Genomic DNA, 72089 nt, shown 5'->3' with positions numbered 1-72089 from the left:
TTCGATTCCTTAGCACCACATAAGCAGAAAAAGCCAGAAGTGGTGCTGTGGCTCAAGTGGTAGAGCACTAGCCTTGAGCTGAAGAGCTGAGGGACAGCGCCCAGGCCCAGAGCTCAGGCCCCATGACTGGCAAAAAATTAAATAAATAAATAAAAATAAAATGATGCCAAAATGTAAACAGCATTCCACAATAAAGAGGTGACCTATGTCTTGTCTTGGCCCTAATTATAAGGTAGAAAGTATTAATTTTTAAAAATTAATATTAATTTTTTTGTTACTCGTGGGGCTTGACTCTGGGCCTGGGTGCTGTCCCTCTTCAGCTTAAGGCTAGGGCTCTACCACTTGAGCCATAGTGCCACTTCTGGCTTTTTCTGTTTGTGTGGTGCTGAGGAATCGAACCCAGGGCCATAATGCATGCAAACCACCTTCCCAACCCAATTTTTAAAAATTATTATTATTTTAAGAACCAAGGAGGCATATTTCAAAAATTCTCAGGCTCTCTTATGTCTGTCTCAGAAGCAAAAAACTAATCAGAAGCAAGCTAATCCAAAAAAAAAAAAAAAAAACACATGAGGTGTCTGAAAGTTTGGGTCTCTGATAGGCCGCAAGTAAGAAGAAAGCTATATATTAAAGCAACCAGGGGCTGGGAAGTTGGCTCAGTGGTAGAGCGCTTGCCTTGCATGCATGAGGCCCTGGGTTCGATTCCTCAGCACCACATAAGCAAAAAGAAAAAAGCCAGAAGTGGTGCTGTGGCTCAAGTGGTAGGGCACTAGCCTTGAGCTGAAGAGCTGAGGGACAGTGCTCAGGCCCAGAGTTCAGGCCCCACAACCGGACCAAATAAATAAATAAATAAATAAATAATAAAGCAACCAATACCTTGAATCAGTTGAGCACTGATTTATCATCATCATCATCATCATCATCATCATCATCATCATCATCATCATCATCATCTCATCTTGTTAGTACCATCACTTTTATAATCGTCTTCTACAAGCATGATCAGTATAGATAACCATTTAAAAATATCTCTAACCATGAACAAAGCCTCAGGCAAAGATTCATCACGGGAGTGTCATGGTTGATGGCATGTTTTCCTTCTCTAAACAATTACAGTGTTCTAGAGGAAACTACTAACCACTAATCTGTGTTTGATTAAATCTTCTCATAGGGAAGCATATATCCTCTTGGTTGACACTAGTCTGTTATTAAGCTTCAGTTTATGAGAAACTAAATGCTGATTATGTGCGCTTTGTTTTGATTTAACGATTAAGTGTGTGTGTGTGTGTGTGTGTGTGTGTGTGTGTGTGTGTGTGTGTGGTGTGTGGTGAATATGTTTTACTGAGGATTAAACCCAGGTCCTTGTAGTAGCTAGTCAAATGCTCTACCATTTGAATTATGCTTCTAGTCATCTTTGTTGCTATTATTGTTTTGTTTGTTTGCTTGTTTTTTTGAGACAAGGTCTGATAATTTTGCCTTGACTGGCTTAAATTCCACAATCTTTCTGACTCGATCTTCTAAGTAGCTGGATTATAGGTATGCACCACCACAGCTGGCTTTAAATGTTTGTTGTTATTGTTGTTTCTATTTTTATTTTTATTTTTGTTTCTTTCCCTTTTTTTTTTAAATTTAAGAGAATAGTGCTGTCAGTGTTTCTCAGACTTTTCCGGGAGGAGATTTCTTTTTGTAGCATTCCTTTTTCTTGGTCTGGCATGTTAATTCTTTCAAATAACCCAATGTAAGCTTTATTAGTCTGTACTAATTTTAGAGTTGTATTTCAATGATTTCTGTCCTTAATATTCTTTCTTGCTTTGTTTCTTTTTTGCTTGCTTATTTTGGTGGTATTGAGTTTGAACTAAGGGCTTCATGACTGCTAGGCAGGTATTCTAACAATTGAGCCATATCTCCAGTCATTTAAAAAAAAATTCATTGCTGAGCACTCATGGCTCAGGCCTGTAATCCTAGCTGCTCAGGAGGCTGAGATATAAGGATTCCAATTCGAAGCCAATCTGTGCAGGAAAGTTTATGAGCCTCTTATCTCCAATTAACCACCAGAAAATGGGAAATGGTGCTGTGTCTTAGAGCACTATCTTGAGCAAAAGAGCTCGGGGACAGTGCTCAGGCCCTAAGTTCAAGCTCCACAACCAACAAAAGTAAAATTAAACTAAATTCATTAATTTTATTGGTGCTGGGAGTGGGGAACACATTTAATATTACAAGGCCTTTCCACCAAGAAAAAAAACCCAAACAAACAAACAAAAAACACTTGAGACTTCCTTCTATATGACTTCAAATTATTTTCTGGAGCGCTATTTCAGTTTAGAATTCCTAGGAATCTGTGAGATACCCATTTTACCAGTATCTAACAGCAGTCTAACAGGTGTTAGAATCTGAAATTTTAATTCTGTGATAACTAATGACTCTGAGCATTAAAATACCTACCAGTGATTTTTTTCTTTTTTTAAATAAGTTTTTTTTATTATGAAAATACTGTACAGAGGGGTTACAATCACATGAGCAAGGTAATGAGTACATTTATCAAGCATTGTTGCCTCCTCCTTTGTGTTCTCCCCTACCATCCCTTCCTTCCCACCTCCACAACTACATCCTCCCCTCCCCCTGAGCACCCTCCCCTAAATTGTAAAGTTCATTTTTCAATATAGTGTCTTGTACATCTTATTGTTGCAATGGGTCAATCTGTAACCCTATTTAAACAATTTGTTTTTCCCTTCCACTCCCCAAATTATACCAACATCAAATACAGTGAAAACAGGGGTTATACTGTGGGGGAGGGACATACAAAGCAACAAAAAAAATCACTTGATACCTTACAAATATGTTAGAAACAATAGCAAGAAAGAAAAAAAAACCACTTGTGTTCCTATCTTGGGGTTCATTTCACTTAACATCATCTTATATGACCTTTTCTGCTTGTCTCAGATATATACTAGTTATTGCAAATAAGGGAAACCATGGGACCTATGTTTCTTTGCACCTGGCTTACTTCACTTAATATAATTTTTTCCAAGTCTTTCCATTTCCTAGCAAATGGGGCAATGTCATTCTTTCTGATGGAGGCATAGAATTCCACTGTGTATATATACCACATTTTCTTGATCCATTCATCTACTGAGGGGCATCTGGGTTGGTTCCATATCTTACCTGTGGTAATAAACATAGTTGTGCTGGTAGCTTTAGTATGGTCTTGTTTGTGATCATTCAGGTAAATGCCCAAAAGTGGGATTGCTGGGTCATAGGGGAGCTCTATGTGGAGTCTTTTGAGGAACCTCCATACTACTTTCCAAAGTGGTTGAACAAGTTTACACTCCCACCAACAGTGCAGTAGAGTTCCCTTCTGGCCACATCCCCTCCAGCATCTGTTGTTATTAGAGTTCTTGATTATAGCCATTCTAACTGGGGTGAGGTGGAATCTCAATGTTGTTTTGATTTGCATTTCTTTTATGGCTAATGAGGTTGAACATTTCTTCATGTGTCTATTGGCCATTCTTAGTTCCTCTTCAGAGAAGTTTCTCTTTAAGTATTTAGCCCACTTATTTATTGGGCAGTTATTTCTTTGAGGATTTGTTGTTGAGGGATTTGATATTTTGAGTTACAGGTATATTTTTATTGTATTTTATTTTTTTAAGGACATAGGATATTTTTTATTGTGTGAACTAAGTCAAATCTTATCAGGGCCAAATCAATCATTGGCTTCTCCCTTATATACTGTTACTCTCTCTCTCTCTCTCTCTCTCTCTTTTTTATTGTGAAAATACTGTACAGAGGGGTTACAATTACATGGGCAAGGTAATGAGTACATTTCTTATCAATCATTGTTGCCTCCTCCTTTGTTTCCCCTTACCATCCCATCTTTCCCCCCTCACCCCCCCACCCTACTTCCAGGTATCTTTTAGATATGATTTTTAAAATGTGTCTTTCATTTCCTTTGTCCATTTTATGATAGAGTTTGGGTAACCTGTACAATTGCACAGGAACCTATACTAGAAAGCCTTCTTGAAACAAGTGTGGTGGCTCAAGCCTACAATTCTAACCACTTGGGAGTCAGAGATTGGGAGATCTGAATTCCAGGGCATAAAAGTTCGTAAGACCTTACCTCAACCAATGGCAGAATACCTTGGAATACATTATAGTTATTCATTGAGATCCAGATATTACTGTTTTCCAAAAAATGAACAGTCTGTATCCTACCCTTATTATGGGCAATGTACCTTGGATAACTTTATCTATCTATCTATCTATCTATCTATCTATCTATCTATCTATCTATCTGTCTGTCTGTCTGTCTGTCTGTCTGTCTGTCTGTCTGTCTGTCTATCTATGTGTATATGTATATATACACATATATACACATATATACACATATTACTGTCTGTAGCAATTGTACTATGTATAATATATAGTATATGTAATTCTATAATATAATTCTGTGAGTGAAAAAATTTAAACATAATGCTTTAAATATTTCTTTTATACTTTATTTTGTAGTGCTTATTAGTAACCTTTGTGAATGCCTTTCTAGGTGTTTTTATTTCAATATACTCTGCCTTCTGGGATTTTCACATACATCTAAGACTTGTGACTTTGAAAGTATATAGTCATCTAGGAGCTACTTTCTTTTTTTTTTAATTTAATTTAATTTTATTTGTGAACATACTGTACGGAGGAGTTACAATTACATGGGCAGGATAATGCGTACATTTCTTACCAAGCATTGCAGCCTCCTCCTTTGTTTACCCTTCACATCCCTTCCCAGCCTCCCCCCTCTCCCCCAATCCCAATCCTTCTCCTTCCCCCCCCTTCTCCCCCCCCCCCACCGACGTTGTAAAGCTCGTTTTGGACATGACAACTTGTACTTCTCATTGTTGCAACAGGTCCACCTGTATCCTTAAACAACTGGTTTTTCCCCATCTCCTCCACAAGTTATACTGACATCAAATATAGTGAAAGCAGGGGTTATACTGTGGGGGAGGGACATACAAAGCAACAAAGAGATAATCTTATAAATGTGTTAGAAACACATGCTTGAAAGAAAAAAACATTAAAATACACATCTAAGGGTTCATTTTCCTGACATCACATTATCTGACCTTTTCCGTTTGACTCATACATATACTAGATATTACAAATAAGGGAAACCATGGGACCTATGTTTCTTTGGGCCTGGCTTACTTCACTTAATATAATTTTTTCCAAGTTTTTCCATTTCCTAACAAATGGGGCAATGTCATTCTTTCTGATGGAGGCATAGAATTGCATTGTGTATATATACCACATTTTCTTGATCCATTCATCTACTGAGGGGCATCTGGGTTGGTTCCATATCTTAGCTATGGTAAATAATGCTGCAATAAACATAGTTGTGCTGGTAGCTTTAGTGTGGTCTTGTTTGTAAACATTTGGGTAAATGCCCAAAAGTGGGATTGCTGGGTCATAGGGGAGTTCTATGTGAAGTCTTTTGAGGAACCTCCATACTGCTTTCCAAAGTGGTTGAACAAGTTTACATTCCCACCAACAATGAAGTAAGGTTCCTTTCTGTCCACATCCCCTCCAGCATCTGTTGTTGTTAGAGTTCTTGATTTTTGCCATTCTAACTGGAGTGAGGTGATATCTCAATGTTGTTTTGATTTGCATTTCTTTTATGGCTAGGGATGTTGAACATTTCTTCATGTGTCTATTGGCCATCCTTCTTTCTTCTTCAGAGAAGTTTCTCTTTAAGTCTTTCACCCACTTATTTATTGGGCAGTTGTTTCTTTGAGGATTTGTTGTTGGGGGGTTTAATTTTTTGAGTTCCAAGTATATTTTAGATATGAGACCCTTGTCCGTTGTGTGGCTAGTAAAGATTTTCTCCCAATCCGTGGGCTTTCTATTGATCTTGCTAGCTATGTCATTTGCCCTGCAGAAGTTCTGCAACTTTATGCAATCCCATTTGTCCAACCTTTCTTTGATTTGTTGTGTTTCCGGGTCTCTATTCAGAAAATTTCGGCCTGAGCCAAGGAGACCTAGGGTTTCTCCTATTCCATCCTGTAATGTTTTCAGAGTGTCTGCTTTGAGTTCAAGGTCTTTGATCCATTTGGAGTTGATTCTGGTGCAGGGTGATATATAAGGATCTAGCTTAAGTTTTCTACATGTATTTAACCAATTTTGCCAGCACCATTTACTGAAGAGGTTGTCTTTCTTCCATTCTATTGTTTTAGCTCCCTTATCGAAGATTAGATGGCTATAGGTCTGTAGGTTCATTTCTGGGTTTTCAATTCTATTCCATTGGTCCTGAGGTCTGTTCTTATGCCAATACCAAGCTGTTTTGATTACTATGGCTTTATAGTAGAGTTTGAAGTTTGGTATTGATATTCCTCCAGCAGTGTTCTTTCCGTTGAGGAGCGTTTTTGCTATTCGGGGTCTTTTATTGTTCCATATGAATTTTTGGATTGCCTCTTCTATTTCCTTGAAGAATGAGGTTGGAATTTTGATAGGTATTGCTTTGAATTTGTAGATAGCCTTGGGAAGTATTGCCATTTTCACGATGTTAATTTTTCCAATCCAGGAGCATGGGAGGTTTTGCCATTTTTTAAGTTCTGTGTTGATTTCCTTTTTTAAGATTTTAAAGTTTTCATCATAGAGGTCCTTCACTTCTTTAGTTAAATTAATTCCTAGGTATTTTATTTTTTGTGGGGCTATTACAAATGGAGTTGCTTTCCTAATTTCAGCCACACTTTTCTCATTGTTGGCATACAGATAAGCCATTGATTTTGGGGGGTTAATTTTATAACCTGCTACTTTGCCAAAGTTTTGAATCAGCTTGAGTAATTTGGGGGTGGAGTCTATGGGATTCTTTAAATACAAGATCATGTCATCTGCAAAGAGGGAGAGTTTTATTTCTTCTTTCCCTATTTGGATCTCCTTTATGTCTGCATCTTGTCTTATTGCTGTAGCTAGGCATTCTAATACTAGATTGAAGAGAAGTGGAGAGAGTGGGCATCCTTGTCTTGTTCCTGAGTTAAGATGAAATGGCTTTAGTTTTTCACCATTGAGTATAATGCTGGCTGTAGGTTTGTCATATACAGCCTTTATTGTATTGAGGAATGTTCCATGGATCTAGGAGCTACTTTCAATTCATTTTAGGATCCCCTTCCCTCCCCTCCCCCTCTCCTTCTCTCTCCTTCTCTCCCCTCCCCCCTTCCCCTCCCTTCCTCTCCCCTCCCATCCCACCAATCCTGGAGCTTGAGCTCTGAGCATGCATGCTGTCTCTGGGCTCCTTTTTGCTCTACCACTTGAACCACAGTACCACTTCGAGTTTTTTCTGTGATTAACTGGAGATAAGAGTCTCACAGACCTTCCAGCCCTGGTTGGCTTTGAACCATAATATTCAGATCTCAGCTTCCTGAGTGGCTAGGATCACAGGCATGAGCTACTGGTGCCCAGCCTTAGAATTTTCTTTATAAGATCCCATGGTTTCCCTTATTTGCAATAATTAGTATATGTCTAAGATAATCTTAGTAGATGAACAGAATAGCTCAACAGTTGTGTACATATGACCATATAAAAGACTAAGTGAAATGAAATCCAAGACATGGACACAAAAGTTTTTCTTCGTTGTTGTTGTTTTTTAACGTACTATGTGATTTTTTTTCTTCCTCCTATGGTATATCCCTTGTCACTGTATTTGATTTTGGTACCCTGGTATTGTATATACATTTATTTGAATTAGGGAAGGGAAGGGGAACAACAGAATGGTGAGACAAAGGAAAAGGGTGAACCAATGCAACAGCAATATTCACAAGATTGTATGTTGGAAATGATCTGTACAACTTGGTGGTGGGAGTATCAAGGAGGGAAAGTAGGAGAAAAATAAGGGAAGGGAAAGCAAGTTTGACAAGAAATGTATTTATTACCTCTCTTATGTAACTGTAACTCCTCTGTACATCACCTTGACTATATATATATATATGTATATATACCAAAAGCAAAAAAATAATTTTCTTTAAAGAACATTATACTTATTTTGGGGAAAGTATAATATGCTATCTCTTTTCATAATGGCTACATAATGCCTGATTTCACAGCATAAGGCTTAGTATCCTAGTGAACTACCTCTTCGTTCATAAGCAAAAGAAGTTAAAAACATTTGAAACTGTATGCTTTCTCTTTCACTATTCTGACTCCATAGTCTATTTACAGTTTTAGGATAGTAAAAATAAGCTGGTCTTGGTGCACTAAAACAATATCATAAAGCTGTTTGTCTCATAGCAGGAATTCTGATTTCTTTCATTTCTCTGACCTGTCCACTTCTTGCCTTAAGAACAATGCCTACTTTCAGATCCCTTGCTAAGTCATCATGCACATAAACACATCTTCATGGATAATCTTTAACTTACACTTCTTCATGCCATGGGGGAAGTCATTCACCTGGTTTATAGACTTCTTTTTTTTTATTGTGAAAATACTGTACAGAGTGGTTACAATTACATGGGCAAGATAATGACTACATTTCTTATCAAGCATTGTAGCCTCTCCCTTTGTTTCCCCTTCCCATCCCTTCCCATCCTCCCCCCAACCCCCCACCCTGGTTTATAGACTTCTAAAAGGAAGTACAAGTGAGGGACAATTGTGGAATTCATTTTCTTGACCCTACGCTGCAAGATGTATAAACAAGCAATTTAAATTGTAGTCTGACATTCAGTCAAAGGCACTGACAAGTGTCTTTACTGAAGTGGCATTATGTTTTATCTCTGAATTGACAAAAAACATATATTAGCAAGTACAATTTTCTGCTCTAAATCGTGTTTCCTGCTAACTAATCTTTCCCTTAGCTACACACAAATACTGACATCCTTGATCAATAGTTACTTTACACGATGCTATAGTTTCTCTCTATAGTAAAATAAATGTAGGCAGGAATGGAATTTGAATAACATAAAGACAAAGGAGTCTTGAACCCTATAGATGAGAGGCTTGTGTGTTAATATTTAATATTACTTATTTGTGGACATATTTACATATGGATATGTGTGTATTCATGCAAATATTTCATTTGTACCTGTAGACAATTGTCCTATATTACCTAAGTATAATCTTTATTAAATTCTTTTGAAAATTATTTTTAAGTAGCTGTACAGCATTCAACATGTCGGTTTATAAATGTAATGCATCTTGTTAGATCACCCTTTTTATCATTCTTCTCCCTCCCTCCCCCCTCCCCCTTATTTTTCTAGCTTCATAGGATATGTATTGAATATTAGGACTTCATTTCTCTCCTTACCATTCCTCCTCTTTATTTTGGGGTTTAGGTGTAAAGCTCACTTGGTATAGAGCTTGCCTAGTCTGCATAAGGCCTGGGATTCTAGCCCCAGTACTGCACAAAATTACTTTTCCATTTCATTGTCTCAAAAATTTCCTGTTAATATTCATTTTCATACGTTTCTTTCTTCAATGAAAAATCCATCTCTATGAAACAGGCCCCCTCTTTTGCTTCTATCCTAAACACATTTATCCAAGAAAAGCATTTTCCATATACTTTTTGGCATGAGATTACTTTTTCTTGCACCAAATCTTATGAGGTACTTTATAGCATGAATTTAACTTATAATGACAAATGGTAGCATGTACTTTTAGGAAATCAATCAGCAAGACCAAGGAGACCAAATATGAAATGAAATGTTATAGATGAGGTTGTTAACTGGACTTATTTTGACTATCAAGTGTGAAGAACATTATGACTCATCCACATTATGACAATAATCATAGCTTAGCTTTCTGGATACTCTTCAATTAATCCCACAGCAGAGGAGGCTTTATTCTGATGTCTGAATGAAAAGAAACCATCTGGAATTGCAAATATCAAGTTGATGTCTTCCAGGCTATCCCTGTGTAGCATATTTAAAAGTTCAGATTGTTTTCTAAATCTAACATGATCCTAATAAAATATTTACAACCCCCTAAAAGACGGTCTGGGAATCTTGAGATTCTTCATAGCTCTGTTTGAAAACCAGTTACATAAAGTCCTTTCTTTACTTGTCTATAGAATTGCTGAAAGAATGTTTTCCAGGTATCATATGGATAAACTCCAAATAATTTTCACTGAATTCTGAGAATGATCTCCTTGCCTTTGTCTTCCTCAGGGATAAGGATTGATAATCTTGAATAAGTCTGGTGGTTTTGACTGATCATTTGTATGAAGTATGTAGAATTAAAAATATAAATTGAAACTGGGCATTGTAGTCTATAGCCTATACCTATAATCCTAGCATTTGGGAGGCTAAGACAAGAAGATTGGGAGTTTGAGGCCAGCCTTGTCTATATACCAAGTTCCTGCTTCAAGGCTACAAAACAACTCCTTCCTCCTTCCCAGCAAAAAAATATAGCTAGAGTATACCTGGCTAGAATTTGTGGGTTTGCAGATTTTGCTTTGTGCTAATTGTAGACTCAAATATTCCTATGGGAAATTCTTTTTTTTTTTTTTTTTTTTGTCAGTCTTGGGGCTTGAACTCTGGGCCTGGGCGCTGTCCCTCAGCTCTTCAGCTCAAGGCGAGCGCTCTACCACTTGAGCTACAGCGCCACTTCCGGTTTTCTGGTGGTTTAATGGAGATAGGAGTCTCACAGTCTCTCCTGCCCGGGCTGGTTTTGAACTGCGATCCTCAGATCTCAGCCTCCTGAGTAGCTAGGATTACAGGCGTGAGCCACCAGCGCCCGGCGGGAAATTCTTAATTATTAGTATCTGTTGGAATTTTTCTCTTGTGCTAGTTAATTTCCCCAAAGAGTAGTATATCGATCTCCCTTGCTTGGGGCAAGGGTTGTGGTATAGGGAATGAATCTTGGCTGCAGGTTTTCTTAGACTAGAAGGAGGGAAGAAAGAATTTCACAGATGGATAAACTTTCGTCCTTTCTTACATAACAAATGAAATAAACATATAAGTTTTACCCTTTGTATGATTCCAGGATTAGCTGAAACGGAGGTCTACCCTGTACATGGCATTTAAAAGAAACAAATATATTGGATTTTTCTTAGCTTGGGATAAAAACGTCTTCTACAACAATGACATAATTCAGAGAGCAGCTGGTGTGTATTTGAGCATTAAAGTGATGCAGTACTTTCGCTATGCCAGGCTCTGATCTGGATGAAGAACATGAATTGCAGAAAAGTCATGCTGTTACCACATGGAAAATTTAAGATTCAAGTTCACACCTTCTGATTTTGAAGCAATGATTCCTCATAAGGATCCACAGGTGGTATTTGTCACCATTAACCAGAATCATTTGGCATAATCTACCCAGTAGCTTTCATAAAACTTGTTAATATTTAAAAACTGGCTGGCTGAATACAGAAAACTTCATTTCTAGCTTCTCACAAAAACCAACCAGAGGTGTCAACTTTGAGCTCAACCCGGCAACATTACTCAAGCTAAGTGACAAGAGGGTTCCTTAAGTAGATTCTTTTTCTTCATTTTTTTTTTTAATTAAAGGATTGCCTATGTTATCTAATCATTCATTCAGGCAGAGATGGGTTCACAGGTGTGTGATCTGTGCAGTATACTGGGGCTCCTGCTGAGAAGAGCCCTGTGGTTGGTTTAATGTGCCGCTATTGGCATTTTGAAATTTATTATAATCTTTGATCGAGGGAAGGGTCCCACATTTTTATTTTGCACACCAAGCCTGGCAAATTATGTAGCTACTCTTTCACATAGTTATTTGTAACTATGAGCTTTGCCCTAAAGTCCTGTTTTTTTTTCCCTTTATACTGCTTCATTAACCTTTACCAAAGTACCTCATCTATTTATTAATAAATTAGAGTCAACTAATCACTTACTAGTAATGAATGCCTTATTGATATGAATGAATCCTTCAATAGTAGATTTAGTTTATTCTTCTCTGTTTTTCCAGGGCTGATTCAGATTTTATAGGGCCTAAAACTTCTATTTGGGGAGGTCTTTGAAGATAAATAGTTACTTAAAATAAGAAAAAAATGATCATTTTTGTAAACTCTACACATTGTATAACTATGCAAACTTGTTGAGGGCCTTTCTCAGGACCTTGCAGTTTCAACCTCATTAGTTTTGTGGGAAAATTTGCTTCTGTGAGAGAAAGTTTAGCACATTTATCTTCACCTTTTAGGACTATGTTACAAAGAAAGAGAAGCGCCCAGGAGAGAGTGCTCCAGTATGCTTAGTTCTGAAAAACATAGGGGAAAAACCCCCAATAATCTATAAAATCAGGCTAGCCTCTTACCATCTTTGAGATGCTGATATAATTAATTGATATCTTTCTTTTTTTCCTATTAGAGTTTTGCTCAAATATTTTTAGCCTTTAGTCTTCTCTGCTTATTCTCTTATAGTCATGATTTCATTATAAATGACTGGTCTTTAAGGCTGTTTTTTTTGTGAAGATACTTTTTTGCTGTTGTTGTTTACTTAATTTTCCTCCTTAAAGTAACTGGATGTTTTCCTGAAGTTCTTTAAAACTTGAGGTGTCCACAAAGGACTAGAGACCTTCCTTAACAAATGCCAGCTGCATATTTACGTTTTTATCCTTTACAAGGCAGTTTATTTTAATTTTAATTTTGTCCCCCAGTCCTGGGGCTTGAACTCTAGGCCTTATGCTATCAGTGAAGCTTTTGTGTTCAACACTCTCATTCTAACACTGGAGCCAAAGATCTACTTCTGTTTTTTTGTGGTTAGTTGGAGATAAGAGTCTGGTGGAATTTCCTGTTGTGGTTGGCTTTGATCCACAGATCTCAGCCTTCTGAGTATCTAGGATTACAGGCATGAGCCACTAGCTACTGGATTACACATTATTTTTATACATAACTCATAATTATAACTGTGGCTTGTCCAGCTTCTTAAAGCTTTTGATATACTTCTGCCTACACTGGTCTTTTAATCTTTACTTTGTAAATATTTACTTTGTAAATAACTAACTTAAAGCACAGAATAACTCATTAAAGCTATTCACTTTTATCCCTATAAGAGCTTAGCATTCATATTTGTATGCATATGATTATGTATAATTTATAAATACATGTGTAGATTTATATAATGGATTTATATATGACATATATTTATTCTTAACCATAGTTTGAGATTCGTAATGAAAGATACATTACTTTTTTGAAAATCTTCAATATTATACAGAGAATATGTCTGAAAAACAGTAAACCTCTACTTATATGTTGACTGATAACATAAAGAATGAATGTCATGAGCCAGGTGCCAGTGGCTCATCCTAGATACTCAGGAGGCTGAGATCTGAGGATCGCGGTTCAAAGCCAGCCCTGGCAGGAAAGTCTGTGAGACTCTTCTCTCTAATAAACCACTAGAAAACCGGAAGTGGCGCTGTGGCTCAAGCAGTAGAGCGCTCACCTTGAGCTGAAGAGCTGAGGGATAGCGGACAGCACATAGGTCCAGAGTTGAAGCCCCACGACTGACAACAACAACAAAAAGTCTAAAAATTATGATTATATGTTCATAATATTATTTTCTCTTGAGATTAATATAGTCTATGGTATAGTGACAAGGTTATATATTTTAAAATTTCAGTGCATTTTGATGGTTTTGACTAAACAAAAACAAGGTTAGAAGAGATGGAGGAGTTGTGGCTCAAGTGGTAGAATACTTGTCTAGCAAGTACAAGGCTCTGAGTTCAATACCAGTATTACCATTAAAAGAAAAAAAGAAGAAAAAATCCAGGCACCAGAATTACACCTGTAATTCTAGCTACTCATTAGGCTGAGATCTGAGGTTTGCAATTTGAAACCAGCCTGGGTAGGAAAGTCCATGAGACTTTCTAAAACAAAGAACCTTTCTTTCTCTTTCTTTCTTTCTTTCTTTCTTTCTTTCTTTCTTTCTTTCTTTCTTTCTTTCTTTCTTTCTTTCTTTCTTTCTTTTTCTTTCTTTCTTTTCTTTCTTTCTTTCTTTCTTTCTTTCTTTCTTTCTTTCTTTCTTTCTTTCTTTCTTTCTTCTTCCTCCTCCTCCTCCTCCTTCTCCTCCTCTTCTTCTTCCTCTTCTTCTTCCTCTTCTTCTTCTTCTTCTTCTTCCTCTTCTTCTTCTTCTTCTTCTTCTTCTTCTTCTTCTTCTTCTTCTTCTTCTTCTTCTTCTTCTTCTTCTTCTTCTTCTTCTTCTTCTTCTTCTTCTTCTTCTTCTTCATGTTTTCTATTGTAAAAATACTGCACAGAGGGGTTACAGTTACATGAGCAAGGTAATGAGTACATTTCCTATAAAGCATTGCCTCCTCCTTTGTATAAAAGACTCTTTTTAGAGAACACTTTCTAAAAAAGCCAGAAGTGGAGCTGTGGCTCTAGTGGTAGAGTGCTAGTTAGTTACTTGCTCATGTATTGAAAGAAAAAGATGATAGTGCAAAGCAGATTAAAGATCAAATTCTAGGGCTGGGGATGTAGCAAGTATAAGGATTCAAGTTCAAACCCTAGTACTATGAAAAAATTTAAATTATATGAGAAATATTTTTATTCAAAACCAGTCAAAAACATTCAAAATGAAAAGAGTGACATCAAGATACATGACATTCATAAACTAATTTGTTGAATGATAACTCCTTTGTACAACTACTTAAAGATAATTTAAAAAATCAAAATGTCATGTTTTACATGATCTTGTTCATTTAAACCATCTTCCCAGCCCCTACTTTCTTTGTAAGTGCTGGCAATCAAATCCAGGATCTCACGCATGGAAAGGCAAGTGCTTGACCACTAAACCACATTCCCAGCTCCCATTTCCCTAATTTTTAACCTAAAGTTGTAATTGGTTCAATCCAGAGTCCCTTACAATATTAAAATGCACAAAAATACTTAGTAAAATGATATATTTTATCATCAGGAATTGGCTGTTTTGACAAAAATGTAGCTTATATCAGAATTTCATGATGCTTATATAAGCTTCCTTGAAAAAAATTTGTAGATGTCATAACAACTTGTGAAGTTGCCTCTTTATCTAGATATTACTAATTTTCAATATTAGTTTATGAATCAAACTTTTGTCGAATGTTCTACAAAAGATATATTAGAATGATGTATCAAGATAGTTTGCAAATTATTTTATGTTTTATTTTGTTTTGGTTGGTGGTAGGGCTTGAACTTTGGCCCTAGGTGCTGTCCCTGAGCTCTTCAGCTCCAGGTGAATGCTCTACCTCTTGAGCCACAGTACCACTCCAGTTTTCTGGTATTAATTGGAGATAAGAGTCTCACAGACTTTCCTGCCCCATCTGACTTTGAACTGCAGTCCTCAGATCTCAGCCTCCTGAGTAGCTAGGATTACAGGTGTGAGCCACCGGCTGCAAATTATTTTATATGAAGTCATTATTAACCAGCATTTTCAAACTGTGGTCATTACATAATTTAGAAAAATAATAACTACTTGAGCCATGCCCCTAGACAATTAATTTAAACATTAAGTAAGGAAGGCCTTAGACTGGCTAAGGGAAAAAAATAAAATCTCTAAGTATACTCATTAAAATGGGCTGGGAAGGTGGCTCAGTGGTAGAGCGCTTGCCTTGCATGCCTGAGGCCCTGGGTTTGATTCCTCAGCACCACATAAGCAAAAAGAAAAAAAAGCCGGAAGTAGCACTGTGGCTCAAGTGGTAGAGCGCTAGCCTTGAGCTGAAGAGCTGAGGGACAGCGCCCAGGCCCAGAGTTCAGGCCTCACGACTGGACCAAAAAAAAAAAAAAAAAAAAAAGAAATAAAAAAGAAATAAATAAAAAATAACAGTAACCCGGCTGGGAAGGTGGCTCAGTGGTAGAGTGCTTGCCTTGCATGCATGAGGCCCTGGGTTCAATTCCTCACCACCACATTAGCAGAAAAAGCCAGAAGTGGCACTATTGTTCAAGTGGTACAGCGCTAGCCTGAGCTGAAGAGCTGAGGGACAGTGTCCAGGCCAAGAGTACAGGCCCCACAACAGAAAAAAAAAAGAAAATAATAACAATAACCATTTGTTAAGTTGAAATCATTTATCTTCACGTTTTATGTTTTCTAACTTTGCTATACAAAATTTTGGAATAATGCTTTTTTCTTGATTTAACTTCAAACTAAAAAAACTGCATGATATTACTTCCTCAGAAGTTTATATTTGGCACAAGTATAAAGAAATATATTACTTTACAAATTGTCTTCTATGATTATTTTAGTGCCTCAAATTTATGTAGAATATTGGCAATCAGGCATTTGTGAATCATCTCCATAATTTCAACAGTACTGTTACATAAACTTAATTCTGTACCATATTTATAATGAGGTAACCATCTTGTCATATGTTATGATAAAATGGTTATATATATAGCATGATAATCACCTTAGTCCTATATTGCCAGCAGTTATGCTAAAGTAATTTAGATGAAGATGTATTTGGGCATTATAGTAACTAATGTAAGTTGAGTATTTTTTGAAGTTTAAATTTTCTTTCATTATTTATTAGTACTTATTAATTTCACAAGAGTGTTTCACCACAATGTTTCATACATGCATATATAGTTCTTTGATTATTGCCCTCTATTGGTATTTTATTCTATATTTCCCTCCTCTATTTTTCTACAGTTTTGCCATCCCCATACATAATGAACATCAATATTTTTCAACACCATTACTCTTTTCTCTCTTCCTTTTTAGTCACCCCTTAATAGTCTCACAATCACATTCATGTTATGCATGCATATACAGTCCAGATCCCACCTATGAGAGAAAACATGCAATATTTGTCTTTCTGAAGTTGGTTTATTTTACTTAAAATGATTACCTCTACAGCCATCAGTTTTCTTGCAGATGACATAATTTCATTCTTCTATTTATGGGTGAATAATACCGCATTTGAGATATCTATCTATCTATCATATATATATATATATATATATATATATTTCAGTTTCTTCATCCATTAACCAGTTGAAGGACAGCTATATTGATTCTGTAGAGGTTGGCTATTGTGAATATTACTACAATATGGGAACAGGTATCTTTATATCCTGATTTATATTCTTTTGGCTATATGCTCAAGACTGGTATCATCAGATCGTATGGTAGTTCTAGTTTTAGTTTTTCTGTTTTTTTTTTTTTAATTTTGTTTTGTTTTTAAGAACCTTTATACTGAGCCAGGCATTGGTTGCTCACACCTGTAATCTTAGCTACTCAAGAGGCTGAGATCTGAGGATCATGCTTCAAAGCCAGCTCAGGCAGGAAAGGCCATGAGATCCTTATCTCCAATTAATCACAGAAAAAGCCAGAAATGGTGCTGTGGCTCAAGAGGTAGAGAGCTATCCTTGAGAAAAATTTTCTCAAAGACATTGCCCAGACCCAGAGTTCAAGTCCCAGGACTGGCAGAAAAAAAAAAAAAAGAAAAAAAGAAACTTCATACTGGTTTCTATGTGGTTGTATTAATTTACATTCTTACCAACAGTGTATAAGTGTAGCGACCGTCTACTCGACCAGCGAGAAAGAACGACCACCACACCAGGAGTCTTCTCAGATCACGCTTTATTGGAGAGCTTTTTAGTTGATGGGAGAGCTTGGGCGCGAGAGAGCGTGCACCCGAAACATAGCCGCTTATATAGGGAAATAGGAACGCCGGTCGGTCTATTGGTCATCTGCCTTTCACCGTCACCAGGTGCCACGGGATTGGCTGGGGACTCTACGTGGCTCGCCCATGCGCAAAGCCCAGGACCACCGTCCCGCCAAGCACCGCCTGAAATGGGGTGGTTACCTCAAAGCTACAAGGGGGTGGGCGGAGTCTCGCCCCGGCTCCCTACATATAAGGATTTGTATAAGGATTTGGCATTCTTATCAGCATTTGTTGTTGATTTTCTTCATGATAGCCATTCTGTCTGGGGCAGAATAGATTCTCAGTGTTGTGCTGATTTATTTCTTTTCTTTTCTTTCCTTCCTTCCTTCCTTTCTTCCTTCCTTCCTTCCTTTCTTCCTTCCTTCCTTCCTTCCTTCCTTTCTTTCTTTCTTTTCTTTTCTTGTTGTGAGGCTTGAACTCTGGGCATGGGCGCTCTCCCTCAGCTCTTCAACTCAAGGCTAGTGCTCTGCCACTGGAGCCACAGCGCCACTTCCGGTTTTCTGAGTGGTTTATTGGAGATAAGAGTCTCACAGACTTTCCTGCTGGGGCTGGCTTTGAACCACAATCCTCAGATCTCAGCTTCCTGAGTAGCTAGGATTACAGGCATGAGCCACTGGCGCCTGGCAAGCATTAATTCCTTTCTTCAAAATTTTATAGGTTTAGTTGTAGAGGTCTTTTGCTTCCTTAAATTTATTCCTAATCTCTTGTGAATAGAAATTATTTTCTAGATTTCTTTCCCAGCCTATTCATTGCTGGTGTATAGAAAAGCTGCTAGTTTTTGTGTAGTGATTTTATATCCTACTATTTTGTTGAAATTGTTTATGAGATCTAAAAGTTCAGGTGGAGTTTGAGGTCATATCATCTGAAAACAGAGAAAATTTGATTTTTTTTCCTTACTTGTTTGAGTCCTTTTATTTTAACTCACATATTTTGTGGTTATACCAAACAGGTATTTGTAATTAAACAACTAAAAGCTTATCAAATAAAAACGTTACATATAATTCCTCTATTGAATTACTGGGTATAAGCCCAAGGATATGTTATAAACAGAGAAAAATCTGTTTATATTTTTAAAAATTCAACCACTTGATAAATCAAAGGATTAAAATAGCATAGACTATATAATAAATGTGTGCCTACTTTCATAATCAATGGCAAGGAGGAAGATTAGTGGCAGGGCAATTGAGAAACTCTCTAGAAAATTATAAAAAGTTCAAGTACTTAAAATATAACATTGTCATATTTCAAAAAGAGGAGAAAGGTGATGCCATTCTTATTTCTAAGTGATGGCTCTAGACTCTGTGTGTAAAAACTAAAACTTAGCCAGGTGCCTGGGGCTCACACCTATAATGCTAGCTACTCAGGAGACTGAAATCTGAGGATCACCGTTCAATGCCAGCCCAGACAGGAAAGTCTGTGAGACTCTTATCTCCAGTGAACCACCAAAAAACCGGAAGTAGCACTGTACCTCAAGTGGTAGAGCACTGGCTTTGAGCTGACGAGCTAAGGGAGAGCACCCAGGCCCAGAGTTCAAGCCCCCCACAAGTGAAAATAAAACCCTAAAACTCAGTTGAGAGACTACAGCAGAACAGGAATGGCCTGTATATGTGGAATAGGAGACAGAGAAATGAGTGGACAGGACTTAGCAATGAACTGGAAGTGGGGAATGAGGCTAGGAAGTAAGTCAGGAGATTTCCAAGAGTTTGAGTTTAAATATGAGAAAACGCAGAGGAATCCAACAAAGAAAGGAAGAAGAATCAAGAATTTAGTCTTATACGTGTAATAGATATCATGTCTTTAGGATAAGCAAGTAGATTATCATGGCCATAACTGCTTTAGTTCTGAGTTTTTACTTTCATTTGTAGATCTTCAGATATATGTAAAGCATCATTTTTGATTCTTCATATCCCAATAGGCCACTGAAACATTTTTTTAACAAAAAATTTTATTGCAAAGGTGATATACAGAGGGGTTACATATGTCAAGTAATGAGTACTTTCTTTGGGGGTTATGTCATCCCTTCCCTCATTCTCTCTCCGTTTTCCCCCTCTTGATTTCCCTTACTCCCAAGTTGTATAGCTCATTTCCAACATAGTGTCTAGTGAGTATCACTGCTGTACTGGTTCCCCCTTTGTCCCTCCATATCTGTGCTTCCCCTTTCTCTCCCCTCTAATAAGATAAACTCACATATTGAAACTCCTTAAATTGAGGTAAATGCTTCTATTTTGTTGTTGTTGTTGTTTTCATTTTAGGAAGGGAGATCCTTTGTTGGATTCTAATGACTTAGTCAGCAATAGTAATAGTAACTGTTAATATTTGTTGCACATCTGCTAAATATTATTCTTACATGGTTTACACATGAGAATGATGCATGCAAACAGATCAGAACTAAGGCTCTGGGAAATTGAAGGCCTAGCTTGGATCAAAGCAAATCAGTTTGATTACTATTTACATGATAAATCCTGGCAATTACATTTTTCCTCCCTAGCTTGGGTTTTGCCAGCTTTCGTATCCACAGAGATATGGTTGTCAGGGAAACTAAACATTCCGGCTCTGCTTCTGTTTCATTTTATTATTTTGTCAGAAATTTTGTCTAGGGGGCTTACCTACTTGATTAAATGTTTACTTGGGGTATATTAATCTATTTGTCTCAACTAAATGTCTCCATCAACATGGCATTTCAGAAAACTGGAGTAGCCTCTTGCAAGCTTTTTGCAATTCGATTTCAGTTCCTTCTCCCTTCCACTAAAACCATGACTCTCATCTTTGTCGGATCATGTGACCCCACCATCTAGGGCCCTAGAGGGTCCCTCCTTTCTCTAGTAGTCCTACCAGCCCACCCTTACTGAGTCACTGTATGTCTTCACCCTTTCCTACTTCTATAGAAAGATGCCTCAGATCAAATAGTTTATGAATACTAGAAATTGTTTCTCATGACTCTGAAGGCTGGAAAAATCCATGATCAAAGTTCCAATAGCTTTAGTGTCTGATGAGAATTTCTCTCTGCTTCCAAGATGGTATCTTCCAAGATCCTGTGTCCTCTGAAGGATTAATGCTATGTCTTTACAGGAAAAAAGGATAATAGGAAAGAAAGGAATGAATTCATTCCCAAAGGTCCTTTTGTATTGGTCCTAATCCCATCCACAAGAGCCTTCATGGCATAGTTAATTACCTTCTAAAGATCCCACTGCTAATAGTACCATCATAATGATGATTAGGTTCCAACATCAATTGCGGGGGGAGGGGGGAGGATACAGACTTTCATACCAAAACATTGCACTTGTCCAATTCTCTTTTATTCTTCATGCACATTCTGAGTAAGTATCATTCATTTCCAGGCCCTTCCTTCTCCTTTTTTTTTCTCTCTCATGTAGTACTTCTACTTTTTAAATTTAAACTATGACTGCTACCCAAATAACTTTGAGTCACTCCTTAGCTAAAGAGCCTTGATTTTGTACTTTAGCTATATATAGGCAGATACAGCAACTTTGATTGCTGAAGATGGCAATTGAAATAGTCTTGCTATGTAGCTCAGGTTTGCTGATTCTCCTGGCTCTCTCTCCCAAATTCTGAGATTACAAGGTGCTCTGCTACATCTATGAAGATTTTTTTCCTTGGTATGTTGAATTGAATCCAGACGCAGAAGGATAAATGTTAATTTTTTTCTCTTATATACAGAATCTAGATTAAGAAAAAGAATATGAAAACAGAAGTGCGATTTTTTGGGAAGAAGAAAGGACCGTCAGGAGAGGGAAGAAAGAAATGAAGATAAGGGGGATGAATACAACCAAATTATGTCACTATACAGATCTTAAAGTGTTACAAGGAAATGAGTCCTTTCTACAATTAATACAGCCTCATCAAAAAGACTTAGAAAAAAGTAGAAAAAAATCATTGTTTTGGTCTCTTACCTGTATTCTGAATGTTTTATTCTCCTACATTACTTGATCACCATCAATACATTCAATACATTTAACTGAACTGACCACAATTACTAATTAGCTTTCATATTGTACCTACCTTATTTCTTTCTGCACTTTCTTCTAGAATCTGGATTGTCTCTTCCTGTGTAAGCAAGCATCTCAAAGGACAGGTTCCTATTTGACTCTGCCCCTTCACCTTCGCTTTCTGCTAAGTCTAAACCTTCCCCAACCTTATATCTAATGTATTCACAGCAACTGATCTTGATAAGATAAATAGGTCTATCTTATTGACTTATTGATTCTCTTTTGACAATGTCAGTCTTTGTGAACCTCTTCTTGACTTTCCGTCTAACTGCATGATCCTTTGTGAAATTACTGTTGAAATTCCTGTGTGTTCACTATGTAAATGTAGTTCTATTCCTAGGGTTATATCTTTGGCTCTTTCTTCTCCTCTCCTATTCTCTTCTTTTGTCCTCTCCTTTCCTCCCTTCTCTCCACTCCTCTCCTGTCTTCTCTTTCCTGTCCCCTCTCTCATTTGCTATCTTCCATAGTAAATTTCTTTATCATTTAGTTAATTCACACATTTAGCTAATTCATCTGCTTTAAAATACCTTATGAACCTTGGAGATGTTAGCATTAGACACCTCCTCAAAAGAAAAAATAAATACTTAAGAATTTCCTTACATAGTTTTCTTTGTAGTAAGAGTAGGACAAATATGTATAACCTAGACTGTTGCTTGCTCTCATCTGAAGTAAAATCATTGGCTGGGAATTTTAGTCATGTAAAGTCATTCAGTTGGTTTAGCTAGGTCATTCCCAGGTCTAGGTAGTAACAGATTTGATGTACTATTTCTTGCCACTGGCCTGGGAATATAACTTGGTGATAATATATTCACTAATTTATAACCAAACCAGTTATTTTCACCAAGTATAAAGCCATTAATGATATCTTCTATACCACATCATAGATGAAAGGAGCTTGCATTTGTATATGGTACAAGAGGGGGATCAGGAAAAAAAATGCAAGTGTAGAAGTTAAAAATTAGGTACTGAAAATAAAGGAAGTTAAAAAAAACTCATAGGAATTATAAGTAAAGGGGATGGAACTGGAGGTGAGGCTCAAGTAGTAAAAGGCCGACTGTGAGCAAAATAAAATCCCTATGAGAAAAGGAGACCCTGAGTTCAAACCCCAGTACTGGCAACAGCAAAATAATAATAATTAACATAAAATAAAATAAGAAGAAGTGAGGAAAAGGGGATGCATGTGAGCTGAAGGTAAACAAAATAACAGTGGATAAAAATAAGTTTAGCTATTATGTGGAAGGAGGTTATATTCCTGGATTACAAAGTGACAGAAATATTAAGAATGATAAAACAAACAAGTAAAATGAACTACCAATAGAAAATTTTATAAAAAGAGGAAGAGAAAGAAAAGTTAATATTCAGCCAGGCGCCAGTGGCTCATGTCTGTAATCCTAGCTACTCAGGAGGCTGAGATCTGAGGATCACAGTTCAAAGCCAGCCCAAGCAGGAACCTCTGTGGGACTCTTTTTTTTTTGGGGGGGGGGTCCGGTCGTGGGGTCTGAACTCTGGGCCTGAGCAATGTCCCTCAGCTCTTCAGCTCAAGGCTAGCACTCTACCACTTGAGCCACAGCACCACTTCTGGCTTTTTATTTTTTGCTTATGTGGTGCTGAGGAATCGAACCCAGGGCCTCAGGCATGCAAGGCAAGCGCTCTACCACTGAGCCACTTTCCCAGCCCCTCTGTGGGACTCATCTCCAATTAACCACCAGAAAACCGGAAGTGGTGCTGTGGCTCAAGTGTTAGAGTGTTGGCCTTGAGCTGAAGAGCTGAAGGACAGCATCCAGGCCCAGAGATCAGATCCCACGACCGGCAAAAAAAAAAAAAAAAAAAAAAAAAAAGTGTATATAACCTACACATACCCTCTTGTGTACTTCAAATCATTTCTAGATTACTATAAGACCTAATAAACATAAATATCTTATAATAGTTGTTGGACTGTGCTGTTGAGGGAAAATGACAATAGAAAAGCTTTACATGCTTTGTATAAATGCTTTGTATAAATGCTTTACATGCTTTGTATAAATATTTTTCCTAAATATTTTAAATCCATGGTTGGATGAATCTACAGATGCAGAACCTGTAGGCCTGTAGGCCTCACAAAAGTGGGGCCATCTAGTCTACCGGCCACATAAGGCCTGAAAAATCATTTGATCCAGCTCTGCCAAGACAACTGCAGGCTGGACTTGAAATTCAATAAATGTAGAGGCATTTTTTTCAAAGTTAAGTTCAAAATAAACCAAGGCCCACAAATGACAGTATAAATATTTGAATGGCCTTTGGCAAAAAAGAAAAGAAAAACGGCTTATCACCCCTAGCTAAGGGAACAAAAATTAAGTTGCAAAGTTACAGATAAAGTTCCAAAGTTAGGGGACAAGTTGGTAAATTTTTAGGTGAAGTAGTCAGGGAAGTTTTACTGAGGAAGTAACTTTTGGATTGAAGTATGGAAAACTGGAATGTGCATTCCAAGTAGCGAAAGCAACACTGACCTATTTGCAGACCGTGGAAGACACCCCAGCTTGAGGGAAAGGAGTAAGATAGTGGTCGCGAATTGAGGTCAGAAAAGATCAAGGATAAGAAAGCAGATCTCATAGTACCTAGTACATCATACTTCAAGGGCTAGGGCTGAGGGTTTGAGGATAGTCAACCAAACTTACAAGAAACTTCATAGGCCTGTGCTGTGTGTGTTTAGTGGGTGGATAGTGGTTAGGACAAAGGTAGCACAGTGGATGTCTCTCAAGCTCCTGTTTTGAGCAAATGAGTACAGTTCACTATATATTAACCATTAGAGGAAAAGCTGGCTGGGTGAGAAAGCTAATAATTCCTAGGGGTTTTTGTTTGTTCTTTGAATTCTTTCTTTCTTTTTTTTTTCTTTTAGTCAGTAGTGAGGCTTGAACTCTGGGCCTGGGTGCTGCGCTTAGCTATTCAGCTCAAGGCTAGCACTCTACCACTTGAGCCACAGCACCACTTTCAGTTTTCTGAGTGGTTTATTGGAGATAAGAGTCTCACGGACTTTTCCTATTTAGGCTGGCTTTGAACCCCGATCCTGAGATCTCAGCCTCCTGAGTAGCTAGGATTATAGGCATGAGTCACGGGCGCCCAGCTGTTCTTTGAATTTTTGACATGGTGTTTCTTTAAATTCTTGTCTCTTTCACACAGAACACAACATTATTGGGTTATAGTACAATAAAATGCTGTTTATAAATGAAAGTGAATTTGATGTGTCTTTTACCTAAGATTATATAAATATATTTGTCAGTTAGCTAGTGTTTTTAGTTGGCATGATGCCACAGACAATGTGCTAAGTACCATATGAAGTTCTTGTGCAAGATAGGACTAAAAGGAGTCAATAATCAGTTAGACAGAAGTCTCTTTGGTCAGAAAAGGGATTTGGGAATATTTAACCTATTGTGGTAACTGAAGTTACCCTTTGTGTGGTAGGCTAAACTGAGGAAGTTCATCATTTTGTGTTCCAATAAGAGACACATTCACAAAGAGAATCTGGAAGTGCATTGGCTTCCTAGAATGCAATGGGAGAGAGGGTTTCAGCTAGATGCTGAGAAACCAAGGAACATAGCAGAAAAGCACACAACTAATTTAGTTTTATGTGGGGTCACTGTTGGCCTTAGTTAAGAAAGGTGGAATTGAGTAGGGAGAATCTACTCAGTGGAAGGTAGAAAATGAGTAGAAAGAAAGTGAAGTCATTGAAAACAGACATTGTTTCTGGGGGAAAAAATGATTGTGACAAAGAGACAGTGAGAAGAGGACGGGCTAATTGGACTTCATAGGTAATGAGTGATGCATTAATAATATAAGGATTATGTATGGCTTTCCAGTAAGACTGGAGCAGCAATCTTTCCTTGGTACTTGAAGAAACTATGCAGAGCCTGCTCATTTCATGCTATTTACTGGAATAATTCTTGCTGTTTTGCAACAAGGGAGCTCTCAACGGCACCCTGGTTTTAAGAAGGCCACTCATTCTTCCAGAAGAGTTTTCAGCTGTCCACGTCATCCCCAAATAAACACAATTCTCCAGTCTTCTTGAAATTATATGTAACCAGATAATTAGTTTAGACAAATGGATATAAACTAATGTCCTGAAAGAACTCTGGAGGACTGGGAAGGTGGCTCAGTGGTAGAGCGCTTGCCTTGCATGCATGAGGCCCTGGGTTCAGTTCCCCAGCACCACATAAGCAAAAAGAAAAAAAGCCGGAAGTGGCGCTGTGGCTCAAATGGTAGAGCGTTAGCCTTGAGCTGAAGAGCTGAGGGACAGTGCCCAGGCCCAGAGTTCAGGCCCCACGACCAGACACCCCCCCCCAAAAAAAGAACTCTGGAATACCTTCCTTAAGGAACAGTTAATTTATACTATGTTACACACTACTCTTCTTTGTACCTTCCTGCTGGTTTTCTTATATATTATATGTTATCATGAGCCCAGGACAGCAGACACTCTTGCAGTCTTAATTTAAGAAGATAATGGATGGGGCTGGGAAGTTGGCTCAGTGGTAGAGTGCTTGCCTTGCATACCAGAGGCCCTGGGTTCGATTCCTCAGCACCACATAAGCAAAAAGAAAAAAGCCGGAAGTGGTGCTGTGGCTTAAGTGGTAGAGCGCTAGCCTTGAGTGGAAGAGCTGAGGGACAGCGCTCAGGCCCAGAGTACAAGCCCTACGACAAGAAATGTACCCATTGTTGTTCTCCCACTATCCCTTGTTGTTCTCCCACTATCCCTTCCCTCCCCCACCTTCTTTTCTCCTCCCCCACGCTGGAACTTGTAAAGTTCATTTCTAATATACTGTCTTGTGAGTATCATTGTTGCAATGGGAATCCTGTGTCCTTGTTTCAACATTTTGTTATTCCCCATTTACCTCCCCAAATTAGATAAATGTATATACAAGATGCAGGGTACCAAAATCAAGTACAGTGACAATAGGGGATATACCATATGGGGAAGATATATACCATAGGGGGAAGAACGTACAAAGGAAACAAAAAAAAATCACATGATACATTTAAAACAGTAACAATAAAGACAGACCTCTTGTGTCCGTATCTTGGGGTTCATTTCATAGTCTTTGAAAACATCATCCTTTTCCTGTGTATGTATAAGGAGATCATAACTTCAGTTCATATTTTTCTGCTAAACTTCAGTTCATATTTTTCTGCTAACTGGACACAGTTAAACTTCCATAACTCAGAAAATATATTAACTATATCTTGAGCTTACTCTCACAGAATATCTTTTTTGTTGTTGTTGTTGTCTTTGTCGGTTGTGGGGCTTGAACTCTGGGCCTGAGTGCTCTCTCAGCTCTTCAGCTCAAGGCTAGTGCTCTACCACTTGAGCTATAGCACCACTTCCGGTTTTCTGATGGTTTATTGGAGATAAAAGTAGCTAGGATTACAGGCATGGGCCACCAGTGCCCAGCTCACAGGGTATCACAGGGACTAACAAGTAGGATTTTAAATTTCACTTCTCTGATTTGAATTGCCGCACTCTTTCTGCCTCATTCGTAAGCCATAGAATTAGGTGACCATCAACTGGCACTGTAATTCCATCTTATCACATCAGAGCTCCGGTGACTTTCCTTGTGCCCACTTCTAAACATAAAGTTTACATGTCTGTATGCTATCATGGCATGCCAATATTTTGGAAAGTTTTGTAGAGAAATTCAGTTGTGACTGTCCTTAGATAAATTATGTTTTTTTTTCACTGCTTAAGGACTTTTATTAAAGCAAGAAGTTTATAATCCAAATTATGTTTTAAATTATGTTTTTAAAAAGGGTTCTTTTAGTGCAGCAGTGAAGTGCACTGGATATTAATGAAAGTGAATTATACAACTGTGGGTGGAGGTGGGAGGGAGGGAATGGGAGAGAATGAGGGAACAGATGACACTGTACAAAAGGAAATGTACTTACTACCTGATGTACGTAAATGTTACACTTCTATATATCACCTCTATATTATCAATAAAGGAAATTTGGGGGGGGTCAGTTGTGGGGCCTGAACTCTGGGCCTGACTACTGTCCCTCAGCTCTTCAGCTCAAGGCTAGTGCTCTACCACTTGAGCCATAGCCCCACTTCCGGCTTTTTCTGCTTATGTGGTGCTGAGGAATCGAACCCAGGGCCTCATGCATTCAAAGCAAGCACTCTAACCACTGAGCCACCTTCCCAGTCCCAATAAAGGAAATTTTAAAGGTTTTTTTTTTTGTTTTGTTTTTAGCTGGGTGTGGGTGGCTCATGCCTATAATCCTAGCTATCCCCGAGCCTTAGATATAATGAGCACAGTTTAAAGCCAGCCCAGGCAGGAAGTTCATGAGACTCTTATCTCCAATTGGAAGTGAGGCTGTGGCTCAAAGTGGTAGGGTATTAACCTTGCGCAAAAGAGCTCAGGGACAGTGCCCAGGCCCTGAGTTCAAGCCCCATAAGACAGAAAAAAGACAATGTTGTACGGAGGGGTTACAGTTACATGAGTAAGGCAATGAGTACATTGCCAATCATTGTTACCCCTTCCCTTTCTTCTTGTTGTCCTACTATCCCTTCCCTCCCCAGCTCCCACATTCCTATTCCCCCTCCCCGCCTTGCTGCCTGTAGTTGTATGTTCATTTCCAACCTACTGTTCAGTAGGTGTCTTTGTTGCAATGGGTCATCCTGTGTCCTTGTTTCAGCGTTTTGTTATTCCCCTTCCCTATGTGTATGCTCTTTTGGGTGTATGTATGCTGGTACCTGAGCTTGAAATCAGTGCCTGGTTCTTCTCCCTTGTCCTTTTCACTTAAACCTAATGTTCTGCTTCTTGAATTACAGCTCTGTTTCCAGATTTATTTATTCCAATTAGGGGTTAATCTGAGATAAGAATCTCACAGACTTTCCCACCCTGGGTTTTCAAACCGCAATCCTCAAATCTAAGTTTCCTGAGTAGCTAGGATTACAGATGTGAGCCACCAATGCCAGCTTTAATTTCTTTTTCTTTTCTTTTTTCAATGTTTTTATAGTTTTAATTATAGAGGTCTTTCTCTTCCTTAAATTTATGCCTAGGTATGTTTTTGAGGCTATTGTGAATAGAACTTTTATTTCTTTCTCAGACTATTTATTGTTAGTGTACAAAGAAACTATGAGTTTTTCTATAATAATTTTGTACCCTGCTATTTTGCTGAAACTGTGAGATCTAAAAGTTCAGGTGGAGTTTTAGGGTATCTTACAGCACCATATCATCTGAAAATAAAGATAATTTGAATTTTACTTTTTTGAAGGATCATTTCTTAAAATAAATGCTTTAGTTATAAACAATTCTTAAGAGATCAAAGTTAATACAATCTTAAAAACAATTCTGACCCAAATTTTGCCCAGAATTCTTTTTCAGTTTACTTCATGTACTTATTGCTTTTTCAATCAACAAAGGCAATCAAAATTTGATTGACTAAGAACCTATCCAAAGTCTTGTAATTTTATCTTCTTCAGTCTACCTCTCAAATAATTATGTTAATAACTAAAAGAATGATAGGTGTGGATTGAAGTTCTTCAGAGTTAAAACTATGAATTATTCATCTTTGCAGTTCTCCCAACTCCTAGCACAATGTAAAGAGAACACTTGTAAACAAATGAATGTGACACAAAGTGTAATTTCATTTACTTTCCATTTTTCTGTTTAAAGTGTTAGCAGTTACTTCTAGTCTCCTTGTCCTCACACTGAACTATACAAACACTCCTGTCTCTAATAAGGGCAGTTGCCCCTATTTTGTCTGTGAGCAGTGCCTAATACAGTTGAGAAAATATGCATTGTATTTTGTACTACCCTTGGGATTAGAGATAATGTAAGCAACACATCTAATGATAGTTAAATTGTTCTAGGCCAAAGTTTTGCTGGTGAATTGAATCACAGTGCCATTCATGTTTAGGAAAACCAAGATTAGAGATTGACTCAAAAAGATCACAAACTACAGTTGTAAAGTACAGATTTATGATGTGACCTCTGAAACTAATTATTCAGCAAAACTGCTGCCATTAAAAAAAAAAAAGACCAATATGATTTTTAAGCCATGAAAACATTTTAGCCAATGATTCTCCTAACACACCTTCTGTCTGAAATGACACGCTAATTCCTTGGAGATGTCACTTTTTGTTTACATTAAAAGGAAACCACAAAGCTCAGCAAGAAAAAAATGACTATCAGGTGAGTGACATTCTACCTTTGCATCAGGGAAGTTAGCTTTATTTTTTAGATATGGTCATTCTAACCACCATGGTTAGGAAAGCAGAAGTAAAGCAGGACAGGAAAGGAGGGCCAGTATGGAAACTGGTAGCTTTTTTGTTGCTGCAGGTGTGTGGGAGAGAGAGCGAGAGAAGGAAAGAGTGAGAGAGATAGAAAAACAGAGTTGGGGGGGAAGAGAGTGGGGAAAAAAGGTGTGTTTTGAGTTGAGAATGTGTTAGGGTGTGTGCTGTGCTGGGAGTGGGTCTGTTAGGTGGTGAGTATCGGGAGTGTGCATGTGTGTTGGTGTGTGTGTGTGTTGGAAGTGGGAATGTGTGTGTGGGGTGTTGTTGGGAGTGTGTTGGGTTTGTGTTGGGAGTGTTGAGGGTGTTGGGGTATGTGTGTTGGGAGCGTGCTGTGTGTGGGAGGTGTTTGTGTTGTGTGTGTGCTGGGGGTACTGTTAGGAGTTGTGTATGTGTGTTGGGGGTGTGTTGGGATTGTGCATGTGTGTTGGGGGTGTTTGTGTTGTGTAGTGGAAGTGTGCATGTGTGCTGGGGGTATTGTTGGGAGTGTGTTGGGTTGTATGTTGGGATTGTATGCGTGTGTTGGGGGTGTTTTTGTTGTGTAGTGGAAGTGTGCATGTGTGCTGGGGGTATTGTTGGGGGTGTGTTGGGATTGTGTGTGTGAGTGTGTGTGTGGGTGTTTGTGTAATGTATTGGAAGTGTGCATGTGTGCTGGGGGTATTATTGGGAGTGTGTTGGGGTTGTGCATGTGTGTTGGGGTGTGTTGAGGGTGTGTTGGGATTGTGTGTATGTGTGTTTGTGTTGCGTAGTGGAAGTGTGTGTGTGTGCTGGGGGTGTTGTTGGGGATGTGTTGGGATTGTGTGTGAGTGTGTGTGGGTGTTTGTGTAATGTATTGGAAGTGTGTGTTGGGGGTGTTGTTGGGAGTGTGCGTGTGTGCTGGGGGTATTGTTGGGAGTGTGTTGGGCTTGTGCATGTGTGTTGGGGTGTGTTGAGGGTGTGTTGGGATTGTGTGTGTGGGTGGGTGTTTGTGTTGTGTAGTGGAAGTGTGCGTGTGTGCTGGGGGTATTGTTGGGAGTGTGTTGGGGTTGTGCATGTGTGTTGGGATTGTGTGTGTGTGTGTTTGTGTTGTGTAGTGGAAGTGTGCGTGTGTGCTGGGGGTATTGTTGGGAGTGTGTTGGGGTTGTGCATGTGTGTTGGGATTGTGTGTGTGTGTGTTTGTGTTGTGTAGTGGAAGTGTGCGTGTGTGCTGGGGGTGTTGTTGGGAGTGTGTTGGGGTTGTGCATGTGTGTTGGGATTGTGTGTGTGTGTGTTTGTGTTGTGTAGTGGAAGTGTGCGTGTGTGCTGGGGGTGTTGTTGGAGTGTGTTGGGGTTGAGCAGGTGTGTTGGGAGTGTGCGTTCGTGTGTTGGGTGTGCGTGCATTGCGGGGGGTGTTAGGTGTATGTGCGTGATTGGATCCGGGCCTGCGGGGCGGCACAGGTCTGGTCAGTTGCTGGCCAGGCGGGTTTGTCCAGTGCAGACCGGAGGCAGCAGGCTCCTCAGGCGGCGGCGGCGGCGGGCGGCGGCGGGCGGCGTCTGGGTCAGCGCAGGGCAAGGAAGCGGGAGGGTGGCGCGCGCTGCCTCCTCATCCCGGTTACAGGGTGTCCGGTGGGAGCCGAGGCCGCATCTCGCGGCAGTGCTGCCAGCGCGCAACGCAGCCGGACACTTCCGGTAGGACAGTGACGCTCGGGGCTCGGACCCGGACGCAGCGCGCAGGCGCCGGGGGGCCGCGGCCGCTGAGGGCTGGAGGGTGGGGGTGGGGGCGTGAGGAAGGGAAGCCGACTCTGCGCCTGCGCGCTGCCCAGGTCGGGAGGGGGACGGCCCCGGCGCTGGCGTCGCACACTCCGGGGGTTGCTCTTCGCTGGTCCTCCGGGCGGCGACGCGTCGAGCCCCCTGCGAGCCCCGCCAGGGCGTGGGGAGGTAAGAACCCCCTGAAGACTCGGCCTCCCCTCCTCCCGTGCCCTCGCGGCGGGGCGGGGCGGCCGCTGGTTTGCGCGGCGGGTCCGTCCCTCCCTTCCTCCGGGAGCCGCGTCGGTCTCTCGGCCGGTGTCGCTCCCCGGTGGCCGCGGAACCTCCCGCGGGGGCGATCTCCTCGGCTGGGGGGCGGCGGGACCCACCCACACGCCCGTCCGTGGGAGCGACCCGGGCCGCGGCGGAGGAGGAGCTGCGTCCCGGGGAGGGGCTGCGGCGGCGGCGGCGGCGGGCGGAGTCTCGGGTTCCCGAGGAGTGCGGGCCTCGGCGGCGGGAGGGCCGGGCCGTCCCCGCGGCCGCGCCCCCGCAGCCCCGCAACCCCGGTGCGGCGCCCGACGCACCTGCCGGAGGCCACCTCGGTCCTCCACCTTGACACACCACGAAGAGCTGCCCTTACTTTAACCGCAGTTACCGTGATTGCAAACGACTGCGTTCCGGACGGAGCTCGTTGGACGCGTTAGGAAAAACAAAACCTCAGCGCAGCTAGCCCGACTTCAGACAGCCTTTTAGTTAAAAGACCAGTTGTTGATCGGATGAGGTCCCCTGGTTTATTCGTCTGAGCGCGCTGCCTCTGGAAGCTGATAGAGTAGAATACTATGTAGATTTCTCCCTCATAGTTTCCTCCCCTGGCTATCAAGCTTCATACTTAATGGTAATAGGTGAAAAAAAACCAAGGCATTAGGAAAATGTATTCACGTAACCAGCCATTTAATATTTTTTTGTGTTCTCCCTGTAATTAATTAAAATGATGAGATATTAGTATGTAGTTGGATTATTGACTTGTGTCGTTATAATGCTTTATAAATATAATTGTGATTGTACCAGTAATGCGAGAGCAAAAGTATCTTTTGATATCATAACATTAGATGTAAAACTCAAGGGCTGGGAAGGTGGCTCAGTGGTAGAGCGCTTGCTTTGCATGCAGGAGGCCCTGGGTTCGATTCCTCAGCACCACATAAGCAAAAAGAAAGAAGCTGGAAGTGGCGCTGTGGTTCAAGTGGTAGAGCACTAGCCTTGAGCTGAAGAGCTGAGGGACAGCGCCCAGGCCCAGAGTTCAGGCCCCAGGACTGGACCAAAAACAATATATATATATATCACATTATAACAAACAATAGAGAAATTCAGACTTAAACATACTATATCACAAAGAGCAGCAAAAGATAAAAAGTCACTTCATGTGGCCTGGGCTGAACTCTTTTTGCTCAAGACGAGGACTCTTACCATTTTGAGCCATAGCACACTTCTGGTTTTCTGGTGGTTAATTGGAGATAAGAGTCTCACAGACTTTCCTGCCCCCGCTGGCTGGGAACTGAATTCCCATTTAGTTATTATCCGGTCATATTGTTACATAATGGGATAGCATTACAGTTCATTTTTAACAGTGTCACTAGGGTAATCACATCTAAAAAAATTCTTGAGTACCAAAATAATTTTTGTTTCTTAATGCAGTATAATTACCATTTAGAAATTAAAACTCAGAAAACCATTTTTCATTTGTTTAACACTTTGATTAAAATAACAAATTAGATTTGTATAAAAATAGTTATATCTAGAACAAAATTTAGTGAGAAGAGTGGTATTTTGCCTATAGGCAAATCTCTTTAATGTCTGGCACTACAGAATACACCTGAATTTTTTGTTTTTGTTGTATTTTTTTTTTTGCTCAGATCAGTCTAATGTACTCTCAGGTTGAAGCATAAGAAGAAAATCCATCCTTGCAGAGATATGTATGGAGAAAGGGAATATCTGGGAGACACTCCAAGACTCTTGGGCACTTTCAGGGGTCCTTAGTGCACAGTTTGAGAAAGCTGATTTAATCATTCTGGTATTAATAAGCTTGTTAGGGTGCTTCCAATTTGACACTACTGCAAACTTTAAATGGTGAAAATTCTTTCTGATGCATTTTTATGCAGAGCTGCCAGTGTTTTCCTGAAAGTAGAATTGTTAGTTCATAGACTGTGCTGGGGTTTTTTTTGGAGGGTGGGGGGAGAGTGGAGGGAGGAAAGATAAACATAAATATTGCTTTTGATGCCTATGTAATTTTTCTGCCTCCTAACATTTGCATTTAGATTATTCCACCTAAAGACTGGTGAAACAGTTTTGTATATTTCAGTAGTTTTAGACTCAAGTTTCTGATGAGTTGAATTATCAGGTCAAATATGGGGAATCTTATTTAAGTCTATTGTCACATTGATTTTTTTTTTTTTTTGGGGTCCGGTCATGGGACTGTGAACTGTGATCCTCACATCTCAGCCTCCTGAGTAGCTAGGATTACAGGAGTAAGCCACCAGTGCCCAGCTCAGAGTTGTTTTTTAAATCAAAGTTCACCAACACTTTTACCTTCAGGTCAGATATGAGACATTATTGATACATATTGTCACATTGGCTTTTTTTTTTTTTTGAAAGGTATCAGCTTTCTGTCAGCAGTATCAGTTGTTGTTTTCTTAAATCATACTTCATGAAGATTTTTTTTTTTCTTTTGGGGCCGGTCGTGGGAACTGAACTCTGGGCCTGCGTGCTGTCCCTCAGCTCTTCAGCTTAAGGCTAGCGCTCTACCACTTGAGCCACAGCGCCACTTCCGGCTTTTTTCTTTTTGCTTATGTGGTGCTGAGGAATCGAACCCAGGGCCTCATGCATGCAAGGCAAGTGCTCTACCACTGAGCCACCTTCCCAGCCCACAAAGATTTTTATTACCAAAACTTTTATTATTTATATAACTTAGGTTTCAACTTAGTAGGGAATAGGTGGTTCTCTTCTTTCTTTTTTTTCTAACTCCTTTGCTTTGGTGATGTATTGATAATTGTTTTCATGACCTTGTTGTCTGATGGCATTCACAGTCTAATTATCAAATGTTTTTCTAACAGATTTTTATTATATTTTATATTGTAAGAATACATACTAGAACTTTATAGAAAAGAATATATTATCCTTTATCCTGTTTTTAAAATTACATATTTATTTTAAAAAATTGTTGTTGTTGGTGGTGGTCAGGGCCTGTCTCTGAGCTTTTTCCTCTAATACCACTTTGAGCCACAGTGTTACTTCCAGTTTTCTGGTGTAAAGCCAGCTGGGGCAGCAAAGTCTGTGAGACTCTTATCTCCAGTTAACCACCTGAAAACCAGAAGTGTGCTGTGGCTCAAAGTGGTAAGCGTGCTCATCTTGAGCAAAAAGAATTCAGGGACAGCGCCCAGGCCATAAGAAGTGACTTTTTATCTTTTGCTGCTCTTTTTGATATAGTATGTTTTAAGTCTGAATTTCTCTATTGTTTATTATAATGTGTCACCTGTGTCTGTAGAGTTTCTTTTAATCAGTTCTGCAAACTTGCTAGCATTATGTTTACATACAATTGTTTCTCTTTCCATTGTCTCTGTCTTTTTTTTTTTTGCTGGTCCTGAGGCTTGAACTCTGGGCCTGGACACTGTCCCTAAGCTCCTTTTGCTCAAGGCTAGGCCTCTACCACTTCAGACACAGTTCCACTTCTGGCTTTTTCTGTGATTTAACTAGAGATAGGAGTCTGACAGAAACTGGGCCCTGGTGGCTCCCACCTATAATCCTAGCTACTCAAAACCAGACCGGGCAGGAAAGGCTGTGAGACTCTTTATCTCCAATAAACCACTCAGAAAACCAGAAGTGGTGCTGTGGCTCAAGTGGTAGATCACTAGCTTTGAGCTGAAGAGCTGAGGAACAACACCCAGGCCCAGAGTTCAAGCCCCATGACAAAAAAAAAAAAAAAAAGTCTGACAGACTTTCCTGCTGGGGCTGTTTTCAAACCTCAATCCTTAGATCTCAGCCTCCTGAGTAGCTAGAATTACAAGCGTGAACCACCAGCACCCAGCTTGTCTCTTCCTTTTTATATTTTTCTTTTTCTCATTTCTTTCTTTTTTTTGGTTCTGGTCATAGGGCCTGGACACTGTCCCTCAGCTTTTCAGCTCAAGGCTAGCACTCTACCACTTGAGCCACAGCGCCACTTCCAGCTTTTTTCTTTTTGCTTATGTGGTGCTGAGGAATCGAACCCAGGGCCTCATGCATGCAAGGCAAGCACTCTACCACTGAGCCACCTTCCCAGCCCCTCTTTTTCTCATTTCTATGGACTACATTTTAGGTAATTTCTTCAGATAGGTATCCCAATTTCTTCAATTCTCTTGTACCCCATATTTAAAGTAACTCTTTTATCTCTATTTTTCTCTCTTTCTGGACTAGAGAGGCTCTTAGCCCATGACAATAATTATTTGTCATCTTGTTATTTGTTGTCTTTGCATTTTGTTACTTGTAACTTAATTTGTTACAACTATTATTTATCTTTTTATCTTATTTGTTAATCTTTTTGTCCCTCACTGCTTATGATTGTTAACCATTCTAGGCAACCATTTGAAGTAATTTATTAACACATTCTTCTGTTGTATTTATTGTTATTATTATTTTATTTTTTGCCAGTTCTGGGGCTTTAACTCAGGACCTGGGCACTGTCTCTGAGCTTCTTTTGCTCAAGGTTAGCACTCTACCACTTGAGCCACAGCACCACTTCTGGCTTTTTCTGTTTATGTGGTACTGAGGAATGGAACTCAGGGTTTCATTCATGCTAGGCAAGCACGCTACCACTAAGTCACACTTTCAGACCTTGTGTTATTTTTGTATACTGTTTTCCATCTTAAATTATAAATTCATCAAAAAAGTACTGTTAAGCTTTATTTTTCTCTTTTCAGATAATATCTTCTGGTATGAAATAGGTGACACTATTTCATATTGCAAAATTAAATGTTATATCTTCTGTTTTTCTAGACATAAAAGAATTAAATTTTGAGTAAGTCTACGGGCAGGATGGAGAGTTATTTTAAAGCAGCTGTCTGTGACTTGGACAAACTCCTTGATGATTTTGAACAGAACCCAGGTTTGTCGGCTTTCTATTTTATCACTAACAGAACTTTTAAATGTCTGTAATTCAGTAATCTCAGGAATAGAATACAGTTTAGAGTACAGAATAGAGTAGAGTTTGGTCACATTGTCATCTTCTGTAAAAAGTTGACCTGTTTGATTATAACATATTAGTTCATTCTTATATAGAGTGGAATTAATACCCAGAAACAGAAGATACTAGAAGTTTCTTTTCAGATACAAATTTATCTATCAGGAAAATCTACAAAATCAGCATGTGAACAAACTAAAAGTGACATGAAAGAACTACACATAAGTTGAGATTTCATTACTATGAGAAATGGTACTTCCCTCAGAATGAAATTAGGAAACTGGCAGAACAAAATACGTAGATTGTTTTTTAACTCTTAGTCTGGGTTTTGCAGTACAACTGATTTAGAAGGGGCTGGGAAGGTGGCTCAGTCGCAGAGTGCTTCCCCTGCATGCATGAGGCCCTGGGTTCGATTTCTCAGCACCACATAAGCAGAAAAAGCAGGAAGTGGCACTGTGGCTCAAGTGGTAGAGTGCTAGCCTTGAGCTGAAGAGCTGAGGGACAGCGCCCAAGCCCCACAACTAGCCAAAAAAAAATTATTACTCTTGATATATATATATATATATATTTTTTTTTTTTTTATATAAATGAAAACCAGAAAATACTCTAAAGCCAAATAAAAAGGCCATATAGCTTAGAAGTCTTAAAATGCACAGTATCTTCATCATAACTTTTTTATTAGTATATATTAGTAGAAGGGGGTTTCATTGTCTTTATGATTTTTACCTAATTTGGGTCTTCTAAATAACTTCGTTTCTATTTTAATTAGATGAACAAGATTATCTCCAACATCCACAAAATACATATGATTCTAACCACTGTTCAGTTTCTTCAGAGTTGGCTTCTTCACAGCTAACTTTGCTATTACCAAAGGACCAGCAATGTGTTAACAAGTGTGCCTCATCAGAAACATGCTGTGAAAAAAATGAGACTCTCTTGACTGAAAAACCACTTGAAGGACTTACTTCTATACAAAGTGAAAAAAATGTAACAGGACTTGACCTCCTTTCTTCTGTGGATGGTAGTACTTCAGATGAATTACTGCCTTTATATATGAGCCGATGTAGTAAACCTGTCTGTGACCTGATAAGTGACATGGGTAATTTAGTTCATGCAACGAGTAGTGAAGAAGACATTGAAAAATTATTACCAGATGACTTAAAATCTAGTACAGATTCTTTGATTGGATTGGGTTCATCTTCAGTTTCAGATACTCTCTGTGCTTCTTCAACAGACCATGATAGTGATACTGTCAGAGAAGAACAGAATGATATCAACTCTGAATTACAAAACAGAGAAATTGGTGGAACCAAAGAATTAGGAATAAATATAGACACATCACTTTCAGATACCTGTAAATACAGTGGAACAGAAAATTTAAAGGGCGAAAGGGTCTCTAATGAATTAGAACCAGTTGTTGATTTTAATATGCCCTCTGCTTTCATGCAACAAAGTTCTACAGTGTTTGATGCCAAAGATAATCTAGAACACAAGATTCTGTCATGCGGGTTACAAAAAGATGATGGTTGTTTGGCAAAAGAACAGGTAAATATGGTAGTCAGAAGCACCACAGAATGTTTAAAAGAAGGAGATAGTATGAATATTTTGCCTAGCAGTCTTCCAAATACTGATTCAGACTCAAAAGATGAGAATTTCAAATTGCCTGACTTTTCTTTCCAGGAAGATAGAATTGGTGTGGTAACAAAACAGTCTGCAAATGAAAACTCAAGAAATTTAGACCTTAAGCATAACACCACTACAATCCAAGATTCTTCAACTTTACCTCTTTCAAGTGAAAGTATACACTCTTCATTGTCCTGTCTTTCATTATCTGGGTCTTTGTGTGGATCACTAATTGATAGTAAAACCCAGGATGACGTTTTACCTCAGAATGAAGCTAAAGGTCATAAAGAAGATGCAGTGACTATGCATGAAGATTTACAGAAGATTACTCTTATACATGGGGGACCCTTTGGGGAGACTGATCTGTTGAAAAAGGAAAAATCTAAAACCATATTTCTTCAGCCAGTAAATGGAAAGAGAGGTAACAAAGAAGTGGAATGTGAGCAGATGGTAAACAGAGTTGAATCTTTGCAGTACCATGAGGATTCTAGTTCTGCAGCTACAGCATCTCAGGCAGAGCTCCCTGGTGCTAGCGCCACAGAGTCTCTGGATCATTGTGAAGGTCTCAGTTTTTCAAGCAACAATATAGATGGGCAAGACTTAGATTACTTCAATATTGATGAAAGCATGAAAAGTGGCATGCTAATTAGTGATGCTGAACTTGATGCTTTTCTGACAGAACAGTATCTTCAGACCACTAACATAAAATCTTTTGAAGAAAATGTAAATGATTCTAAGTCTCAAATGAATCAGATAGATATGAAAGGCTTAGATGATGGAAATGTCAGTGATATATATTTCAATGCTGAAACAGGAGATCATGAGAAAAGTGATGGTATTAATATGCTTTGTGAAACAATTGATAAACAAAATTCAAGAGAAAATTGTGGCCTTTCTGTAGGAGAAAAATGTACAATTCCAAATGAACAAGGGTTACCTACTAATAAGTCTAAGATGATAAATGAATTACCGGCTTCTGTTAGCAGTCAGTCTGCTCATGTTGGAGGGGCTAGACCTAAACAATTGTTTAGTCTTCCATCAAGAACAAGCAACGCAAAGGAACCAAATAAGCTGGATGTTCCAAATATGCCAGAAAGTGAACCCTGCCTAGCAAATACTATTTCTCCAGTCACTTGTACAACAGATTCTACAATTGATTCTCATGTTGGCTTCAACTCTAATTACATTGATATAGAAAGTAACTTTGAAGGTGGATCCAGGTTTGTAACTGCAAATGAGGAGTCCCCACCTGAAAACACTTGCAAAGAAGGCTTGGTTTTGGGCCAGAAACAACCTACTTGGGTTCCTGATTCTGAAGCTCCCAACTGTATGAACTGCCAAGTCAAATTTACTTTTACAAAACGGCGACACCACTGTCGAGCATGTGGGAAAGTAAGTTAAAAATCTTTTTGTTTGTTTTTTGTTTTATGGTATTGGAATTGAACCCAGAGGCAAGTGTTCTATCACTTACATTTATCTCCAGCCAGGTCATTTCTTTTGAGTCTTTGGAAACCCAGTATAAAAATGCTGATTAATAAGTGGTTATATGTTTATATTAATTTACAATGAGATTTTTTTTTGCTTCCCTATCATGGAAATACATAACGCGCTACTATTTTGCAGATTGCTTGATAGTTGTGGTAAATATATGCTGGAAAGTAATGAACATTTAAGTTTTGTGAAATTTAAGAATATTGTCCTTAGCTTTGTGTCACACAAGAGTTTGAATTCAGGGCCTTGCACTTTCTGGGCAGATACTCTTTTACTCTTTCCCAGCCCTTTTTTAGATCTTCATTCTAAAACCCTCCCAACTGAGCTGTTTTAGTGGAGTTTCAGCCCTTTTTGCTTTCATTATTTTTCAAATAGGATCTTACATTTATGCCTAGGCTAGTCAGACCATGATCCTTCAATGTATACTTCCCACCTAGCTGGGACAACAGCATATACCACCATTCTCAGCTTTTTGTTGAGATGGAGTTCTCATTGCAGACCAGTTTTGAACTGAAATCTTAATGACTTCTCTGGAGCAGGTGCAATTACTGATGTTAACTACTGTGTCAAGCTGAAAAAGGGATTTTGGTTCATTAATGTAGGATCTTCCCTTTGCCTCTAATATGTATAATATATGCTAGAAATAAAATAATATGCTTGAAATAAAAACATTTTGTATTTTATTCCTTATAGGTATTTTGTGGTGTCTGTTGTAATAGAAAATGTAAACTTCAATATCTTGAAAAGGAAGCAAGAGTATGTGTAATCTGCTATGAGACGATTAATAAAGGTGAGTATTTATTTACCTGACATGTTTGCTTCCTGTAATTCAATACATTTGTTTTTTTTTTTTTAATATGGATTGTGACAAAGATAAACTTTTTATTTTCTTAAGGCAAGGACCTAGTGTTGACTTATCTGGCTTAGGTGGGACATCCCAAGGCTTGGTTTCTCTTCTTTTTGTTCCACTCTCACAATTAATACTACCAGTCTGGAAAGGAATCATTCAGTTTCTGGAGTAGCAGTTCATTAACTTTTAACAGGTACCAAGTCCCTAAATGCTGCATTTCATCTGCCTATTGGTTTTGTCACCATCATTGTCATCCTCATTACCTTAATCTCACATTTATAAAATACATACTTAAAAATAGTGCTTAATATTATCTATAAATGTCTTAAGGCAAGATAATAATTTGTACCTTTCAAGAATAACCTAAATTGAGAATAAGATATAAAGTAGTAATATGACTTTATGAATTTTTAGGACTGCCATGCTGTTTGTACGTTATAGTCTTTTTTTTCCCTAAGTTTTAGAGTGTTATGTGTATGTGTGCATCCCATTGTTCTCCGGCTTTCTAGCTAGTTTTCATTTTTAGCAGTAGTTTTGGTGGTCTTCTTTGAGTTCTTACAGGTTTTATGTGAGTGTGTTATGTTTTTTGTTCCCCCTACATACTTGTTCTTTTGAGTACTTCTTGCATTCTTAAAAATTTTTGACAGTTCAAGTTCTCAGCAAAGATTATTTGGAACACTTTGACCAGACCTGTGCACTAGCTCAGACACTGCTTCCTATTAACCAGGAGAATAAATACCTGATAATAATTTATTTTTCTCTTTTGAATGAAGATTAATTTTTTTCAGCAATTCTCCAAAAAGCTCTGATGTGAGTCTGTTAGCCTGAGGTAAGCTGTCCTACTCCCTGCTGTTGATCTATTCTTTGGAAGATAATAGACTATACATTCTTTTAACAGAGTATAAATATTTTCTCAGTAACCACTATTGTTTGTGAAAGTCCTTATAGTTTTGTTTTCTCTTACACTGTTGCAGTAGTCTAGAAGACAACTGTTAGTGCTGCTAGCCAAGATAATTTGCTACAATTCAGAAATTTTAGAGCAAGCTCTCACATAATTAGCTCTGAAACTCATAAAAAATGTTAACAGGGCTATAAAGAACACAGCAGTGTTCTCTGAGTTCACAGGTCAGATTTTTGAATAAGGATTAAGACATATTCTGACTACAGAATCCAAGAAAGGAGAAGATATAAGAGACTCAATACATATAAGAGACTCAATAATAGAGACTCAAACTTTGGTTTATCAGAGAATATACTGTGAAATGAGTTTGTTCAGTTCTGTTTTATTTATTCTTTATATCTTACACAGTTTTATCAATAGGGCTATAAGCTGTACATTACAAGAAAGCATTAATAAAAGTTATCTTGCCATCAGCTATAGGGTTGGAAATAATAAGAATGAATATTTTTATTAAATAAGATTCAAGAGGGCCTGAGAAGGTGGCTCAGTGGTAGAGCACTTGCCTTGCATGCATGAGGCCCTGGGTTCGATTCCTCAGCACCACATAAGCAAAAAGAAAAAAGCTGGAAGTGGCGCTATGGCTCAAGTGGTAGAGCGCTAGCCTTGAGCTGAATTGCTGAGGGACAGAGCCCAGGCCCAGAGTTCAGGCCCCACGACCGGACCCAAAAAAAAAAAAAAAATAAGATTCAAGAGTTGGAAGGCATGTTCACTGTAGGAAAGAAGAAAAAGATGGTAAATAATGGAAAAGTTGTGCTACGATGTATAAGTTTTAGGAAACTATGCATGTGAATGCTGTTAGGAAGAGTTGGAGCAAGTTAGAATTACTTTAAAGCCCTAAGAGTAAGCAGTTGGGTTTCACTTGATAATAGGAAGATATCTTGGTTGTTGGAAGCCATTTTTTGAGTGATGTTATTCATTGGCATTTAAGAAAGATTATTTTAGCAGTAGCCAACAGCAGATCACTTTGGAGAAATGCTGAAGGAAAAGCTACCAGAGCTGATGTATATTTTGATTGAAAATGATTCAGCAATTTTATTCTATTTTATATTACTCAATACTATTCTATATTGCAGACTCAGGAATATTGAGACTATTTTGTATTGAAATTGGGAACAAACTAGATGCCCTATTCTTATGGAACTTAAAAATATAGTGGAAAGGGTTGGGAAAGTGGCTCAGTGGTAGAGTGCTTGCCTTGGATGCATGAGGCCCTGGTTTCAATTCTCAGTACCACATAAGTAGAAAAAGCCAGAAGTGGCACTGTGGCGCATGTGGTAGAGTGCTAGCCTTGAGCTGAAGAGCTGAGGGACAGTGCTCAGGCCCAGAGTTCAGACCTCACAACCAACAACAACAACAAAAAACAACACAAAACACAAAAAACAAATATAGGGGAGAGAATAAACAGGATTCAGATGGTGTTAATATTCTGAAATGTCATTAAAAAGTATCAATAGAGCAGATAATGACAGATTTGTGGCAAGATGTTCATCATAAGATGGACATCATACAAGGTGGTCACCATAAGACTTCTAAGATAATATGACATGTAAATTAGAAACTTGAAGGGAGAGACCAGAGCTATGTACATGTCTAAGAAAAGGACAGAGGCAGAGGGAATAAAAATAGCCAAGAGCCTAAGCTAGGATAGTATGGGATTAACTTATTGAAGTACAGGAGGCCTAGGTGTCTGGATTGTTTTAAGTGAGTGGGAGTATAATGAGAAATAAGGTTGGACAGATAAGCAGGAAGGTGGAAGAAGTGGGGATCTTTTGAACCATCTTAACAATTTAAATTTCACTGAGGAGTGGTAGTGATTCATGTCTTTAAAAAAATGATTTTGAACCATGTTGGAAATAAACCCTTGAGGTATAAGGGCAAAAATAAAGACCTTCATATTTTATAAAAGATTATTTTCTGTAGTAGATGTCAAACATATGCCAGATATAATACTGAAATAACTCATTGGTAGGTTATCAAAGTGGAGTGCTACCAACTAGAAGAAGGAGCCAGACAGAATCTTTGTGAAGTGCCAACTTTTTTCTGGATTGGCTTATTTATTTATTCTAACAACTGAAAAATAACAAATTACTATAATTTACTTTGAAGTCCAAAAAAGACTCCTAATACTATTTTTCCCCTTTATAGCTCAGGCATTTGAAAGGATGATGAGTCCAACTGGTTCTAATCTTATATCTAATCATTCTGATGAATGTGCCACTATCCAGCCACTTCAAGAGACCCAAACATCCAGTATACCTTCACCTACAACTTTGCCAATTTCAGCACTTAAACAACCAAATGTTGAAGGTAATGAAGAAAACACCACGTCTTAAAGATTAATTATTAAAATAGAATTATCTATTATAATCAGAGTCCAGACAGGGAATAGAAACCAAACTAAATAACAAGAGGGATTTAATACAGGGAATAGGTTACTACACGCATGCTTGAAGACTAGAGTATCAAAATGGGCATGCTCAAGAGTCTCAGCAGCCCCCATCACTAGGGTTAGTGGATCTTTAAACTTCTTGCCCAAATTGTACTCAACCCATAATAGTCTTGATCGCAGCCTCTTGAGTAGCTAGGATTATATGTATGAGCCACCATGCCTAGCCTGTTTCGTATTTTGATAAAACATTTTATTTTTATGTCTTTTTATGCATGTTTCTTTACTTATCCATTATATTTCTGATCACCACTTCTCATGTCTGCTTCAGTCCTTGAATTTTATTTACCCTTCACTTATTATAGAGGATGTGAAATGTCTCTCAAAGACTTGTTTTGAAGGCTTGGTCTCCTGTGTAGTGCTAAGGGGGTAAGTTATTAGATCTTGAGGGCTCTATCCTGATTAATGGATTAATGAGTTAATCCATTACTGGATTATAATTTAGTGGTATTGCAGAGAATTGGTGGAAACTAGGAAGTAGGGCCTGTTGATGAAGTGGATCACTGAAGGTAAGCCCTAGAGTCTTGCCTCCTCTTCCTTTTTCTCTTTCTTTCTCTGCTTCCTGTCTGCTATAGGGTAGGCAGCTTTGCTTTGCTACACCCTTCTCACCATGATGTCTTGCCTTGGCATAGGGCCAAGCAGCCTTGGACTGAAACCTCTGAAGTCATGAGTCAAAGTAAATTTTTCCTCCTTTGAAGTAGTAGTCCCCAGTATTTTGATAGAGGAATGCAAAGTCCTTAAGATACTATTCCACATTCACAGTACAGCCTCAATAATATCAGCTTTATAGCTTTCCTAGTATCTTTCATGGGTAATCTCTCTGAACACTGCAGAGTACCGAGGGCTGCACTTGGCCTATTAGGCTTCATTTGTATGAGATCTGGAAACACACTCTGTTCACCATAGATGAATCACAAAAAACCATGAGAATTGGCAGTCTTGAGAATTTGGGACTTGCCAATGGATAGCAAAAGTTTTGAAAACATTTCTTGACCCATTTGGTACTGGCCAAGCTAAAATGAATTTCAACTGATTCTAGGTATATGTTCCAAAGAACAGAAGAGAGTCTGGTTTGCAGATGGCATTTTGCCTAATGGTGAAGTTGCAGATACAACAAAATTATCATCTGGAAATAAAAGATGTTCTGAAGATTTTAGTCCTGTCTTATCTGGTGTGCCCATGGTAAAGAATTTAAGTAACTTATTAATTAAGTAAAATGTTACTTTATAGGTAATTCCTTATGTAATTATTAGAGTGCTTGTCTTTTGAATGCTTTGAGTTGCCTGAAATGAGAAATGTACAGGCGTGCCTACTTTTATTGCGCTTCCTTCATTATGCTTTGCAGACACTGCATTATGTATGAGTTGAAGTCTGTGGAAACTGTTCACAGAACAAGTCTTATTTGACCTATTTTCAACAGCGCAGTTAAAAATTTTTAGCAGTGGGCTGGGAAGTTGGCTCAGTGGTGCGCTTGCATTGCATACCAGAGGCCCTGGGTTCGATTCCTCAGCACCACATAGGCAAAAAGAAAAAAGCCGGAAGTGGCTCTGTGGCTCAAGTGGTAGAGCGCTAGCCTTGAGCTGAAGAGCTTAGGGACAGCGCCCAGGTCCAGAGTTCAGGCCCCACGACCGGACCCAAAAAAATTTTTTTTTTTTAGCAGTAAAAGCATTTTTAAATGAAGCTGTGTACTTTAAAAAGCGGTGCCAGTCTTGGGGCTTGAACTCAGGGCTTGGGCGCTAACCCTGAGCTCTTTTGCTCAAGGCTAACAATGTACCAGTTGAGCCACAGCTCCTCTTCTAGCTTTTTTGGTAGTTAATTGGAGGTAACAGTCTCATGGACTTTTCTGCCCAGTCTAACTTTGAACCACGATCCTTAGATCTCGGGTTCCTGAGTAGTTAGGATTACAAGCATGGGCCCCTGGCACCCAGCTATATTTTTTTATATAATACTATTACATGCTTAATAGACTGCAATATAGTATAAACATAACTTCTGTATTTTCTGATAACCAAAAGCAATTTAAATGATTTGCTTTATTAACTATGGCCTGGAACTGAGCCCACAGTCTCTCTGAGATATGTCCTTATTTCTGTAGTTTATTTCTGTAGTATATTTATGTCTTTATGCAGTTTAGATTTGTATTCTTTTTAGTGTGAATTTAAGGCAATGGCTCTGAAACTCTTTGGTCTTGGGTCCCTATTACATGTTTAAAGTTAGGGAGGGCTTGAAAGACAGAAGTTGTGTGGGATTTTTATTACTAATTTCTGTATTTAAAATTAAAATAGAGTAAAATTTAAAATAGTTCACTATTCTAATAGAAATAATATTTTCAGGAAAAAATATTTTTAAACAAGTATTTTAGTAAGAAGAGTGACATTAGTTCACATTTTTACTATTTTTAAAAAATGTTTGCATTAACAGTACACAAATTTCACATCACTTCTGCCCATAGTGTTTTATGATAAGTTATGTTCATTAATTTCATGGAAGAGAATCCTAGGACATTATCAACTCCCTGGCAATGCCAGGGATCCATGGGCCACATATTGCTACAATGAAATGTAACTGAGACTTTTTAAATTTAGATCAATATTGAATTAATGTTTTTGAAAACTTCTCGAAAGATTCTGGTAGTGATTATTTATGCATTTACATAAAAGTGCTAGGTTTAAACAGAAAATGAATAACATGCCATTTGTAAGTATGGGTTCTTGAATTCAAATTTACAAATAAGCCCAATTATCCAAAGTATGTCCTTAGCTATCACCTATTCTTAATCATTATTTCAACAAAATGAAAGTTATAAACAGGATAATACATTATCACTTGATTTCATGAATTGTTCTCACTATTATTCCAGACAGTTTAGAGAAAGGGGGGCTTGCCAGACGTTGGTGGCTCATGCCTATTACCCTAGCTCCTCAGGAGGCTGAGGTCTTAAGAATCTGTGGTTTGAAGCCTTTGGACAGACAAATCCAAGAGACTCTTATCTTCAGTTAGCCAGCAAAAAGCCAGAAATGGAGGTATGACTCAAGTGATAGAATACCTACTGTGAGCAAAAATAGCTGAGCTCAAGGACCTAAGTTCAAGTCTTCATGCTGGCATTAAAAATGGGAAGGTGGCTTTATTAAACCTGTCTTGATGGGTAGTTTTTTTAGGTGGTTGCTATTATGGAATGTATCTGTCTTCTGCTTCCTAATCACTCCCCTCCTTCCCTCCTTTCCTTTTCACCTATCCTTCCAGAGCTTTTTTGACTGGCTGAGTTGAGCTGAGTTTCTTACTGTATAATATGGTACAGGATCCTCAACTTCTCTTTTAAGTCAATAATGTTAAATAATACTTTTCAAGTCAATAATATTAGACTCATTAATATCTACCTAAGCATGCAGTAAGAGTAAAACCTTATGCTCTTTAATGGCATCTGCCTCTGAACTTAGAGAAGTACAATGGCATTGTTTCTTGGGAACTTTGATTTCAGAAAAATTTATGAATACATTATGGTTTTTATTCTTACTAGAAGGAGTTTGATTATAGGTATCAACGTTTGTGGTTGAAAAGATAATATGAAGTGATTAATTTGTTTTCTGTATTTTACAGACTGTAAACACAGGAGATCATACTCTTTCTACAACAGTGGGAAAACGAAACAATGAAATAGGAGATAGTACAAGAAATGAGATAATTCAGAATCCTATTTCTCATGTCTCATCTTCAGAAAAAATGCTTATAAACACAGCAACTGAGGGGTTACCGAATGCTGCTTCTTTTACTCTAGATGATGATGTTTTTGCAGAAATTGAGGAGCCATCTAATTCAACTGGTATCATAGTTAATAGCAATTTACCTGTTGCTACTATGTCAGATTATAGGTTATTGTGTGGTATTGACAAATATGTTTGCAAGAAGATTTGTCTTCTACCTGATGATGCAGATGGTTTGCCTCCACTTCTAGCAGCATCTGGAGAAGAAGAATCAGGTAGGATAGCAGTTACTTAAAATTTTAAAAAGAATATGCTGGCGAATTTGATTTATATTTTATGAATTTTTACCTAGACAATTTTGTTGTATGTACAAGAAATGATGATTTTAGTTTACAAAAATCTTATTACAGAAAGCAAATCCTAAATGACTTGAACTTTTATGATTCGTTTTTTCACATCTGGATCCCTTATTAGAATTAGTCAAAGTGCAATATAGTCAAGAAATTCAGAGACTTGTAGCATTCCATTATATTAGTGTTACAACTTAAAATAAGAATCATAGTACCAAAAGAAAAAGAGTATTAGATTAGATGACAAAACTAGGGATTTTTAGTTCCTCATCTGCTCTTTATTTCACATGTGATTTAAAGCATCTTATTTTATTTCCTTGGGTCTTAGTTTCCTTTATAAACAAAATGTTCTCTAAGGTCCTTTCCAAGTTAGAGATTATATGACTAGCTCATAAGAGTGGCACCCTAGAATAGGTACTTGGCATCTCAGCCAATATGTTGTATCATGAAACATGAAATGCTGGTCCTCTGCGTAATATAGGGAGAAGAAGCTTAAGATACCTGTTCTTGGGATGTCTGTAGGGTCCTTTTTTTTTTTTTTTTTTTTTTTTTTTTTTTTTTTTGTCGGTTGTGGGGCCTGAACTCTGGTACTGGGCGCTGTCCTTCAGCATTTCAGCTCAAGGCTAGCACTCTACCACTGAGCCACCTTCCCAGCCCTGTAAGGTCCTTTTCATAAACAGCTACAGTGACAGAAATATATGAAGTTTGTTCTTTGTATGCCTTGTATATTTCCTATATATTTTTTTAGCTGTGTGTCACTATAGCACCAAGAAGTATTTATAACATAGAGCTAACAGTATACCCCCAAGTTATCCATATTTGCTCTTTGTAAACTAGAAATTTTCACATACTTGTAAATTTCAGAAGCTAGAATTGCAACGATGGCCAAACTAGAATGCACTTTTTTTTTTTTTTTTTTTTTTTTTTTTTGCCAGTCATGGGGCCTGAACTCTGGGCCTGGGCGCTGTCCCTCAGCTCTTCAGCTCAAGGTTAGCACTCTACCACTGGAGCCACAGCGCCACTTCCAGCTTTTTTCTGTTTATGTGGTGCTGAGGAATCGAACCCAGGGCCTCATGCTTGCAAGGCAAGCACTCTACCGCTGAGCTACCTTCCCAGCCCTAGAACGCACTTTTGACATACATACTTGTTTTAAAATTTTGAAGATGCTAAAGTTTTACATGTAAGCTGTTTAATCAATGCATTTGTACATATTCTATATATACATATGTACTATATGTATATATATATTACTACATATATTTATAATAACTATATATACAAATGATTTGTTGCATTTATAATATATCTTTCCTGGATAGAAAGGTAAAGATGACTATAAAATAGTTGACAGGATGTCGATTGATTTTATGAATATATTTTTGTTCTTCAGTTTCATCAAGCTATTGGTGAATTTGCACATTTGTATTTTTTCATTGTAAGCATATTTAAGAAGATATTTGTGCTGACTGATATGTGACCTCTTTTGTTTAGTGCCTGTCATACAAGAGCACCCATCCCATGAACAAATAATTTTGCTTCTTGAAGGTGAAGGGTTTCGTCCTGTTACATTTATCCTAAATGCTAATCTACTTGTGAATGTCAAATTAGTATCTTGTAAGTAAATATTCATCTTTTTGCTTAATTGTTAAGCTAGACTTCTGAAATAATTATGTCCTTTAAGTAAGATTTTGAATAGCAACAGTGAAAAAAATAAGCAGCATTTGATGTTGGTTCTTCAGTCATATATGATTAAATAAATTTTACAAACTTATAATCAATGGAACTTGATGTATAAGCTTAAAAAGATTTTTGTAGTATCCCTCTGTTCATCCTAGGTTAAGTTCATTGTTTTAATAAATACAGTATATTTTAATTCTTCTATACAGTGGACTCATGGCTTTTAGAAAAGTTGACATTTGGTAAATGAGATAAGCAGGAAGCATGATTTAGTAGCAAGAAAGATAAGTTTTAAAGTAAATGACATTGATCTAATTTAAAAATTCCTGAATAATAATCCTCATTACTCAGTAATATATTTGTCAGCGTATTCTCTTTGAAAATAACATATTCTTAACTTACTTTATTTCAGAATATTAGTAAACCTCTTCAGTATTATTTGTTCTTTGATTTAAGATAATCCTTTTTCTTTTCTTACATTAAAATAAGAAAATAAGAAATTCAAAAAGTTGTACTTCATGCAAAAACAGGTTTTAGCTTATTAGATTAATAGAAGTTAATTTATGATTGTATGCTTTTGTCATTCAAGATTCTTCAGAAAAATATTGGTACTTCTCAACCAATGGATTGCATGGTTTGGGACAGGCAGAAATTTTTATTCTGTTGTTATGCTTGCCAAATGAAGATAGAATTCCTAAGGACATCTTCAAACTGTTCATCACTTTGTATAAAAATGCTCTAAAAGGTATAACGTTTTATTAGTACTGTCAGAATAGGAGATGTATAAACTAGTTAAAGGAGTTTATGTTTTTGCTTGTGTAAATTATATGGAAGATTGCTTCATTTGCAGTCTTCTTACTTCATTGCTGTAAAGGGATTGCTGATTTCCTTAAAAGAACCTAATCATCATTTTCACTCCCCTTATGATAGATTTAAGGATAATTAATCATCATTTTTCATCTCCTTAAACTTAGCACTAAATTGATTAGTGATTTGTGTCTGTATATAGAGGTTCAATTTTTAAAATGGAAATGTATCTACTTCCTTGATTTTTAAAATGTATTTATATACTTTCTTACCATTTGTACCACATTGGGGGATGTAATTTGGTAGAAAAACATAATGATATCTATGGTTAGAAATATTTTCAAATTCTTGTTCATCTTTCCTAGTTCCCATGAGTAGATAGCATTGAATAGATGACCCCAGTTTGCAGTACTGGATTTGAACTCAGAGCCTTATGCTTGCTAGGCAAGTACTTTACCATTTGAGTTATGCTCCCAACCCTTTTTGCTTCAGTCCATCTTTAGTGCTCACCTGAGGCCAGTCTTGGACTGTATTTATTGCTCCTACCTCTGCCTCCCAAGTTACAGGAGTGCCACCACTCCTAGATTGCTTTTTGAGATAAGGTCTCATTGATTTTATTTTATTTATTGTTGGTTGTGGGACTTGAACTCTTGGCTTGGGCGCTGTCCCTGTACTCTTGAGCTTAAGGCAAGCACTCTACCACTTTAGCCAACAGCGCCACGTCCAGTTTCCTAGTGGTTTATTGGAGATAAGAGTCTCATGGACTTTACTTTGCTTGGGCTGGCTTTGGCATCAAACTGATTATCTTCCTATTCTCTGCATTTTAAGAGGCTGAGATTGTAGTTATGTGCCACCACACAGACTAGATACTTGTCTAAGATTAGAAATAAGCAGACTAGTCATGGTGGTTCACAAATGTAGTCCCAGCTACTCAAGAGAGATTGGGATGATTATAATTCCAAGCCAACCAGTGTCAAAAAAAAAGTGAAACGTTATCTCAATCAGTAGTCTAGCATGGTATATACTGTGATGCCAGCTACTCAGGAATAGATAGTAAGATTATGGTCTTAGCCTAGCCCTGGACAAAAATACAAGACACTGTGCAAAAAATAACTAAAAAATATGCAAGATGTGGCTTAAGTGGTAGAGCACCTGCCTATCATATGTGATGTCTTGAGTTCAACCCTATTATTGCCCCTCTCACTACCCTACCAAAAAGAAAGGGAAAATGGAAAAAGGAAAAGTAGGAATGAGAAAAACATTCTCTATTTGTCTTAATAAACTCTGGGTTGGACATTTAGAATTGAAAAGTTTTGTCAACAATTACAAAACAATTTTTAATGTTTTTATTAACAATTTTGTTTCTAGGAAAATATGTAGAAAACTTGGACAATATTACCTTTACTGAGAGTTTTCTCAATAGCAAGGATCATGGAGGATTCTTGTTTATTACACCTACTTTTCAGAAACTTGATGATCTCCCATTACCAAGTAATCCTTTTCTTTGTGGAATTCTTATCCAGAAACTGGAAATTCCTTGGGCAAAAGTTTTTCCTATGCGTTTAATGTTGAGATTGGGTACAGAATATAAAGGTAAGTTTGAGAATAATAAGATTGCATATTTTTAAATGCACTGTAAAGGAAAACATTCAGGGAGATTATTAAAATAATTTAACAGATTTACTGGAATTACTTTTCATTTGCTCTATTTTTAAATTCCTGAAGCATCTTCTACCAAGTTAATCTAGACAACCTTGGTATGTTATGTAGTTTCTAGGTGTTCATAAGTAACTTTAAATGTTTTCTGAAATTCAAAACAAAATGTAGAAAACTTTGATAGTGTTATTTTTGTTGAAGTCTTCATAGAAGCATGTATTAGTGAGAGTGAATAATTATCCCTTAGATTATCAGTGCTACTTTATTTACTTGCTGACTATAACCAAGAGTTAAGTATTTTGTCATTTTTCTATGCCTTAAATTTTTAATTATTATTTTTGGATTCTTGATGTTATCAAGAATCCAAAATATCAAAAATGATAATGCTAGGCACTGGGAGCCCATACCTATAATTGCAGTTGTTCAAGAGGTTGAGATCTGAGGGTTGCAGTTTGAAGCTAGCTCTTACCTCCAATTAAAACAGCAAAAAAGCCAGATATGGAGCTGTGGCTAGGCGTAGTAGAGTGCTAGCCTTGAGTGAAAAAGCTAAGGGACAGTACTAAACCCCTCTAAGTTTGCTCTGGTATTGGCATAAAAACAACAAAAAAGTGATAGAGGCTAAATTGTTTGTGTGTGTGTGTGTGTGTGTGTGTGTGTGTGTGTGTGTGTGTGTGTGTGTGTGTGTGTGTGTGTGTGTGTGTGTGTGTGTGTGTGTGTGTGTGTGTGTGTGTGTGTGTGTGTGTGTGTGTGTGTGTGTTCTTGTATATAGTTTTGACACAACTGGAGATTTGGAAACTGTTGTAATGGCCTAGTTATAGATCACAAAATTAATTACAGTGTTACTCTTTTTTTTTTAGTGAGGAGGAGAATTGATGCCAGTATTGGGACTTGAATTCTAGGCCTCAATGCTCTTGCTCAGCTTTTCTGCTCATGGTTACTTGAGTGCTGTACCACTTGAGTAACATTTTCACTTCTAGCTTCTTCCCCCACCTCCCCAGGTTAATTGGAAATAAAAGTTTCTCTAATTTGTCTGCCTTGGATGGCTTCAAATCCTCTATCCTCAGATCTAAGCTTCCTGAGTAGCTATGTGAGCCAACAGTACCCAGTTAGTGGTTTAACATTTTGAATTCTCATCATATCTTTATCCTTAATATTTTTTTTTTTTGGGTCCGGTCATGGGGCCTGAACTCTGGGCCTGGTCGCTGTCCCTCAGCTCTTCAGCTCAAGGCTAGCACTCTACCACTTGAGCCACAGCGCCACTTCTGGCTTTTTTCTTTTTGCTTATGTGGTGCTGAGGAATCAAACCCAGGGCCTCCTGCATGCAAGGCAAGCACTCTACCACTGAGCCACCTTCCCAGCCCCTATCCTTAATATTTTTCAAGAAATAATTTGGTAAATGGGCAGTACATCACATCTGATGAATTTTAGGCATTTGATTCTAAATAATATTTTCTTTCTTTTTTTTTTTTTTTGTTGGTCGTGGGACTTGAACTCTGGGCCTGGGTGCTTCCCTCAGCTCTTCAGCTCAAGGCTAGTGCTCTACCATTTGAGCCACAGAGCCACTTCCAGTTTTCTGAGTGGTTTATTGGAGATAAGAGTCTCACAGACTTCTCTGCCCAGGCTGGCTTTGAACTGTGATCCTCAGATTTCAGCCTCCTGAGTAACTAGCATCCGGCTCTAAATAATATTTTCTTGGTGGAAAGTTCAAAATAGGGAAAATTTTTAAAGCCACATTGTGGTTTGAGGCTAGTCCAGGCATAAAGTCCAGACAACATTTCAGCCAATAAGTTGGGCATGATGGTGTGCACCTGTCATTCCCAGACTGGCCCCCAAAACCCTGGACCCCTTTTCCCACAAAAGCTAAAGCAAAAAGGGCTGGGAGCATGAATCAAGTGGTAGAGCACCTGCCTAGCAAGTACAAGGTCCGGAGTTCAACCCCTGGTACTACTAAAACAGCAGCAACAACAAAAATTACTTTCCTTTGAGATTTTTGTTTTGTATAAACCGGAGAAGATATTTAATTGAGTCAACTCTTTCTCCATTCAGCCTAATGTTTTGTTTCTGATAATATTGGAATGTCATTTTTTGTGTGTTATATTTTGTTTTGTTTCCTAGGTCTGGGCCATGAACTCAGTGTTCAGATTGTTTGTTCATGACAAATGTTAACTTTGAGAGAGATCTTCAGCCAAGCTGTTTGCTGGTTATTTTGAATATGGAGTCTCAAAAACCTTTCTGCCTAGGCTAACTTTGTATCTCAGTATAATAGCTAGGATTACAAGCATGAGTCCCCAGTGCCCATTTTGAATGCTATTTTTATGGATGATTAGAAGTGACTAGCTAATCATAGTGAGTAGGGAAAATACAGTCTGTAATAAAGGCCAGTATTTTGGCTGATAACATCTATAAACAATAGGACCGAAAGTTGGAAAATTTTGAAGCAACATGTGGAAATTATTTTTTAAAATTGCAAGTGTTGAAACTGTAAAGTTAATACCTATTTAGTGGTAATGAAGAAAAATAATCAATTATACATGGAAATAAGTACTCTCAACTATTTTCTGTATTCTTATGTTCTGCTAAATTTTAGATAAACTGGCAGTTTTTTAATTTGTTGTTTTGTTTGGGTCTGTGCATTTGTGTGAAGTTACTGGGGCTGGAATTCAGGTCCTGGGTTCTATCGTCCCTTATAGTTATTTTCCCTCAAAGCTAGTGCTCTACCCTGGAGGCACAGCTCCATTTCTGGCTTTTTGCTGGTTAATTGGAAATAAGAGTCTTGTGTACATTCCTATCCAGGGTGGCTTTAAACAGTGATCCTTGGATCTCAGCCTTCTGAGTAGCTAGAATTACAAACATGAGCCACCAGCACACAGCAAAATTGGCATTTAGAAGGTAGTGGTGCTCGTGTAATTTTAGATATAGCTTGGCTTTTATTATAGAGATGTACAATTTACAATATGAAACAAGCTAATGACAAAAGTTAAGGTCTCACGGGGCTGGGAAGGTGGCTCAGTGGTAGAGCGCATGCCCTGCATGCCAGAGGCCCTGGGTTCGATTCCTCAGCACCACATAAGCAAAAAGAAAAAAGCCAGAAGTGGCGCTGTGGCTCAAGTGGTAGAGCGCTAGCCTTGAGCTGAAGAGCTGAGGGACAGCGCCCAGGCCCAGAGTTCAGGCCCCATGACCGGAACCAATAAAAAAAAAAAAAAAAAGGTTAAGGTCTCAGAATAAATTACTAAAACTAATGCGAATTAGCTATGCTTTAATGTTGAGACAGTCTGATTGGAAAGTCATTAAGTGTTAAATTAGGTAGTATATAAATTCCCTTTTGTAACACTGATAGGCCATGAATCTGTTGAGAATAATGTAAATTTACACAATAAGGGTTAATATCATATTTCATTTTCCCCTGATGACTGAGTGGTGCTTATGCATAATGTTTGTTTGAAAATAAGAATTAAAATAATAAACATGACTTTATTTTTTAAAATTTTATTGGTAGTAACCAGTTTTTCTTATGTATATGTAGCCTATCCTGTACCTCTAACAAGTATCAGAGGCAGAAAACCTCTTTTCGGAGAAATAGGACACACTATTATGAACTTACTTGTTGTGAGTAACAAGTTATTTTATTAAGTATTCTTATACTAGTAGTTGAAGTATTGAACAAATTGTATTTGTTTACCGTTTCGATTTGGCATTTTGGGTATCTGAAAACTCTTATTAAAACCTAATTCACTTAATATAGAGTATTTTTGATGAGTTGAGTTTTATTTTGGTATCTCTTCATTTATGTATGAATGATTCTGATATGTTCTGATGAGTTCTGTTGCAGTTTTTACATACTTAGGTAATATAAGACCTTTACAAAGAGCTCTAGAATTGTTGAAGCTTTAGTAAAATGATTAGTAGTAAAATCAATTTGTTTTGTGGTTTGGGACAAATAATAGCCTTAGTTTCCACATTTGTAATAGCAAAGGTTGGATTCAGTGCAGTTTGATTCCCTTTCACCCATTTTGTAATTTTGTGTTTACCTGTTGCCATAGAGAAATATTTATGGATTTTTCATTAATCCATATCTGGTTTCAAGACTGTGTTAGTCAGATTTCTGCTACTGTGACAAAATACCTGAAGTGATCAAATTATAAAGTGAAAAGGCTTACTTTGGTTCCATAGTTTCAGAGGTTTCAGCCCATAGCCACTTGACACTGTTTTGTAGGGGAGAGCATAGGACAACATGTGAGAACTCTTCACAGAGGAAGTCTGCTCACCTGATGGTGGCTGGGTAGCAAAGAAACATGAAAGGATTGGGACACTAATATCTCCTTCAAGGCACACTTCAGTGACCAAACTTTCTTCTACTAAGCACCTCCTCCAAAAGCTCCCCCTCCCATGCAGCACCACAGGTTAACAAACATTTAGCACATGGCTTTTGGGAAACAGGAAAACCATAGCAAAGACCTGTATTTGGAAGATCTGGGGCTAGAAATAGAAGTTATCACCAAGCACTGCAGAAGTCTATTAGGTAGCTGGAAGGATTTGTTTAGTTTTGTAACAACTTATACAGTTGGTACTAGCTTTCTAGATAGTATTTTGATAGCTCTGTCAGAAGCTTTAATGTGGTAGAGCCTAAAAGGCTTTAATGGATAGGTAAATTTTTGTGAGTAGCAATGTAAAGTTTGTGGAAATGTGATTCTTTTATGTAGGATCTTCGAAATTATCAATATACCTTGCATAATATAGACCAGCTATTGATTCATATGGAAATGGGAAAAAGTTGTATAAAAATCCCTCGGAAAAAATACAGTGATGTGAGTATACTTGGTTTATTAAAATTTTAAAGATATATGTTAAACATTAGAATTGCTTAGTATTGTTAAAATACATTTTTTATTTTGAATTAGGCTAATATATAATGGCAACAAGTATGAAATTGACATTTTAGAATTTGGTAATAATTTGTTTAATCCTATTTTTTTCATCATCAAGTGATTGTTTTTTTCTAGGTGATGAAAGTAATAAATTCTTCTAATGAGCATGTCATTAGTATTGGAGCTAGTTTTAGTACAGAAGCAGATTCCCATCTGGTCTGTGTGCAGAATGATGGTGTTTATCAAACACAGGCCAACAGTGCCACTGGTCATCCTAGAAAAGGTAAGATCACTGCTCCTAGTGCTAATTTATAAAGCCTCTTCAATTGAAGAACTCACTTCTAAGGAAAATACACATATATTTTACATATTTGCTGAAATGATAATAAATTCTTAGTTGCTTAATTGCTTGAAATTTCAGCTACATAAGTAACGTGTTGGGTACTTCCAATTTGTGATATTTTCTTGTTAATCAAGCTTGAAGACTTGTAAGACTTCAGTCCTTTTGTGCTATTCATGTTTAATATACACTATGGGACAAGTCTGAGTAATTCTCTTTGGAGTAAGGTGGTTTCATTTTCGCATTTAGTCCCTGCCTAACTCTGTTAGTTAGGAAAGCACAGGGTGGAAAAAGATGAAGATATGTAAAATTATAAATAGGTCAGGCTATAAAAATGATGAAGATGGTCAAGTGAAGAACATGTATGAGTGGCATTGTGCTCCGTTGTGGCTGAATGGCCTCAATGACTGCTGTGATTACCAAATCCTTAAAATACTGGGCCTGAAAAATGTGAAGTGAGGTAGAGATAAGTATTCCATGTATTTAACTCATTATTATAGGATAACATACTTAAAATAGCCTGATACTCTGGATGCTAATACAACTTTTTCCTCTTTATAAAGGCAACATATACTAATTTTTAGTGAGCTTAGGAAATGTCCTTTGAAAACTAGTAAAAGAAAAGGCCGAGAAAAGGCTATTGTTGGCATTTTATTATCTTTCCTTTTTAACATTTTATACTGGATATTTATACTTTTTGTATTATGTTTTACTTAATGTAAATTAACATCATTACATTTAATAACTCAATATTGGTTGATAAGTAAATATATATGCACAGACAAATATGTGTGGTAAGATTCAGAACATATGAATATTTATACAGTAATTAAAACGAACATTTTTGTCCCTTAACTATCTAGGCATCCTCTTACAGGTAACTGAACTAGTATTAGTCAGTTCCTTGATCCCTTTTTCAGAGACATTTTTTCCATTAGTAAATACATACATGCATAGACATCATCTCTAAGATATTTAAAAAAATTATTTTTGTCAGTCCTGAGGCTTGAACTTGGGGCTTGGACTCTGTCCCTGAGCCTGTCTGTGTTCAAGGCTAGTGCTCTACCACTCGAGCCATAGCATCACTTCTGGCTTTTTCTGTTTATGTGGTACTGAGGAATTGAACCCAGGGCTTCATGCTTGCCAGCAGGCACTCTACCACTGACCACATTCCCAGCCCCATCTCTCAGATTTTTTAAAGATAAGTTGTAACATTGTTCCATTGTGCATCTTGTTTTTTTTTTAAATATTTCATGGTGGTAATTCTTTGTATATAAGGAGCTTATCTGTCCCTTATGTTGTTATAAATTGTCAGCTATTTATAAAAATGCTGTTCTGAATAACCACATACTTATCTGTAGGCTGAGTTCCTACAAATGGAATTTCTGTGTCAAAGTCACATTTATTTGTAATTTAATATACAGTTATCAGGTGTGGGCTTCCCTTCTGAATTACGGTCTCACTAATATTATTTCTCATACCCTTATATAAGCATAAACATTTAACATAGTGTAGCCTATTATTGATTACACAAAAAATCAAGTTGTTTTTATGCAATATTTTAATTTTATCTTTTTTTATTGAATTTCTGATGTATTAGAAGCATAATATTTATTGAGTACTTAAAACATATATGATCTTGCCCAGGCACTGGTGGCTTATGCCTGTAATCCTAGCAACTCAGAAGGCTGAGATCTGAGGATCATGGTTTGAAGCTAGACTGGGCAGGAAAGTTCAGGAGACTCTTATCTCCAATTAATTTACGCGTACTGCACACACACATACATACACACAGATACAGAGAGAGAGAGAGAGAGAGAGAGAGAGAGAGTAGAGCTGTGGTTCAAGTGGTATAAAGCACTAGCCTTGAGCAAAGAAGCCCAGGGACAGCACATACACACTCTCTCTCTCCAACCATCTCTCTTCCTCTCTCTTCTTCTCTCCCTCTCTCCTCCGCCCCGTCTGTGGTGCTGTGACTCAAGTTCTTTGAAGCACTAGCCCAGGGACAGTACCCAGGCTCTGAGTTCAAACCTCAGGACTAGCATTCCCCCCTCAAAAAAAAAATGGTCCACATTCTGATTTTCACAAATATCACATAACGTAAAATAAGCACTTTATAACATAATGGTTATTTTATTATCAGTGACAGGTGCAAGTTTTGTGGTATTCAATGGTGCTCTGAAAACATCTTCAGGATTTCTTGCTAAGTCCAGCATAGTGGAAGGTATGAGCTTTATTTTTGAATGTTTTAATACAAAGGTGTTCTTTTAAAAATGTATTTGATGTTTGTAAAAGAATTATATATGTTATAAAGAATAGGGCCATAGACTTAGGTGAAATGAAGTTATCATCTAATCCAAGAATTACAGCATGACCCCAGAATTAACTACAAGACTTAATATTATGTTGAGTGTTATCTTGTTTAAAAAAATATTATTACTGGGCTGGGAAGGTGGCTCAGTGGTAGAGCGCTGGCTTTGCATACCTGAGGCCCTGGGTTTGATTCCTCAGCACCACATAAGCAAAAAGAAAAAAGCTGGAAGTGGCGCTGTGGCTCAAGTGGTAGAGTGCTAGCCTTGAGCTGAAGAGCTGAGGGACAGCGCCCAGGCCCAGAGTTCAGGCCCCACGACCGGACCCCCCCCCCCCAAAATATATATATTATTACTATAAAGGTGATGTACAGAGGAGTTGCAGTCACATAAGTCAGGTAATGAGTGCATTTTGTTTTGGACAGTGTCATTCCTTCTCTCACTGTCTTCAGTTATTCCCTTTCATCCCCACCCACAAATTGTATAGTTCATTTTCAACGTAGTGTCTAGTGGGGACCACTGTTGCATTTGTTCACCCTTTGTTCTACCATTTCTGTCCCACCTATTACCCTCCCCAAAGACAGATAAATGAATAAAACAAAAGGAAAAGAAAAACAACCAAAAAAAACCCCCTCTGTGCTGTGGCTAAAAGTGATAGAGCACTAGACTTGAGCTGAAGAGCTCAGGGACAGTCCCAGGCCCAGAGTTCAAGCCCCATGGCTGACAAAAAAATAGAAAGAAAGAATAAGTCTATTGGCATTCATACTTGTGTATGTATACATGGGATACACGTTCCAATTTTTTCTTATATTTCTAGGAGTGGAATTTCAGGGACAATTAATTAGTGACTACCTCTGCCAGAAACTGCTAAAATGTTTTATGAAGTGTTTAAAGCAATTGTTTGGTGTTTTTACCACTATTACAAACAATAGGGAAGTGGTGCTGTGGCTAAAAGTGATAGAGCACTAGACTCGAGCTGAAGAGCTCAGGGACAGTCCCAGGCCCAGAGTTCAAGCCCCATGGCTGACAAAAAAATAGAAAGAAAGAATAAGTCTATTGGCATTCATACTTGTGTATGTATACATGGGATACACGTTCCAATTTTTTCTTATATTTCTAGGAGTGGAATTTCAGGGACAATTAATTAGTGACTACCTCTGCCAGATACTGCTAAAATGTTTTATGAAGTGTTTAAAGCAATTTTCATTAACATTGATGTATAAGATTTTTTTATTGGTGTACATAGTCTCCAAACATGGTATGATCATACTATTAAATTTGTGTCAGTCAGTAGGTGTTTCCAAATTTGGTCATTATTGGCATATTTCTATTTATTAAGAAGTAGATCACCTCATTGTATTTATTACTATTATTATTATTCTTTGGTCAGTCATGGGGCCTGAACTCTGGGCCTGGGCACTGTCCCTCAGCTCTTCAGCTCAAGGCTAGCACCTTACCACTTGAGCCACAGAACCACTTCTGGCTTTTTCTGCTTATGTGGTCCTGAGGAATCGAACCCAGGGCCTTGTGCCTGCAAGGCAAGCACTCTACTGAGCCACCTTCCCAGCCCTGTATTTATTATTTTTGTTACATTATATTTTATTATTTATTAGGCACATACATAACTTTGAAATGCCTATTCCTAACATTTGCTCATTTTTCATCTGTTTGTATGTTTACTTATCTAGCTAACTTGTAATTGGTATAGTGTTAGACACTGTACATCTTTCACTTCCATTTTTTTTTTTGAGGGGGGGTCCGGTCGTGGGGCCTGAACTCTGGGCCTGGGCGCTGTCCCTTAGCTCTTTAGCTCTACCACTTGAGCCACAGCGCCACTTCCAGCTTTTTTCTTTTTGCTTATGTGGTACTGAGGAATCGAACCCAGGGCCTCATTCATGTAAGGCAAGCACTCTACCACTGAGCCACCTTCCCAGCCCCTCACTTCCATTTTTTAAGTTACATATAGTAATCCTGTAATCCTGTTTATTTGCTGTTCAGTGTTATATATATATATATATATATATATATATATATATATATATATATATATATATATATATATATATATATAAAATGTGTAATGATTAAATTGGCAATTAGTCTTCCATTTTCATAAAACCATTTCTTTGTATTGGAAAACTTCATATTCTTCTCTTATAGTTCTTTATGAAATATTTAATAAATTGTGCAAACTGTAGTCCCCTACAATAGAATGTAGTCCTCTATGTAACTGTATTTTGGTACGTCATTTAACATCTATATCTCCCTTCTACTATCTTTCTTTGTCTCTAGTAACTACTGTTTTATTCTCTACTTGTATGAAATCAGTTTTTTAGTTCCTACATGTAAACTGGAAACAATTTTTTTTTCTGGGTGTGGTATATTCACTTAACATAATGTCTCCCAGTTCCATCTATGTTGCTGCAAATGGCAGCATTTCATTCATTCTTCTGGGTGAATAGTACTCTGGTCTGTACACCACATCATCTTTACTCATTCATCTGTTGCTCTCAATGTATTTTAACAGTGAATTTTATGGCATAGGAATACAGACTGATATTTGGAAAAAGAAATGTAAAATGTAACTTTCCTTTTTAGATGGCTTAATGGTCCAAATAACTCCAGAAACCATGGATGCCTTGCGGCTTGCTCTACGAGAGCAAAAAGACTTTAAAATTACTTGTGGAAAAGTCGATGCAGTAGACTTGAGAGAATATGTGGATATATGCTGGGTAGATTCAGAAGAAAAAGGAAATAAAGGGTAGGAATTTTTATTAGTACAATGTAATTGATTTGATGGAAGGAGATGGATAAAAACTATGATATAACTAAATATTTCATGATTGAACATATATTTATGCCACTACTTTAAGTGCTTATATTCCATTTAATAAATATAGTCTGGTTTTTCAAAGATGTGTTTTCTTGGTCACGTTGCTATTAATTGGTGGCCAAATTGGGAAGGAACCAGTGTCAAAACATTTATTGAATAGCATTGTGGGCTTGACAAAAGTCAACATATTTTCCGCTATATGGTGTATTTTTTAATCAAATAATAATACCTTTTGGATGGGTGAATATGGACACTGGCAGTCTTGTAGATGATTACTGCTGTTCCTTCCACTTTTCAATTACCCATAGTCTTTCCCTTTTGGAGATTGCTGAGGGGTGGAACACAGAAGGAAGAGGTGGGTGGCTAATGCTGAAACATTCCAAAATAAATTTTTAAGTTGAGACAGTTTGTTTTTTGTTTTTTGTTTTGGTCAGTTGTGGGGCTTGAACTCTGGGCCTGAGCACTGTCCCTCAGCTCTTCAGCCAAAGGCTAGTGCTCTACCACTTGAGCCACAGTGCCACTTCTGGCTTTTTCTGTTTATGTGGTGCTGAGGAATTGAACCCATGGACTCATGTATGTAAGGCAAGCACTCTATAATTGAGTCACCTTCCCAGCCCTGAGGAGACAGTTTTTATGTTAGGATACTACTTAAGATATTTTAAACATAGGCTCTAATTGACTATATGAAAAAGAAGATATAATTTACTGATTAACAAAAATTACTTATACATTCAAGAAGTTGGGATAAGTGAAGTAGAGATTTAATTGTTTTGCCTATAATTGAGATATTTGTTATTTCAAGCTTTCATTTTCTTTCACCCATTCAAATCTGTTAATTTATTTTATAAAAAGTACTTTGTTAATAAAAGGATTACATTGTTTTATTTTGTAGTGTTACCAGTTCAGTGGATGGAATATCATTACAAGGATTTCCAAGTGAAAAAATAAAATTAGAAGCAGATTTTGAAACTGATGAGAAGATTTTAAAATGTACTGAGGTAAGGGGAAAAATTTTTTTTTTTAGTCTTGAGATTAAACTCAGGGCCTGGGCACTGTCCTGGAGCTCTTTTTATTCAAGGCCATTGCTCTACCACTTTGAGCCACACTCCACTTCCAGTTTTCTGGTAGTTAACTGGAAATAAGAGTCTCACAGACTTTCCTGCCTGGGCTGGCTTTGAACTACGATCCTAAGATCTCAGCCTGCTCAGTAGCTAGGATTACAGGCATGAGCCACCAGCACCTGGCATTCTTTTTTAATGTAGAGAGTACATAATTCTACCTTTGCATGTTTAACTACAGTTCATTACACTTCTTACTTTATACTTTGAGATGCAGATTTTCACCTATGTCTGTCTTTTACCCATCATGTTTGGATTTCAGCAGACTAACTTCAGGTTATCATCATGATGGTCCATTGCCATATTTGTTTGTACTGTAATATGTTATTTCACAATATTTTTATTTTACTCTTACAGTGAATAAAATGTTTTATTGACATCAGCTTATAATTAGTATTCTTTTTTTTTTTTCCCTGCTGGTCATGGGGCCTGAACTCTGGGCCTGGGCACTGCCCCTCAGCTCTTCAGCTCAAGGCTAGCTCTCTACCACTTGAGACATAGCACCACTTCCAGCTTTTTCTGCTTATGTGGTGCTGAGGAATCGAACCCAGGGCCTCATGCATGCAAGGCAAGCACTCTATCACTGAGCCACCTTCCCAGCCCCTATAATCAGTATTCTTATAAAAGTTATTTTTGCTTTTTTTTTTTTGGGGGGGGGGTCCGGTCATGGGGCCTGAGAACTGTCCCTCAGCTCTTCAGCTCAAGACTAGCGCCCTAGCTCTACCACTTGAGCCACAGCACCACTTCCGGCTTTTTTTTTTTGCTTATGTGGTGCTGAGGAATTGAACCCAGGGCCTCATACATGCAAGGCAAGCACTCTACCACTGAGCCACCTTCCCAGCCCTATTTTTGCTTCTTTTACTTTTTATTTTAATGTTCTGGGTTTAGGGCTTGAACCCAGGTTCTAGGTGCTGTTCTTGAGCTCTTTTGTTCAATGCTAGTGCTCTACCACTTGATCCTCAGCTCCACTTCTGGCTTTTTTTTGGTGATTAATTAGAGATAAGTGTCACAGACTTTTCTGCCCAGGCTAGCTTTGAATTCCAATTTTCAGATCTCAGCCTCTGGAGTAGTTAAGATTATAAACCTGAGCCACCAGTGCCTGGTGTGCTCACACCATGTTTTAAGAAAATAAGAGAATATGAAACTATAGAACTAAAGCCTCCCAATCCTTTATTCTCCCTCATTCAACTATCCTGTAATCAGGTAATCAGGTATTCTTTGTGATTTTATGTATGTGTAAGATAAAAGCTACAGTAAATATAGAAACAGTAGAATATTATCTTTGGTCTTAATTTCATATAGCTGTCCTTACAGGATGGGCTTTGTAAACTGAGATAACAAGAATTTCATTGATAACAAGTCAACTTTAAGTGAAAATAACTGAGCCTTTTTCATAATCTGCAATCTTTGGTTTATATAGAGTTAACTGTAGATATATATAGAGAGAGTTAAATTGTAGATATAGAATGTTCTCACTGTATTTGATGTCGGTATAATTTGTGCAGGGGAAGGGGAAAAACAAATCGTTTAAATAGGGATACAGGTGGACCCATTGCAACAATGAGATGTACAAGTCGTTATGTCAAAAACAAACTTTACAACTTTCGTGGGGGAGGATGGGGGGCAGGGAGGATTGGGTGGGGGAGTGGGGGGAGGATGGGAAGGGATGGGAAGGGGAAACAAAGGAGGAGGCTACAATGCTTGATAAGAAATGTACTCATTATCTTGCCCATGTAATTGTAACCCCTCTGTACAGTATTTTCACAATTAAAAAAAAATAAAAAAAAGAATGTTCTCAACTAATGATTTTCATGAAACATTGGAATTAAAATTTAACCAAAAGTAGCAGTTGGTACATTTAAAAAATTTTTTATTGTCCAAGTGATGTACAGAGGAGTTAGTTACATATGTAAGGTAGTAAGTACATTTCTTGTCAAACTTATTACCTCCTCTCCCATTTTTTCCCACTTTCCCTCCCCAAGACATATTGTCTTGTGAGTATCACTATTGCATTGGCTCGCCCTTGGTCCTTTGTCTCACCATTTTGTTGTTCCCCTTCCCTTCCCTAATTAAGATAAAGGTATATACAATACCCAGGGCACCAAAATCAACTGCAATGACAACAGGGGATAAACAATAGGAAAAAAAAAACCACAAAACAAAAAAGAAATCACATAATACATTAAAAACTACAAAAACAAAGAAAAACCTCTTGTTTCCATGTCATGGAGTTCATTTTGCTTAGCATCATCTTATATGGTCATATGTACATAGCTATTTAGCTATTCTGCTCATCTGCTAGGATTATCCTAGACAAATACTAATTATTACAAATGAGGAAACCATGGGATGTTTCTTTGGGCCTGGCTTACTTCACTTAATATGATCAATTGGGGTGCATTTTTAAGTTTCTTTTATTTTTAATCATGACTTGTTTCCCAATTAAATTCATTTTAGGTGATATACTTCCCAAAAGACCAGGATTTATCTACTTGTTATCAGTTTGCAAAAGAAATAGCCATGGCTTGTAGTGCTGCATTGTGCCCTCACCTGAAAACTCTTAAGGGGAATAGAATGAATAAGATTGCACTAAGAGTTTCCATTGACACTGATATGGTAAGGCGGATTTTGTGGTGTGATTTTGAAATGAATACACTGTATATTAAAATAATTAAAAGAGGGCTGGGAAGGTGGCTCAGTGGTAGAGCGCTTGCCTTGCATGCCTGAGGCCCTGGGTTTGATTCCTCAGCACCACATAAGCAAAAAGAAAAAAGCTGGAAGTGGCGCTGTGGCTCAAGTGGTAGAGCGCTAGCCTTGAGCTGAATTGCTGAGAGACAGCGCCCAGGCCCAGAGTTCAGGCCCCACGACCGGACCTCCCTCCCCCCCAAAAAATCAAAAGATATTTCTGTAACTTTTTGAGAAAAAGGGTCTTTTTTTTTTTTTTCTAAATGGTGCTGGGAATGGCACTGAGCTTCATCCCCAGCCTTTAACTAGAACTTAAGGACATAAAATATGTGCTAAACACTTCATATGTATTATCTCTGTTGATCTCCAAAACAGAATTTAGCCAATTTTTAAAATAAAAGGCCAGACAATAAATATTTTAGGCATTGCAGGTTGTTGTGTCTCTCTTACAATTCAACTCTGTCATTATAGTGGAAACAGCTATTGACCAATATGTAAAAGAAATGTGGCCAGTGAAATTATTTTACATATAGCAGGGTGTTCTGACCCATGGCTATCCTGCCTGATTAGTAATTTATTTATTTATTTATCTATTTATCTATTTACTTATTTATTCATTCATTCTTTTGGTCATGGGGCTTGAACTCTAGGCCTGGGTGCTGTCCCTGAGCTCTTCAGCTCAAGACTAATCCTCCTACCACTGAGCCAAAGTGCCACTTCGGCCTTTTCTTTTTATGTGGTGCTAAGGAATGGAATCCAGGTTCTCATGCATGCAAGGCAAGCACTCTACACGGAGCCACCTTCCCAGCCCTGATTAGTAGTTTTTTAAACTTACTTATTCTGACTAAATTCACATGATTTAAAATTTTAAAAGTTTGAAAGTATATATGTAAAAGGATCAGTGAACATTGCAGAAAACTACATTCTCAGTATATTCCTTTTTTTTTTCCGATTGTGGGGCTTGAACTCTGGGCCTGGGCGTTGTCCCTCAGCTCTTCAGCTCAAGGTGAGTGCCCTACCACTTGTGCCACAGCACCACTTCAGGTTTTCTGAGTGGTTTATTGGAGATAAGAGTTACATGGACTTTCCTGGTGGGGCTGACTTTGAACCCGGATCCTCAGATCTCAGCCTCCTGAGTAGCTAGGATTACAGGCTTGAGCCACCGGCGCCTGGTTGCATTCTCAGTATATTCTATGTAGATGTTAGAACCTTGTAGATGATAAGTCCAGACAATAAAGTAAATGGTACTAGTAGATATATATTTAAGGGTTGTTACCTTACATATAAGGTAACAACCCTTAACTCTCAACCCCACTTTACTTCCACCTTTCCTCAGCTCTCTATCCCTGATCAAGCTATCCACATTCAATATTCTTTATTATTTTATACATGTACAAAGCAAGTAGGTGTGTGTGCTTTTTTTTTTTTTTTTTTTTTTTTTGGGTCCAGTCGTGGGCCTGAACTCTGGGCCTGGGCGCTGTCCCTCAGCTCTTCAGCTCAAGACCAGCACTATACCACTTGAGCCATAGCGCCACTTCCGGCTTTTTTTTTTCTGCTTATGTGGTGCTGAGGAATCGAACCCAGGGCAAGCGCTCTACCACTGAGCCACCTTCCCAGCCCCTGTGTGTGTGCTTTTTATCTCACCTTTTATACTATTTTTACCATGCTTCCTTAATATGTCATAGATCTATTACTCATTAGGACATATTTTTTTAACAAGATCTTCATGCATTATATGGTGTATATTGTTAAAATTTAGATCGTCAACACAATATTTTGTTTTTGAAAAGTATGAGTACAGCCATAAGAAAAATTTCTAGGGGAATTGACAGATTCAAGTATGTACTCTATAGATAATATATTGTTCTAAACAGCAGTCATGCCAATATATTTCTGCAAATGCTGAGAGATCTTGCTCCTATGTCATGCATATGTGGGGGCTGGGAATCAAGCTCAGGGCCTCATACATGCTCTATCGCTAAGCTATATTCCTTAGCCCTAAAACTTTTGGACTTTGACAATTTTATAGGTAAAATATGATACCCCAATATTATCTTAACTTGTATTATTCTTAACAATGAATGATGCTCATCTTACAAGTAAAAGCTGTTTGTTTTTCTTTGAACTTGTGGTTCAAATCTGTTAGGTATATTTAATTTCTAACTGTTTCCAACATCTCGTAAAGACTTTCAAAGAAGATTCTCATTAGAGTGGTTAAAATACTGGCTTGTTTTTCTCCAGCTAAGATATATTACTGGAAAAAGGAAGTTTTGTTTTCAAAGCTCCCTTTCAAGAAAACTACTTGTAATTATTGGTTATTTGAGCAAGCATTGTTGATTTTTTTTTTTAGTCAAATAGAATTTTACCATCAATATCAAATTCTAATATTATCACATCTGAAATATGTTAAGTAAATTTTAAAAATATTATTTAAAGTAATTTTGATAATTATTCAAAGACCCAACCCTTCCATTATATTTATATATTACTTAAAAGAATAATATCTGCCAAAGGAACAAATATAATTTTTGTAGTAGATGGATAAAAGAAATAATGGAGCCGGGCACTGGTGGCTCACGCCTGTAATCCTAGCTACTGAGGAGCCTGAGATCTGAGGATCGAGGTTCAAAGCCAGCCCGGGCAGAAAAGTCCGTGAGACTCTTATCTCCAAAAAACCACTAGAAAACCGGAAGTGGCACTGTGGTTCAAGTGATAAAGTGCTCCCTTGAGCTGAAGAGCTGAGGGACAGCACCCAAGCCCAGAGTTCAAGGCCCACAACTGACAAAAAAAAAAAAAAGAATGGGAGAACATAGACTGTTTTTTTTTTTTTTTAAAAAATAAAGTGTCTAGTGTTTGTACTAACATGCCTAAACTAAATATTTTTAAATATTTTTTAAATACTTACATTTATATTCATCTGTAAAAGTAAACTAGATTGCTAATCTTCAGGGTCATCTTATCAAGATTTTCTTTTTCCCCAGGTTGAATTTCAGGCGGGATGTGAAGGCCACCTTCTGCCTCAGCATTATCTAAATGATCTTGACAGTGCCCTGATTCCTGTGATCCATGGCGGGACCTCCAGTTCTAGTTTACCATTAGAAATAGAACTGGTATTTTTCATTATAGAAAATCTTTTTTAGTGAAAGGATGTGTTATATTTTATATTTTGAACTGATCTGTTAAAACTATTTCTAGCACCACCTCTGAAATGCCACAATGTTAAAAAAAAAAAAAAAAAGTAAACATTTAATGACTGAAACATAAAAGCTTTGCTTTTTTAGGCAGAAATAATCTAAGAATTTAAGAGAATAACAGTTATTTCAGCTTTACATAATACAAGTACCTGAATGACACAGATTTCTTCTCACTTTAAGAAATATGTCTTATTTACTGTGTTAACTGTTAAGCCAAAGTATCTGCACTTAGTTATACCTCTTTACACCCAAGAGTGGTTTTAATGAAGGCGCTTTTCAGATGTAACCATATGAAGGAAATATCTGTTTTGTGTGTATGCCACTTAGAATACCAGTTTCTAAAGTCTGTTAAAAATCTGTTTCAATGGCACTGATCAGTTTGGAGATCTTAGACACAGTTCTTTGAATAAAGCCAATAATTTATTTGTATAAATGGAGTGGAAATCTACCTCCATGATTACATAAACTGTTTGGATTGGAGTCAGAGTTTTACATTTTTCCCTTAAATTATTATTATATATATATAGAAAGAGAGAGAAAGAGATAGAGGTAGGTAGATATAAAAACAAATATCATTTTTCTTGATTAAATGGTATTCATAAAATAATTGTGGGTGCTTCTGGATTTTATGATTCTATATTTAAGTATATTGTTTTTATAGTAACATATGATTTGAAATGTGTTTTATAAATGGTTAATAATTTATAAATAGGCAATATTTTTATATCACAGTGTATTAACTTTTTTCCTTCCTTTCAAAGTATACCACTGCATTTAACATTTCTAAGACTGACAATAGGCCAGAGATGATCCTTGAAATAGTTATTATGTAGCAATAAATGCAGCCTGAAACAGATTTTTTTACTTCCATGTTAATCCTTAGAAAGTTCTTGACAACTTTTTTCATCAACAATGTATGAAGTATACATTTTAATGAGCTAATTACTTTTACATATTTTAAATTCTTTGTATGGTAACTATTTTTTATACCAGGATATTTAAAATAAGTTAAAGACTATGTATTTGAGACTGTTACAGAGCTTTCCATATTACTTCAAGCAGCAAAAAGGAAAGAAAAAATGTGTATTGTATAAGTTATGTAAAATCTAATCATTACTTTGATGCCTTTTTTATTCTTATGTGAAATATATGTTTTGTATCATAAACACTCATTGCATATCTAAAGAAAAGGAAACTACTAACACTACATAGCCCTAATTAAAAAGCATCTAAAATTATAGATCAAATCAAGTCTATAACTCAGGATCAAAGGTCTCAAAATAGGAGAGACGAAGAATTTTAATCTCTTTGGGCATGTGGTCCCTGCTCAATCACATCTTTAGTACTAGCCAAATGCACATGTTGCCGAGTATTGTCTTCTGGTAATTGCTATTTCATAAACAATGTAAAATGTTGCTGGTATTAGTTAAATGGCAACATAATTTGTGAAATTTACTGAAATGATATAAAAAGTACATTTCAAACTCAGTTTATGTTTCTTTTATATAATGTCTGTTTACATGTTGGAAAGTGTTTTGTAGAGTAGGTGCACAATTTATGAACACTAAATTCTTTAAAGTAATCAAATAGATGAAGGCTTTTCTACAATGGGTTAACTTTGGATTCCTTTTCATAAAGCATCTATATTCAGTAACAGTTGGAATTGTGTACCTAAAGTTTGGTGGCACATGTTTAAACATTCTTGGTACATGGATATTTCTAAATGCATTTGTACTTACTTGAACATGTTCTTCCCATTGGTACTTGAAATACTAATTTTTTAAGGGTTAAGAAATAGAATGCCTTCTTGTAGTTCATCTAGATTGATCAGTTTTTAGTTGTATGCTTTTTCATACAACTAGCTTTCCCTGAATTTTGAAATATGAAGTAGAACATTGCCCCTTTGTTTTATATCTATATCCAACAAACTAGGGATGCATCTGTATGTGTGGTGTGTGCAGAGCAATTTGTTAGGTTTTGTTAGGAAAGGAATAAAAGCATTGCTTTGTCTCTTGGAGGTAATATATAGCAAATATATTTTATATAATATATAGTAAATATATTTAATTTTTTTGCTATACTAGAGATATGACTATGTGGTAACAAAACAATCCAGGAAGAGGCTGGCCATACCAATAAAAAATGACAACCTGGGATACTGTTAATAGTGGACACTAAACTTGTTTAGGTAAAAGTTGAGAATCTGAAAAGGAAGTAATATTGTAGAAAGACTGGACTTCTTTTTTTTTTTTGGCTAGTCCTAGGGCTTGAACTAAGGGCTAAGATGCTTTCACTGAGCTTCTTTTTCTCAAGGCTAGCACTCTACTACTGAGCCACAGCTCCACTTCTGGCTTTTTTTTTTTGAGTTGTTATTGAAGATAAGAGTCTCATGGCCGCGCGCTGGCCGGCTCACGCCTGTAATCCTAGCTACTCAGGAG

General features: G+C 37.7%; 1 protein-coding gene across 2 annotated transcripts; it reads left to right on the top strand.

Annotated features, from left to right (window-relative positions):
* Positions 1 to 31422: 31422 nt before the first annotated feature.
* Positions 31423 to 71880, top strand: LOC138832925 (zinc finger FYVE domain-containing protein 16-like). Of its 2 annotated transcripts, none has more exons than XM_070031185.1 (18): positions 31423 to 31482; positions 36562 to 36670; positions 37515 to 39760; positions 40553 to 40649; positions 43816 to 43977; positions 45156 to 45298; positions 47714 to 48092; positions 49659 to 49781; positions 50434 to 50589; positions 52020 to 52244; positions 55831 to 55913; positions 57008 to 57112; positions 57308 to 57455; positions 59656 to 59736; positions 62420 to 62582; positions 63547 to 63652; positions 66230 to 66388; positions 69439 to 71880. In XM_070031185.1, exons 2-18 carry the CDS (start codon positions 36601 to 36603, stop codon positions 69595 to 69597), a joined length of 4605 nt encoding a protein of 1534 aa, XP_069887286.1. In that variant the 5' UTR covers positions 31423 to 31482; positions 36562 to 36600; the 3' UTR covers positions 69598 to 71880. The 2 variants fall into 2 exon arrangements, with proteins under 2 accessions (XP_069887286.1, XP_069887285.1); XM_070031184.1 differs by lacking the exon at positions 31423 to 31482 and adding an exon at positions 31631 to 31731.
* Positions 71881 to 72089: the final 209 nt, after the last annotated feature.

This window comes from Dipodomys merriami, unplaced genomic scaffold (assembly GCF_024711535.1).
Source record: "Dipodomys merriami isolate MVZ:Mamm:240054 unplaced genomic scaffold, mDipMer1.0.p SCAF_20, whole genome shotgun sequence".
Lineage (NCBI taxonomy): Eukaryota > Metazoa > Chordata > Mammalia > Rodentia > Heteromyidae > Dipodomys > Dipodomys merriami.
This window is presented reverse-complemented; position numbering and strand designations above follow the sequence as displayed.

Excerpts from the sequence above, each read along its gene's own strand:
- LOC138832925 (XM_070031185.1), top strand. The coding sequence starts at position 36,601 with ATGGAGAGTTATTTTAAAGCAGCTGTCTGTGACTTGGACAAACTCCTT. Across the intron at positions 39,761-40,552 it reads ACTGTCGAGCATGTGGGAAA|GTATTTTGTGGTGTCTGTTG; the intron begins GTAAGTTAAAAA and ends TATTCCTTATAG. Across the intron at positions 52,245-55,830 it reads ATTGGGTACAGAATATAAAG|CCTATCCTGTACCTCTAACA; the intron begins GTAAGTTTGAGA and ends ATGTATATGTAG.